Raw genomic sequence first — 65,368 nt, forward strand, 5'->3', positions numbered from 1 at the left:
TACCACAGTGAAACAAATGTGTGAAAGTGGAAACCACTACCAGCATGACACCTCATGAGGGAGGAGACGCCTTTTTTCCCTTTCTTTTTTTTGCATTTGTTAATCTTGTGAAGCACATTGAGTTGCACCTGTATATGAAATGCGCTATACAAATAAACTTGCCTTGCCTTACCTTGGATGATGCTTGAGTAAAACCTATTAGGTAGGATATTTATTTCACTTTGAGTACACTACATAAAAAAAAATAATGTTAAAGTAGCATTTAAGTAATCAGTGTTATATCAGCATGGACCACTTACAGGCTATTAACCCATACTAAAGTCAACTGACTTAAATGTAAGCCTTAAATGCAGGCACAAGTAGCTAGTGATGTAGTTAAGACCACTTAGTCCGAGACAAGGACATTACCAAGACCAGAGGATACTGAGACCAGGACCAGTTCGAGACCCAGGCCAAGATGGGACCACCAACATCAAGACCAAGAACAAGCTAACACTACAGTGCTAGAGATGACATGATCACACACTACCGTGAAATGAGAACTAAAGTACCACCTCGCTTTGGCTGTATGGCCTAAGTCAACATGGTTCATTTTTAAACTAGACAAAATACTCCACAGTACATCTTTCTTAACCTTGCTTGCTAATTGTTGCTATGGTAATGTGAGCATGAGTGGCTTGGTTTATGCCCTTCAAGATCGCTATTGACAATGAATGAATGAATGAATGAATGAATGAATGAATGAATGAATGAATGAATGAACAACCTTACTCTCCCGAGGGGAATTGGTCTTTCATTTTGGAGCCATACAATAGACACTTGGACATACAGACAATTACAACAGTACCAAGACATGAACAAGACCAAATGAAGTCGGGACCGAGACAAGACCAAGACCACGTAATAAAAATGGTCTAACGACGAGTCTCAACACCAAGACTGGTCTCCAGTACTGCAACATTGAAAGTAGCTGCAAGGTAGGTAGCTGCAATCACTTTGTTGTGCTTACACTGGTATTGCAACGTGGAAAAGTAATTTTGACAAGATTACTTGTTACGTAATGAAATCCAGCCAGTGATTTCCCACCTCTATTTCCCCATGGACTTGACCGATCAATTCTCCCACCAGACAGTCCCTGGAGTCGTAGAAGTAGAAAAGCGCGAACAGTCTTCATATATCACCCAGTAGACCTAGACAATGAGGTAACCAAGCAGGCTTTAATTGCATTTGAGTTAATGCAATGGAAGACATCCTCACCTCTCGTTACTGCATATTTGAGGATAGATTTTTTAAGGTAGTTATTACGTAAAACATGATAGTTTAAATTATATTGTCAATGGATGATCGTCTTGGTGTGCATCATTGATGTAAATATGTTGGTTTGGAACCCTGGCCATTGTCTTTTTTGTTACTTTCTGTGTTTATTGCTAAGCCATGATGATAGATGAGGCATTTCTGTTTGCCCAGAGAAAGTTATGATTAAACAATACATAGACCGTAGCTACTTGCATCACAGTCACTGACTGTTAAAAAAAGAGGTGTGTGCGTGTGTGTGTGTGTGCGTGTGTGCGTGCGTGTGTGTGTGTGTGTGTGATTGTGGGGGTGGGGTGGGGTGGGGAGGGGAGGGGAGAGGAGAGGGTGTGGCACGAGCCGGAATTTAGGACCTGCTGTCTGTGTTTTTCAATGCCTCTGGCACACAGTACGGATACCTGCCAAACCGGCCATCGTTTCAAAAAGTGACATATTCCGAAAGTGCAGAGGTTCCATTTACTGTACAATGAATTCACATGGTGAAACTGCTATGCAATGGCCTATTTAAAAAAAAACAACAGGTGTAATTGTGTGTAGTTTTTAGTGAGGATGTGATTGCAGTAGATATAGGGCATTTTCCCCGTCCACTGACCAAACTTTTTGTTGTGTCAGTGTGCAAACCAGTGTGCACCTTTTGAGCAATAGGCTACTGACAGTATAGGCACTTTTCCACTGTCGGTTTTCTGGTAGGCCTACAGCTCGCCATAGCGCGACCCGGCCGCCACTTTTTGCTTTACAATTAAGCTGTGTCGTGCCCATTGGAAAAACAAAAAGTGGCGGCCGAGTCACGCTGTGCCTTAAAGGGGTAAGGCTAGATGCTACAGTGATCCATTGACTTTCACTAGCTTAGCTACATACTCCCTCTTTTAACTTGTCTTAAAGCAAGACAATGCTTAACATGAAAAATAAGACACTTTACCACCTTTATAAACCCCGGTCAACGATTTTAACTGTATAAAGCCCCAAAATAGTGGCATACCTCTTTAAGTGCACATTGTCTACGCATGTTTCCTCCACCATGCAAGTTCAATTTCAATGCACCATCTTCTGTCTGAAGCCATGTCACATCCCCAAGGAGACCACTGGCCTGGGCCGGCGACAGGGGGGACAAAGGGGTATGTTGTCCCAGGCCCAGAGAGATAGAGGGCCCAGAATTGGGTCCCCATTACATTGTATGTATTGGGTAGGGGGCCCTTTCAGATGACTTTGTCCCAGGCCCAGCAAAGGCTGTCAGCGGCCCTGCCACTGGCCATGGACTAACAAGACAGTGTGGCTAAAAGAGCATGATTTTTCACAACTACACCTGATGAAGACCAGACTGGTTGAAACGTTGTATAAAATAAACCGAGAGCAGCAACAGTGTGCGGACCTTCATCTTCTTTTGTTTCATCTAGAGATGTCCCGATCCAGGTTTTTGCACTTCCGATCCGATACAGATATTTTATTTCACTTCCGATCCGATTCCGATACCGGCCGATACCGATACCGGCCTATCGGAGTATTTAAGTTGAAAGTTATTTAGCCTACTTACTTTGTTGTCACAGTCATGTTGTCAGTCATGTTGAAAAGGGTTTTTACTTTTAGTAACAACTAGCCAACTGAATTAGGTGAATTTGAGTAATACACAATGGTTTTTAATGAGAAACTGACCTGTTTTTTCAGATATTAATAAACACAAAACAGGAAAATGGATCGGAATTCTGGATCGGATTTTTCCGTGCATGCCGATCCGATACCGATCCGCATTTTTTGCCAATATCGGCAGCCGATCCGATCCATCCGATCCGATACGACAACCCTAGTTTCATCTTGTTAAGTCTGATGAGTGGAGGTGCAAAACGCACACCAGAAACAGAGGTGCTGGCAACCAGAAAATACACTTGTAGGGGGAGAGAAGTGCCGCTACCTCTCAAGTTAAATGAACAGACATTCAAGACCTGAACAGACATTAAAAACCTGTTCATTTAACTTGAGAGTGTGCGACACCTCTCTCATCGTGTTAAGTCTGTCACCTGTTTCATCTGGATGTGCGCGCACACCAAACGCTACCATGATTTCTCCTCATATAAAATCAGCCAATGGTCAAGGTGCAGGGCACGGCGGGTGGTCCTAAGGTGATGATACACAGGGCAACTTTTTTGAGAAATGCTGATGGGCAACGACACGATTGGCTAATTTTGTGATAGAACGATAATAAAAACGTGTCTTCTGCTGATCCAAGTTCTCCTGCAAAGTGTTGAAGTGATAAACTGTCCAAATAAAATCTTACAGTATTGTTACCCAATAGTGTTGCTCAAAACGTTGCCTAGTGTATCCCCAGACAACAGTCATGTTATTACCTTTTAGAAAAAATAGGACATTGTATGGTATTTGGGTTCTAATGTGGTAATATTAATATGATATATAAATATGTATATTATGGGTTCTTAAAGGGACACTGTGTGAGATTTTTAGTTGTTTATTTCCAGAATGCATGCTGCCCATTCACCAATGTTGCCTTTTTCATGAATACTTACCACCACCGTCAAATTCAAAGTATTCATTATGACTGGAAAACTTCCAATTTTCATACATGAAAAGGGGGATCTTCTCCATGGTCCGCCATTTTGAATTTCCAAAAATAGCCATTTTTAGCTGCAAAAATGACTCTACTTGGACCATACTAGAAAATATGTGTTAATTACTTAGTAAACTTTGATGTAAAGATTAAATTTGGCAATAGGCAGCCCCGTTTCAATGAGCAGCATAGTTGCAGTACCTTTTTTGACCATTTCCTGCACAGTGTCCCTTTAATATTAATATTGATATAATATATTAATGTTATTAATTAATATTGATATTAAGGGATGTTTTTCTATTCAGTTTATCTACAAAGTATATCCAGAGTGTAATCTACATATTTTGTTAGGATGACATTGTAAGAAGTAACACATTCTCTTTTGAGAGGTCTTGTCCTCTGCTCTGATTAGTATCAGGTTGATAAGAGTCTGAAAAATGATGGAAACTTAAGGCCATGTTTAGCTTATCTAGGCCTAACTAGGCCTCATATTCAGGAAAAGAAGAGGACAAAGGCTGATATGACAGTCTCTAAAGGATTACCTGACAGTACATGTCGTTTCGATAGCAACTTACCTGTTCGAACAAGTCCTGCGGGATAAAAAGAGGGGAGAAAATCTAGGTGGAGTCCCCACTTGACATCAAGGTGTACAAATCTGCCACCGTTTAGACAAACATGCCAACACTACCATTAATCTAGCATCTATTGTGCTTTTTACACTTGCCTTGCCATTTGCAAATAAGCTGTGCTTCTTCCTGTCTCTTGCTTATGAATGGGATAAGGACACACTCAAATGATTTACAAAGAGAATATTCTCAGCATCTGCTTTCGAACCTAACCCCATGCACACATGCCCACACACGCTCGTGCACTTGCACACTTTCCTGCTTTCTCTCTCACACACACACACGCACACGCACACGCACAGGCACACACACACAGGCACACGCACACACACACACACACACACACACACACACACACACACACACACACACACACATGCGCGCGTGCACACGCATACACACACACACACACACAGATGAGAGGTGTTGCGTGCAACTGCTTGAGGCAGGTATGGAAAAAGGGAGCCAGGTTTTGACAATAATGACATCATTCTACCTTCATTCCACACCGCTTCCACTTTCATTTTCTCCAGCGGATGGTGCCTCTTCCTAACTCTCATTTCTCCATCAGGGGACTCTCAGGTGATGAGAAATTCCTGCCAAAACCCTCAGGAGAAATCAAGATGAATCCACAGCACATTCACTGGTGTGGGGCAGGGAAATGCATGACCTGCAACAATAAACAGTCACAACAGCGAGACAGCAAGACAATAGGCAAAACTATTAGTTTAGGTACTGAAGTTGCTATCCAGCAAGTGCAAAGATGTATTCAACTTTTTACATTGCATTGAATTACTTTTTGCTGACACTTGACAACTTACAGTTAATGGTTATAGTCCCTGGAGCACATATGAAGGTGTTGGCATGCACAATCTTGCTACTGGTGAGAGTAAAGATTCTAACCTGCAACGCTCTGATCCAAAGACCAACTCCCTAAACACCAGGCCAAGGCTGCCCAGCTCTGTGGCATGTTCCCTGGGCAGCATGGGTACCGTCTCCAAACTAGTTAGAGTGGGCATGATAACACACATGGAGGTTTCAATAGATACCACAACTTTTGTACGAGTCCAAAAAAGTGCTAAGATATGATGAACGTGTGTTAGACAGTTAGATAAAACATAAATATGTGAACACATAACTGTTGTTTTTTTACACAAATATATGCAAAAAATGCATTTTTTAATTTAAAAAAAACTTGACAGTATCTAACGTAGGTGGTCTCTTAGATTTTTCCAAAAACCTGCATCATAATCCTGCATCATACACAATCTTGCTATGTCATTTATTGGAATCAGAAACAGGAGAAATCCGTAGGTGGTGGTTTTTGGTCTGGTTTTGGTGTGCATTGATGCTGGGAGATGCTTCCTAGTTTCACTCTGTGTCACTAAGACAGGTGTGGTACAACTGCCGCAGCATCTTTCCTCTATAAAAGAACCATGGCCTCTCACAGCAGAGCATCAACACACCACAACCTCCGACTACAAGTAGAATACTCACAGAGGTAAAGTATTGCAATTTTTTGTGCACTTGTATTCTAACTTTAATACATTTCTTGACAACTGTTTATTACTTAGACAATTTCAACGTTCAAAACAGATTCTGTAACAACTGGGTGTACCTATTAAGAACAATACCTTATCTTTTAGCAAACCAATATGAGCTGGATTGGAGTAGCCATCATCTTCTGCCTTGTGCCATTGCTGCATGGGCAAATGGACTGCACAAAGCTGATCAGGTGGAAGGAGATGTTCAAAGAGCTGAACAACCTGGTAAAGTATTTTGTCAGAAAGTTGTTTTAAATTCAGTCTGTGTGGTCATTATTACTGGTCTTGTGTGTGGCATGGGATGGCAGCCTTTAGCGATATTACATAATAATAATAATAATAATAATAATAATAGTAATAATAATAATAATAATAATAATTCTATTTGTAAATCCATACCCAAGATGTTGCTCAAAGTGTTCTAACAAAGAACACCAGCAACGGACAAAGCAAATTAAAAACAGCATAAAACACATTAGAAACTCCATTTCAGTACACAAGGACTATTGTTAGTGTTCAAGCTTATGTTCAAAACAGAACACAGAGCTTCAGCTGACTACCATTGAGAAATACTGTGTTTCTCAGAACAATATCATTCGGCAGGTCAAGAGGTTTCTCCTCCTAGTAAAATGCATTGCTGCATCACATTTGTGTTATAACGCTCTAATGCTATGCTTGTTGTCTTGCTTCTAGAACAGTAACATCTCCCCAGATTGTGGCCATGATTTTAACAACACAGCTCTCTGCAATCCACGAGAAATGCTCCACCAGGTAAGAAAGCCCATTGCAAACATGTAGCGCTGTGCCATTTACACACTCTTACTGAGAATGTAAGATATCCCTGCCCAGACTTTGAAGTTACATATCGCTTGGTGTGTCCTCTCTGGAGACATTGAAAATGGACTAGGTCCGAAACGTCTGTTGCTCCTGTTTTAGCCTCTGACTTCTGATGTAACCTTTCAGCTACAATATACATTTCTATAGAAGCCTTATGTGCGCCTCATTCATTGCCTCAAATGTAAGATATTGCATATGTGGGTGGAGCACAATGTTTACATTATATTTTTTTGGTCCACAGGCTGGACATAGTCCTGTTGTGTTCATGGACATCATGGAAAAAGCTGAATCCATCTATGGGAAAATTGGAAATTCTGAGAAGGTTCTTCAGATGGTCCAACATACCAGCCGTGTTTTGCAACCCTGTGTAAGTTTTTTTCCTGCCATTTTATAATTTTTACAAATATTGTGCATTATAGTTATTACTATACAACATCAGTTCTTAGAGCATGTTTCTGAACTTACAACATTTACAACTAAATTAATTCAGAGATTCTGAAACACTATGCCTGGAAAAAAAACTGCTGGTGTAGTACTACTGCTGTGGTGAAAAATATTTTATAGGCCTAGTGCAATTTGCAATACATCCCAACCAGCATTCAATTTTTCTGATTCTATTTCAGGTTCCACACAAACCTGGAGCTGTCCATGAGCCTGTTACAACATGCTTTAGCAAATTGGAGGCCTTTCTCGATAACAAAAAGGTTTGTTTGCAAAAATAAAAAAATATCATTAAAATAGTCGTCATTAGTGCTGCAGATGTAATTTTGACACTAACATGATTATAATAAGTCTGGTCATACTTCCTTTCAGGACACACACACACACACACACACACACACACACACACACACACACACACACACACACACACACACACACACACACACACACACACACACACACACACACACACACACACTCTAATGCGCTATATGCTTGTGTTTGTGTTACCTGTAGTTCTGTCCACGGTGTGCAGGGGAAATCGCCAATCTTGTGGTCAGAGAGATACTCCAAAGGCTGGAGAAGAGAACAGAGCGAAGACGGAGAAGATAAGGACAAAGAGGAGAGCAGCAACTGAATGGAATAAAGCATATCTGTATTTATTTTTTTTACCATGCTTTTTTATCAATAAACATGTTTAGATTACATAACCACACTGTTGTGTTATTGTTTTAAAACAAGAACTGTAATAATAAAAATACATAAATGCAAAGAGGTTGAAATAGAGTGAAAATATGACCAGAATCAGATGGTCAAAACATGCACTCTCTTTCATTGATGCTGTGTCAAAGAGGTTGGATATTTAATAAAGAGGACTCGAAACACGCCCACTCAATGCAAAAGCGAGTGCTCAAAATTCGGTCTCCTAAGGGGGCGTTGTCCCTCCTTCTTCTTCTCTTTTCGTGGTGTTTGCACACGACGGGTGCTACCGCCATCTACAGCGCTAAGGGGACTTCATTGATTCTCAACCTCAGGACTCCGAAGGTCTCCTAACCGAAGGTCTCCTAAAGGGGCGTTCACCCGACATAAAGTGGATACCGGAAAAGAAACAAAATGACGCTTCTTGTTAGATCTACTTTCTTTGGCTGTGTGGAAGAGAGCACCTGTAGTCTGCAACATAACCACTAGATTGCGCTAGCATAGGCCTACACTTACCATGCTCATCACAAAGAACATCTTTCTGTCAGTAGGGGGCGGCCATAACTCAATGTTCATCCAAGCATTCATAGAGCAGATTCATGCCGAGTTTTTTTTTAAAAGAAAGAAAGAAAAGAAAGAAGAAAAAGAAAAGAGAAAAATAAAAAGTGGGAATCCGATGGCTGCAGAGAAACAAAACTCCACTAACCCAACTGGTGCAAGTAGGACAGTCTAAAACACAGACTGATGTTTTAAGTCTCAATACAGCATTATACCCACTGAGTCATGTTCCTACAGACACAGACCCTAACATTTTATTTGTTCCAATAAGGCAATGTTAATCATCAGCTCATTGTCTTGCCTTTCTCAGGACAGAGAGAGAGAGAGAGAGAGAGAGAGAGAGAGAGAGAGAGAGAGAGAGAGAGAGAGAGAGAGAGAGAGAGAGAGAGAGAGAGGCTGTAAAACGGACCACTGCTTGTCCATAGTCTAGAGCACAGGTTGTACACTATCTTTAGGCTAAAGGATGAGATGTGGTGGTGCTTCACGTGATGCTCCAAATTTAGCCTCAATTACTAAATGCATTTGTGAGAACTGCCCTATTTAGCCAAGAAAGCTGGTCAATCACACCAGTCTATCATTGTACAGAGAGAACAATCATTGTGTGCCGGCAGTGTATAGCACAACTGGTTATGTGATGGTGTCCCTGACGTGCCTAGCTATAACATGGGTATAGGTACAAGCCCCTTACCTAATGGGAATTGCACATAGCCTTACAAAAAGGCTAAATAGAAGGACAGAATTAGGCGACTAATCTATGTACCATGCTTTATTACAGTTCTACAGTATGTGAGCATGCATACACTGTATCTTTCCACTTGAAGTTGAAAACAATGGAATAATAATAAAAATGCAGCAGACTACATCAAAACATCTACAGTAGACCTTTAAGTGCCAGATTAAAATGTGGCTTCGAGCCCAACAAACATGTACACACCATTAAGCTAAAGTTGTGTACACACACACACACACACACACACACACACACACACACACACACACACACACACACACACACACACACACACACACACACACACACACACACACACACACACACACACCAGGCTTTCCCCCAGCGCTTTCTTATCAAGGCGGCCGCCTTGACTAAACCCCACCCCCGCCTTGGCTACGTTCCCTAAAAAAAAAAAAATGCGTCCGAGGGCAAAAAAAAAAAAAAAACTGTAAAAAAAAAAAGTTTGTAATGCTGTTCAAGAGCAGGCACTAGGACAACATCGGTTGGACTAAATTGTGACACCTAGTGGTCGGATTTATTACTACGCCATGTGTGTCCATCCTCGAGGCCATATTTTGAAACAATTTTAATTTTCAATTCTTGGGTTGCAGTTACGTCAGAATGCCCCTTCACTGGAGCGCGCGAATTTGAAATGGTGGACAACCCTGGCTTGGAGCCATTGAAACCCATTCAAAAGTACATTTGTTCGATGTTCGACAGAATATTTTTAATTAGACCTTAAGACACACCATGGGTCTTGTTTAAAAAGCTGAGAACCCTCAGCTTTCCATACATGAAAACGGTATTTTCCTAGCATCTACCAATCCGAAGGGTAGCCTACTTTAAGTGCAGAATTACTTTTCTAAAGATAGCGTTTTGTTTCCTTGGAAACGGACGCGGTTTATGTGTTACGCATACGCTATTTGACTCGGGTTTGCATTATTATGGATGAATTTCTAATCTTGACATTCTAATGGACAATCTGTGCGAGTTTCAAAGTGCGTTTTTATGTAACATGGGAGTAAAATGTGTTAACAGTACGCCCGTCTGGGATTTGTTAGCTAGTTCGCTAGTTAGCTAGCAAGTAAGTAATAGCAGAAATAAACTCTCTCTGGTAATAGATATTAGAATCGATCTGTCTCAATGGCCCAAGCATAAACAAAGAAACACCAGGATTATGTAATGCTATAATATCAGCAATTTGTCAAAGCAAAACATTCTGAGAACATTCACAGAACCAGTTCATTATATCCACAGCCTTGAGTGTCGGCAAATCTTTCCACTTTTGACATGATGTAGTGTAGAGACCTAGCACTTGCTAGCTAACTAGCGGGCCAGCTAGTTTAACAAATCCCAGACGGGATGTAACACATTTACTCCCATATCACATAAAAACACATTATGAAATTCGCATAGATTGTCCATTAACATGTCAAGATTAGAAATTCATCCATAATAGTGCAAAACCGAGTCACACGTGTCATACGCGTATGCGTAACTCATAAACAGCGTCCGTTTCCAAGGAAACAAAACGCTATCTTTAGAAAAGTAATTCCGCACTTAAAGTGGGCTACCTTCGGATTGGTAGATGCTAGGAAAATACCGCTTTCAGTTATGGAAAGCTGAGGTTCTCAGCTTTTAAACAAGTCCAATGGTGTGTCTTTAGGTATAATTAAAAATATTCTGTGTCAGATCGAAAAAATGAAGTTTTGAATGGGTTTCAATGGCTCCAAGCCCAGGTTGTCCACCAGCAGCGGTAGATCACCACCAGGGGGCAGCACTATGACGTCAGCAGCAACCCAAGAATTAGCATAAATGGGCCACCAGTTAGGGCAGTTTAATTACAACAGGCACTGGAACTCTTTTTTGAAAAACCGAGAAGGATGCCTGCAAGGACAAGACTTGCAAAATGTGCCATAGGTAGTCATAGGTAGCCAGTCAATTTTGCACTCCATTTGGTTTCTCTTTTTCGTTAATGTAAACAACCTGCACTGCACTTTTTGTTACATTTTTCTTTTCAGCTTCTGTAAATAGTTTTGATATGGCAGGTCAATAAATACATATTTTCCAGTTCTACACAGCTTTGTTATTATTCAACCCCCCCCAAACCCCCGAAACAGTATTCGTGCCGTGCGTGACATCAAACCCCGCCAACACCTCCCCCCGCGTGACATCGCGAGTGGCGCCGCCCCGCCACCCAGGGACAGACTCGAAGCCTCACCACCTTGACTAACCAATTTTCTGGGGGAAACACTGCACACACACACACACACACACACACACACACACACACACACACACACACACACACTATCTACTAACACATTGCCCTACTTCTGGGTCCCTTTTTTCTTTTATTAACATGCCTTATGATTGTATCTTTCCTTTTGTAACAGTTTTTATGGATACATTGTATCCATCTGCAATTTTAATTTATTTGCTGCTTGAAAAAAATCTAGCCTGTCTATGTTTGGACACCAGATGGAAATTAGCATTTGTGCTATAATCTGTTGAATTTACATATATGTTTTGTATGTATATGTTCATTAATGTGCAATGTCCTGAAAAATAAATAAGGTAAAGTAAAATAAAGTAAAGTAAAGTAAAGTAAAGTAAAGTAAAGTAAAGTAAAGGCCTATGTCTATTGGCTGAATTAACTGACAGGAGGTGCATAAGGTTAGAGACGCGTGCACAAACAGTGGCTTTCCTGATGACCAGAATCATAATTGAATAATCCATTTTCAACACTGAAAAGTGGCAATACTGACTCACACGTCAAGATTGTGTAGCTTATTGTGTGTTGTCACTTCAACAGTCAGGGGAGAGAGAAAGAGATAGAGAGACTAGGGCCTAGTAGGTTGGATAGACGACTAGATTCCAAGAAAGACCGATTACTATAATCTTCTTATGTGTCGCCCTATGGATATGATATCATGTCTTGGGCCTTACTCGTCATGCAAGTTTCCCAAATTAAAAATGGGATGGCCTGAGTTAAGTCGCTGGTGGTGGTCTATGGTTGGTCTCGTGCGGTAAGCATCCTGACTCCGTGCGTAAAAAAGAGGATGCTTCGCTCGGGGCTCTGATGAGACACTTCGACACTTCCTCGTTTTGCATCGCCTTACTGGGGAATGCCCGCCCAGCCACTGTGCAATTGGACAAAGGGGTGCGCGTGTATACGTGATCTCAGCCTCCATTGGACAATGGCACTGTCAAGTTCATTGAGTCTTCAGGATGAATGCAAATCACAGTGAAGTGCTGAACGGTAGGGGGAGTGATCCGCACAGACACGGGCGGCTGGAGGATAGGCAAAGGGGGTGGCGTAGTGAGAGCCCTCGCTTCGGAATCGGGCTTTTTATATAGCATTTTGCTTTCATTTATATCGTTATTTAATTGTTGTTTGAGGTTTCTGTCTGTGGCGAAGATGACGCAGGCAACGGAAAACAAGAGGTTTTTTGAAAATCTCACCGGCGCCGGGAAAGCCATCGCTGTCCTCACGAGTGGTGGTGATGCTCAAGGTAGGCTGCGTGACTATTGACAGTAGGAGAATGCTGGGTGACATTGGACCAACCGATGGCCCCATAGAGGCCGAAAAGTACCTGTTCCAACACTTTAACACTGCGTCCTTAGATTATTTACAGACGTAACCAAACCGGTTCAATCGGCGCATTTGGAACGCGCAGAGTATCTGTGATGTCTGGAATTTACAGGTGGATATAGCCTCAGTACCAGCTAGCTTTGGGAGGGACTTAGTGGCTAGTTAGCCAATACATCTCAAGGTGAAGGTAATGTTCGCTCACCAAAAGAACGTGCATCTGTGTATGTGGAGAGACACGATTGCGTGGTTTTGAGAGCGCGCACTGTCACTTCGCGCGAAGCCCGGGTCAATTACAGATGTTCGTGATGGCCCAGCATTACTGCATTGCGGAGTTCCGCACAGTTCATGTGATCACGGTGTTCCCCGTGGACTGTTTCCGGCGAAATGATAGGGCTTCTAACGGTACCATCACCAGACAGTGAACAGTCGTCATAGACAACTCATTTTCATTCATTTTCCACTGTTTACCGGTTTGCGTCGGTGGCAAATGAAATACACGATGACACGCGTGACTCTGGCAAACCAGGAAGTGGCAACTAGTTATGATTCTCAACAAGTGATGCGATGCCTTCCCTCGTTACTCAAATATCTATCATCTTTCATGGGCATCAAGCGCTATTTTACGAAACCTACCGACAGCTCCAAGTAGGCTATTAAGGTGGATTTGTTCAAGGTCGCTACTATCAAAAGAGTCACAGGTTTTTGTCTGTGTGGTCGTGCGGATGTGCTCTGTGAGTCATGAATGAAGTAGAAGCGGGTACTGCCTCTGTCTGTTGTATCATGCGGCGCACGAGGATGTGTGTACGTGAGAATCTGCAGAACATCGCATACAGCGCGCATACGTCATGTGGAACCCACGGGCAGACATGAATTCTGATGCGCGAGGAAATATGATGGCAACTGCTGCAGGGTCGATTGTACAAGTATGCCTCGAATAAAAGGCAGATATGATGGGTTTTTGGTCTAATTCCTCAGGGAGGAAAAGGTAAGAGGGGTACAACAGAAAAGCAACAGATGGTAGCCCAAAACTTTGAAGGAAAATGGAGCTCAACTCAGTAGGCCTACATGACATTACACTTGGATGAATATTTTATCCAAAGCGACTTACAGTTATTTAAGCACAGGGTATTGGCTACAGTCCCTGGAGCAGTGTGGGTTTGCTCCAGGGCACCTCAGCCATGGAGTGAGATAGGTAGTGGAAGGCTGGGTTTCGAACCGGCAACCCTCTGATGTCACGACTGTCCCCATACTGTATGTTGTCTCATACGGTATGTTGTCACAGTTTGTTAAATAAAAAGTCTGCCTACAGACAAATTGACTTCCTCTGTCAGTCGTAGGTAGGCCCATACAATTCTTTTCTTGTCACTCCAAAAAAGAGTAACCAGTCAGCTGTATGGTATTGTATGTGTGCAGGAAAATAGGAACGTTCCTCCACAGGAACCCTGAAGTCTGTGATTGAAATTCATGAGCTACCATCAGTGTGTGGAAACTCTGAATAGAGGTGTGACTGTACGGTACTTTTTTATAGCGTGGTGAGTGAACCAGGAGAGAGACAAAGTCCTTTTTCTTCAATGAAAGGAGACAGCATTTCTGAAGTCTTACCCCATGTCATGATGGTGACCACTATCCTAAATGTAGTCTCTTTTGTCTTTCCTTTTCCTTTGAGTTCATTTCAAAAAGTTTTTTGTGTGATCAAATTTATATTATTTTTTCCATTCCAAGGAAACCGGAAAAAAAAATACTTGCAATTAACCATGACAGAAAGAAGGTTTTCTTTTTATAATAATAATAATAATAATAATTGTATTTGTATAGCACTGTATCATACAAGGCATGTAACTCAAAGTGCTTAACAAATGGGAAAAAACATCATTGCCCTTATGCCAGGCTAGTTCCTCTGGAGATTTCAGAGCTAGCCTACTCATTTAACTTCTCAGACCTACAACGTCTTGTGTTCTTTCCATTATCCAAACTCCTGGCCTCCCTTTTTGCTGGTGTCCTCACGATGATGTCATTGATGACAGAATTTGAATAGAGCTCTTCAGCGTTGACGTCAACTTGTATGCGGCGTTTGGACTACCGGTTCCATGGCGATTTTTTACATTGCAAAACGCCATAGAGATTCAGGTTTGGCAAAAATATAAGTTGCACGCCAACAACGAACATTAGCGTGTCCCCGCATCCCTTTCTCATTAGTGGAACGGATCGTATCATCTTGTTGGTGTATTCACATGTTAAATCATGACGATTATAATTCAATATTACTAACCCCTTTCTGATCATTAAAACTTCCGAACTACATACTTTCCTTTGGTTGCCATGGATACAACCCTCCGCACGTACATGACGTTAGATACAGGCGCCGCTTCTGTAGTCGCCAAAAGCTTCCGGGTTTAGCATATGGACGCAACATCGTATTTATGTCGAAGTTTGACACAAAATGATCAACCATGTCATACCTACAGCCTATTTTTAACACCCTCGACAGTTTGCGGGGGTTCGCTAAGCGCGTGCTTGCACTCGGAGCTTATTTGAAACTGGCCCCAATTCATTCCCAATGGAGGCCGGAAGCCGATACGAACCAGGAAGTCCTTAAATGCTAACATGAAAGACTACAATCTACTACATGCTTCCGCGTTACTGAAGAACTCTATTCAATATCTCGCAAAAGTGCAATTGAAAGGTCATTTTTGTCATTTGCAATCAGGCTGAAAAGTCCAGCCAAAAGTTGTTGTGGTTGGGCTGATAGCGGAAATAGTGGTTTTCTCCATGAGGCCACAAGCACAGGTTGAAGACAGAAGTTAGGACAATGGCAGCCATCCTACCACATGTGCTAAAACCAGGGCTTCTAGATCAGTTAGGTAGTGCATCTGTATAAGGCATCTGGAGGAAGAGGTTTAACTCACCTTCCACTCTGTCTCTTAAACCTCTTTACACAAATAAACTGTTTAGTCATCCTCCTACATCTCACTCTCATCAGGGCCATGGCACCAATATAACCCCATGATACTATTCTATTCTTTTCTTTTCTTTTCTTTTCTTTTCTTTTCTTTTCTATTCTATTCTATTCTATTCTATTCTATTCTATTCTATCCTAGTTGTTTTCCATGCCTCAGAGGAAGCACACGACTACAGTTTTGTCATATTCAGTTATGTAATTCTTTCGTAGCCCCAAGCTAAATAGGAGGCCTTTTAGGCCTGAATGCCCTTTCAGTGGTAGGCGAAAGGTTTCAAGGAAAGATGTACTAGCTGCAGCTGGCACTGGATCAGCTGTGTCCAGTTCATTGCTTATGCATTTTCTAGTAGACCCTGGTGGTGCGTTGCTAAGTAACAGTGCCAGAGCTTAGCAGCTAGCATTTCAGTCCGGTGCCAATTTGGATAACGTGGCGAAACCATGAAACCAGGGCCCTTATCCCACCATTGTTCATTTGGCTTGGAGACTGCCAAGTTCCGCAGTGCCACAGGCGTGTTACCTATGTTACACAGCCCTGCAAGTGCACGCACACGCACACGCGCACGCATACACACACACACACACACACACACACACACACACACACACACACACACACACACACACACACACACACACACACACACACACACACAGAAACACACACAATACACAGAAACACAGACAATACACAGAAACACGCACAATACACAGAAACACACACAATACACAAACTTTGTTCCTAAACTCCAACTCCTGCATTAGTATTCTGTCCCTGGTTCACAGGGCCTTTGGGTTCCTTTAGCAGCCCCTGACAGGCTGAGTGAGATGGGGTGGGAGGGGTCACAGAGTCCTTTACCAAACATGGAGCCGAGAGCTGCATAGAGACTAGTCTAGCACACTGCAGAACTGTTTGATAATACAGATACACACACACACACACACACACACACACATGCACGCACACATGCATGCTCACTGGCACGTATGCACACACGCACACACATTAATATAAATAAAAAACTATATAACTACATAACAGTAAGCAATACATTAACAGATTGAAATGTGATTGCATCCATGCAGAGATCAAGAAAGATCAAGATTTCATGTGTAACGTGATTATATACTGTACATGCATGCATTATAGTATAATCATGTGCATTCATGTGCATACAGTGTGCATGCATGCCTATTGCATAAAGTCTTCTATGAATGCAAACACAATGTACAGTTTGCTCAATCACTGTATGATGAATGTCAAGACAACTCCTCCAAAGCACATTAGAAAAACAACAACAGCAGTCGATCCAAAGTGTTACATCAAGTTTAGGTATTACATAACAATAATATGAGAGGTGGAAGCATCAAGTTCCATTTTTAAGTACCGTGCAACAGTTTCACCTTGGCCAGTTTTATTGCAATGTTTTCTTATTCCATTCCTCTCTGTAACATTTTGACCACCGACTTGCTTAGTTTGTGTAGCAGCTGGTTTCTGTTTATTCTGTTCATTCTCTTGTTCATGCTAATACCGCTGAATGTGGAGTGTTTTGCCTGTGGAAAGACTTAAATATAGTACTACTCTACTACATTACACAGAGCCTTTAGTAATACATTACGACTTTGTCATCAGCATTCTGGTAACAGCTAATTTATAACAGGGGCCATGTCATAACATGTCTTGAATTAACTTCTTCAACTTTTTTGTTTGCTTTGCTTTTCAACAGGTATGAATGCAGCTGTGAGGGCTGTTGTCCGTATGGGAATCTATGTTGGTGCAAAGGTCTATTTCATACATGAGGTGAGTTTCGCTTTAGAGACATCTACTGTATCTTTGCTAACCGAGAGTAGCAGTTACGTATATTAATAGTAGTTTTAGTAGGCCTAGTAAGACCTAACATACCACATGCTTATAGAGAATACAGTTCTATATGCAGAGTACTGTAATTGTAAAGGTAACTAACCAGAGACTGCAGGCACTCTCCAGAGGAACCTCATGTGTTTGTGTTGTTTTGACTGATATAGAATGTTGTTGATGGAGTCCTGGTGTACTGCACAAGCTAGCCTTATCATCCACAGTGCTAGTGGGGTCTGGAAGGCCAGGGACTTCCTAACTTGTTCCTTTCCCAGGCCTAGTGCTACACAGGAACCATACAGGTCTTTCTGGCTAATTATAGGTGTTGATGTTGTTATAAATTATAGGTGTACTGTATAGTAGATGGCCGGGAAATTAGATTTTTAGGAATACTTTATTATAAAACAATGAGTTATCTTACAGGAGGTTTAAAAGTATTCCAAAATAAATAGTATAAAGAAATCAAGGTTATTCACCGCCAGTGAAATAAAAAAATATTGCAATATTGAAAGTGTTGCCCCCTTAAGAGATATTTAGTTGAAATGTTCATACATACATAAATACATACATACATAGCAGGACTTTTTCTAGGATTTTTTTGGCATCAGGGAGCATCATGGCAGGTTACAGGGGGTGAAGGGGGGTGTTCCCCCCATGAATGAGAAATTAATTAGGGGCGCTCAAATATATATATATAAAAATAAAAGTATGAGGGTGCACCCACGGAGGTATGAGGGTGGAGCGCCCCTATTTCCCCGTTCAGAAAAAGCCCTGCATACTACATGCATACATACATATAGGGCGCCAACTTTATTACTTAGGAACACCAGCAATAATGTGCATTTTTTCTCACTTCCCGTCTGGAACTTTCCATCCTGTTAAATCTGTGTGTGTATGTGTGCCTTTGTGTGCGCTTGTGCATGTGTGTGTGTGTGTGTGTGTGTGTGTTTGCACGCTTGCAGGGCTATCAGGGTATGGTGGACGGGGGTGATAACATTAAAGAGGCCACGTGGGAGAGTGTCTCCAGCATGCTTCAAGTGGTAAGTGTCATGGAAAAGCATCAGCTGGCCTTCCAGTCACATCCTGCCCTTCGCCTGCCCTGTCTGTGGGGTGACCAGTCATCAGACATTAACTCCTATATGGCCGAGCCACACACTTCACTGCCTGTGGTGTGGCCAGAGAAATGAACTACTCGAGTATTGCACATAGCTCCACATAACCTAGGTGGGGTCCTGCTCGGTAGCTGCCCTGTTATTGTGCTGGGTGATATGGGGAAAAGAACATGCATTACGATATGGGTTACTTCATATTGCGATAACTACAGCGCCTCCAGTTAGTATTGGCACCCCTTCATTTTATTTACATAAAATAAAAATAAATGGAAATATACACAACTTTTACCACAAGCTATCTATAGAAAAATCATGGTTGACATTATTATTTGTTGTCTGGAGATATGCCCCATAATGTGCTTAAACTTCAAGGGTGCCATACTAACTCGCGGCACTGTATATACTAGTGGTGTCAACAATGATCGATTCGGCGATCCGAATCGATCCGGGGCATGGACGATCCAGATCCAGATCCGGCAAGTTCCAGAATCAATCCGGCAATTTTTTTAAGTTTCAATTACTTCCATGGATATTTCAGGAGCAAATGAATGTTAAATTAAATAAAAACACTTCAAAACATTGCAAGACTGATACAGACTGATACAGAAAACAGCCAATAAATTGTTGCTCAGTATCTGACTACTTGTATTTCCTCATCATGGCTGAACATTTGCTTTGCGTTCAGTAGAAATGTAATGCATTGCAATGCATTGTAGAATTGAATCGAATCGGATTGGATCTAATAGAATCGAATCGAATCGGATCTACTACCTCCGGAATCGTGATCGAATCGGATCGTGAGGGCAGTGCCGATCCACACCACTAGTATATACACTATATCACAATATACCACTACTACACATGCCTTCAGTTATTGTCGTAATTTTCTCTTTATTGTGTTGTGTCTCAAAACTAGTTTTCAAATATCGGCATATCGCCCAGCTCTACCCTGTCCCCCATCCATTCATTTGCCATGCCGTTTACTATTATTAATACCATTTGTCTTAAATTGAGTGCAATCTCTGCTTAGGGGGGCACAGTCATCGGCAGTGCCCGCTGCAAAGACTTCCGCGGGCGCGAGGGTCGCCTGAAGGCGGCGTACAACCTGGTGCAGCACGGCATCACCAACCTGTGTGTGATCGGGGGCGACGGCAGCCTGACGGGAGCCAACCTCTTCAGGGAGGAGTGGAGCGGCCTGCTGGCCGAGCTGGTGGACCAAGGTGGGCGGTAGCAATGGATCGTAATGGTGGGGTGGCGTCCGCGCCAATGTCTTATCCTGTGCGTATCGCTCGGTGCGTAATTCCAAGAGCAGTATAATGAAAAGGAAGAAAGGAGTCGCACACTGGAGCTGAATGCAAAATCAAAAACTGTATTAAACTTTAATACAGTTTTTGATTTTGCATTCAGCTCCAGTGTGCGACTCCTTTCTTCCTTTTCAGTAGCAATGGATCACCATGTATTCACTTCACCTTACGTTCACTTTTACTTTTGACAATTACATCACATACAGCAATAAAGTAGGGTACACACACATTATACATGTAATGTATGGCTATTGAAATATATGAATATGCACCAGTGTTAATTTCGTCAACCATGACTATGACTAAAATATTTCGTCAAAGCCCTTTTTTGATTTTCGTCATTTAGACTAAGACTAAGACTAAATTGGGAAGGCAATGACTAAAATATGACTAAGACTAAAATTGATTTTCGTCATTGTGACTAAGACTAAGACTAAAGGTTAAAACTGCTGACTAAATTAACACTGGTGTCATATAAAATAGAGAAAAAGAGAACCAGTGTGTGAAGACGTTTCATTCTGCACAGTGTGATATATGTTAAAAAGAGAAGCAGTGTGCGGAGAAGGTTTATTCTGTACAGTCAATGATATATGTTAAAAAGAGAAACAGTGTGTGGAGAAGTTCTATTATGTACAGTGTTGACTAAAATGACTAAAATGACAAAAAATTGACTAAGACTAAAATTGATTTTCGTCATTTAGACAAAAATTAAGACTAAATTGGGAAGGCAATGACTAAAATATGACTAAGACTAAAATTGATTTTCGTCATTGTGACTAAGACTAAGACTAAATTAAAAAAAGCTGACAAAATTAACACTGATATGCACACACACACACTCACACATACACACACACACACACACACACACACACACACACACACACACACACACACACACACACACACACACACACACACACACACACACACACACACACACACACACAACAATAAAGTAGGGTACACACACAATATACATGTAATGTATGGCTATTGAAATATATGAATGTGAACACACACACGCACTCATTCATATACACACACACGCACACGCACACGCACACACACACACACACACACACACACACACACACACACACACACACACACACACACACACACACACACACACACACACACACACACACACACACACACTTACATACCATTCTCTGTCTGTGTCTCTGTGTCCTGTGTCAGGTCTTATTGACAATGAGGCGGTGGAGCGCTATTCCGCCCTGCACATCGTGGGCATGGTGGGCTCCATTGACAACGACTTCTGTGGCACTGACATGACAATCGGAACCGACTCGGCTCTTCACAGAATCATCGAGGTGGTGGACGCCATCATGACCACTGCCCAGAGGTACTTGGATTATGGGATTTCCTTGTACTATATGCTGTTCTGTTTATTCATTGGATGGCATGATGACGTTTCGAATGAATGAAGCAAAGGACAGCACTCTTTAGATTTCTTCTTTGTTTATTCGCCCACGAACGTTTCGGGCAGAGCCCTTCTTCAGCGCGTAACGGCGTTTGTGGGCAAATAAACAAAGAAGAAATTTGAAGAGTGCTGTCCTTCGCTTCATTCATTCATTTATGTTTTTTGTCGGATTCAGCACCCAGTTAAGAACTGTTAAATTAGCCTATTTAGGCGATAGTGTGAGTGTGTCTTCTCCACTTATGATGACGTTTCGACCATGCCGTTTTCCTCAGATTCACGAACAATCACAGGCTTCAGGTGCTGTAGATAATGTGTCAAGTCTGTGTTTGTTAGTGAATTTCAGGAAGACCGCAAGGTCAAAAACGTCATCATGCCATTGAATGAATAAACAGAAAAAAAGAAAACCTCTTAAGCAGTGTGCAAACCTTTAAAAAAAAGATTCCAAAAGTTTAAACCTTGAAATAAGACATGTTATCAGCTCTGTTATCAGTTTATCAGTTTGTTATCAGTCTGTTATCAGTCTGCTATCAGTTTTGTGTCAGTGTAACGGAGGCTAACTAGCAGAGTTGGCATGGAACGTTAGTAAACCTCCCTCCCAAAGCCTCATATAGTGTCCATGCCGTTGGACTGGGAGACTGGTCTCTTGGTCCAGCGGTATCGTACTGTGTCTCCCATTGCCGGACCATTGTAGTTGACGTGGCCGCAGGTTCGATCCCCAAGGGGGACGAACAGGTGCAAGATGACCTCCATCACATTACCAGAATGACCAAATCTTGTTATACTACTGTAAGGACATCATGTCAAAGTGGTTTAGTACAAATAGTATGGCAGTAAAGTTGTTTTCAGCCAATACGGAACCACTCCACTGGCAGAACAGTGCACATTATGAGTCTCCTATAAGTGTTATAGTTATAAATTAGCATTATTATTTCCACTACTGTAATACGTACATTTAATTCAGAAAGTGACACACTGTTAAAGGGCCGTACACACACGTCGCTGCTAGTTACTCGCTCAGCGGATGAAGTCAATAGAATGTCTACGTGTTCCAGCGAGTCTCGCTGGCGAGTAGGCGAGGAGAGTACAAGCGATGCGATGTGGGCGGGTTCCGAGATAAACTTATTTTATCTTCGAGCGACGCGAGTTAAGCGAGTAACCAATTGGAATGCAGAAGACAGATTATTGACAGTTGACGTTGCCCCTGTGGTGTTCTGACCCACAGACCTGTTAACACAGGTCTGTGTTCTGACCACCCAACTTCTGCACGCCATCACACTTTGGTTAAAAGTGTTGAGGAAAATACATCCAATACAGTGTACACCATTATATGCATGGCTGTGCACAGCACACGATCAACGTTAAACAGCGTACATTTTGTTTCGTACGGACGTTATTGGCGCGGACAGCGGGAACCATGACAACCAATAAACAAAATCACCCAGAGCGAGTGGCGAGTAGGCGAGTGAGCAAGTAGCGAGTAAATAGCAGCGACGTGTGTGTACGGCCCTTAATGATTGTAGTTGGTTGGGACAGATATCCGACCTCTTCCTAATCAGGTCCTAGAGTAAAGCTCTGTCAAAATAGATACTCAATTCTTCTTAATGACAAATATGTATCGTCAATAAATCCGAGAGAGAAAAGATGAAAGACAAAATATGTTCATTTGGAACATGTGAAAGTATTAATAAAAAGAAGTGCTAGGGATCTCTTTCATACACATTCATTTAAAACCCTTTTAACTCTTCCTCTAGCCACCAGAGGACATTTGTGCTCGAGGTCATGGGCCGGCATTGTGGGTAAGTGCTCTTTTATTTGTTTTTACAACCCTCTACAGCTGCTGGTTTTGTTGGGCCATGCTTTTATCCACCCCTTTAAATGTGTTGGCAAGGTTCTGATGGCGTATGTATTGATTTGTTTGCAAACCCATTTTGTCTGTGTTTGCATGTTTGTGTATTCACATGACATGATGTGGTTTGTGTTTGAGTGGTTGAATCTATGGCAGGCCATGGTACCATAGGCGTGCAAGCTGTGTAGTGTACATCAAAGTATATTGACACGGGGCAATGATGATAGGGTAGTCATGGGCATAAGCGGTTAGCGGACGTCAGACATGTAGCCTAAAAGTTGCCGGTTCGACTCTGAACATGATTGACAAATCTCTGCCTCTGTGTCTATCTTCCACCTGTGAACACAATTCTTGTGAAAGCGAAAGTGAAAGCCCATTGGGAAACTCCAACTCCCATTGTCATTGTGACACAGCACTCCACAGCACACAAGTGAACACTGCACACTGCACACAATGAAATTGCATTTATGCCTCACCCGTGCAAGGGGCAGCCCTCAGTGGCGCCCCATGGGGAGCAGTGCGGTGGGACGGTACGATACTCAGGGTACCTCAGTCATGGAGGAGGATGGGGGAGAGCACTGGTTGATTACTCCCCCCACCAACCTGGCGGGTCGGGAGTCGAACCGGCAACCTCTTGGATGCAAGTCTGACGCCCTAACTCCTCACCCATGACTTCCCGACATGACCCATGACTTCTTACAGTTGGTGGGAGGGAGTAATTAGTATTAAAATAACCATTACTCTCCCCCATCCTCCTCCATGACTGAGGTATCGTCCCGCTGCACTGCTCCCTTGGGGCGCAGTTGGGGGCGGCCCCCTTGCATGGCTTAGGCATAAATGCAATGTTGTTGCGTGCAGTGAGCACTGTGTGCTGTGCAGTGCTGTGTCACAATGACAATGGGAGTTTCCCATGTGGGCTTTTACTTATATGCACATGTTTATATTTGTTTTCTCATAGTGTATCTTTATCTCAATCTTTGTGCCTGTCTCTGTCTGTCTGTCTGTCTGTCTGTCTGTCTGTCTGTCTGTCTGTCTGTCTGTCTGTCTGTCTGTCTGCCTGTGTCTGTCTGTCTGTCTGTCTGTCTGTCTGTCTGTCTGTCTCTCTCTCTCTCTCTCTCTCTCTCTCTCTCTCTCTCTCTCTCTCTCTCTCTCTCTCTCTCTCTCTCTCCCTCCCTCCCTCTCTCCCCATAGCTACCTGGCCCTGGTGAGTGCGCTGGCGTGTGGTGCTGACTGGGTGCTGATTCCTGAGATGCCCCCTGAGGACGGCTGGGAGGAGAAGATGTGTGAGAAGCTCTCTGCGGTAAACCAGGCCTCACCACACACACACACACACACACACACACACACACACACACACACACACACACACACACACACACACACACACACACACACACACACACACACACACACACACACACTTAGTCTTGCACTTACAGTTTAGTATAATAATGATGATGATGATGATGAGGACTAGTCGTAGTAGTAGTTTTACTACTGTAGTACAATTATGTTAAATTTTTTTGTTACTCTACCTATGCTATCTATGCAATATGTCATTAGTACCAATTATGTCTAAAACAATCTGAATTTTTCTTTGCTGATTTTCATGTGTTGATTGATTTTATTGATATTGTTGTACTATTAATTTTGTTGTAATATTATTGTAATGACTGCATTTTTTTTTTTTAGAAATAACAGTTTTTTGTGATTTGTTATCATTGCAGCGTGTCACAGCATATTATGAGAAGTGAAAGGGCAGCTTTGAAAATGCTCCCTCGTGACATCTCTCTATTTTTAACCTAACCTGAATATGTCAAGACACAATGTAGTAGCTTATTTCGGTATAAAATCATCAAAAAAACAGGACATCAAGGGACACATTGGAACTGCAGAAATAACTGAGCTGTATCTAAATCTGTCTGGATTGTATTTAAGATGAAGTGACACAGGAATTGAAATGGCTGCTGCTAAATCTAAAAAAAAAAAACCCCAATCCATGTGTAGAAGAGTATGTGTTGTGTGGATGTATAACCATTGTGTTAACTGTCTCAGACGCGATCCAGAGGCTCCAGGTTGAACATTATTATAGTGGCAGAGGGAGCCCTCGACAGACATGGGAAGCCCATAACCTCTAGCTTGGTCAAGGATGTGAGTACCTGAACGCGTTGGCCAGGGTAGGAGCCCAAAAACATGGAGACACACCAAAATAATTTGCCACAAAGCAAAGCTTAGTCAACCTAGCCTTGGCTTCTTACTAAACCCCCAGTTGGCTCGTACAAGGAAACACAACCCTTTATAACCCTGGGCTGTGAAGGCGAAGGCTCGCAGCCTTGGTACTCTTCGTTGGTACAACAGTGTGAATGTGGCTTGTGTCTCCAGCTCCTCTTGGGTTCCCACCCTGCCAACATCTTACAGTATCTGTCTCATGTAACGTGTTTCTCAACCCTTCCCCCCCAAACCCCCATCCCCCCACCCCTCCCCACCAATAGAACCGAGCAGGCATGAAAAGACTGAATATCATAATAGTGGCCGAAGGGGCCATTGATATCAACAACAGGCCCATTACGGCCAACCTTGTGAAGGATGTAAGTAAGAGGCTCCAAGGGGCCAAAGCCCGCTGCTGCTGTCGTCCAGCTCTCCTGCACTGACCTCTGACCTTTCAAAGCTGACCCGTCCGCCCCCTTCTCAACTCCTCACCTCCTCCTCCTCCTCCTCCCCCACCGTGTGTGGCTTTTCCTCTCTTAACTCTCCTGCGCCCCCTCTCTGTGTGGAGTGCTGGGTGGCTAAGCTATGGTGGCTTGCCGTACTATACCGTACAGTGTGTGGACCCCTCCCCACCTGCCTGTTTTGGTGTAATGTACTGTACTGCTGTGCCATCTTCCCCCTCTCTTCTCAAATGCTCGCTCTTTATTACTTGTGTCACGCAGTGTGATCAGAGAATGCTATTATGCCACAATTTCTGCTAAGCTTGTCACTTTCTGAACTACTTACGATTAATTGTATGAAAAATAAATTATTTTGAAAAAATATAATGTACTTTTATAGTGTTAATAATGTAGTACTGTGTTGTGAAAAAGAAAACTAAACACATACAGTATAATATTCAATAGTCTCAGACAGTAATTGTTTGTTTTTGTAATTATCATGGCTTGGATCTATAATTTAAGTCTTTTTATTTTTCACAAACCTTTACATTAGTGCTATGTGTTTGTCACTTGGCAGACTCAAAATGTTATTTGTCATTTGAAAACACGGACAGTTGTATATCTGAGGTCCTGCAGGAGTGGATTAAGTGTCAGCGTTTTACCTCAAAATTATATTCTTCCCCTATATTGGCCTTTACCTTCATCCAATCCTTTTCCTGAGAAAGTCCCTTGATACCGTAGTTAGACCACAAAGACAAATGTGATTGAATTTGATAATACCATTAGTGAAGATGGTCATGTGATTGCATGCAATCCTGCACTTTCTCCCCTGAACTTTTTGAACGCATGCATACTACAAATATCTTGCAATTAAAGGCCAATTCTGTATTTATTGTTGTAAACATTGTAAAATGGTTATGTTATGACATTGAACTGTAAATTAAATATTTAAGAATAGTTGAAGCATGGAGCTTCATAAAATAGTTTACCTTTTAGATTTAAACAGTTTTCAGTTGGTTCTCTGCTTTCAATTATAGTGCAAACTTAGTATTTGTCAATTCATCATTGAAACATTTTCCAGAAATCATGCACATAACTGACATTAGTGTAATTGTTCCACCACTCCGCTGATTCATCCTTGTGCTATTTTGATTAATCATCTTTAGACAGATCAGCGTATTATTAATCCTAATTAATCACAAGCAGCACGGGTGTGGAAGCTTTCCGTAGTGATTATCGTGGCCTTGTGAAAATGGCCCTTGACACGCATGCTTAAATTGGAATATGATGACAAAAATACAACTCCATGTCTTGAATTTGACTATACTGTGAAACGGGAAGGAGAGAACCAACTAAAAAAAATCAAGTAAAAAAGCTGAGTGGATATTTGTATGTGTGTTTAACAGCAGGGTCATGTACAATTTGCATATACTTACCATTGTTAACTTGAGCCAATGTGAAAAGCTCCATGCAACTGCAAGGGCTATTGTTTTAAGCCTGGTCCTAGCATCATGATGTAACACTGGCAGAGTAGGGCAGGACCTTTAGTGGGACTTGTAGCCTTTTTCAAAGCTGTATTAAAGCACTAACATGCATATCCTCTCCGTTCCCTTCCCTCGTGCCAGCTGGTCGTGCGTAGCCTGGGCTTTGACACCCGTGTGACCATCCTGGGGCACGTCCAGCGCGGTGGCACACCCTCTGCCTTCGACAGGATCTTGGTGAGTTGTGGCACACTGTGAAATGCCTTCAGGGTTGTCATAGTGCCCAGTCAAACATGTCAGCATAATGGTGATGCTTATGTACGTCTTGAAAGCAAGAGATTTCATCAAAAGTATGCAGGTGTCACAATGCCAATTAATTTAAATTCAGTTCTGACCACATTTGCCTTTTCACAGTATTATGGTTCATTGTATAAAGGACCAAAACAATGTAATTTACTTCCTTAGAAGGGACTGTAGTGAAGCAGCAAACATCTTGGCCCCAGCCATGTACTTGGAGACTTATATTGGCACAAACTGAGGCTCTACCCTACCCTGCCACGTCCTTACATGCACTCACGAGCTGGCACCAGTTTAGAATAAGCCTGCAATGGCACACAATCAGACTTGCGACAGGATATCCTACTGTAGTTGGTGGCACAAAGTGAGTGGCATAACCTCTAGGCTGGCATAGGCTGGCATGGCCAAAGGGAACAGGAGGGCAGGGCTGCTCTGACCTATGGTGTCCTGCCCCACTACTCGGGGATAAGCCCTGCCCATGGATTTGGCTGAAAAGAGCTAAAGAACACTGCCACAGGGGAGTCTGGGAGCAGGGGAGATTAGAGATGACTTTGGTGGTGGGCGTTATTTGGGTGCCACATGCCCAGTGTTTGAAAAAGAGTGGACCGAAATCTTCTGAGGTGACCAGCTTAATGAATGAAATAACTCGGTGACATGCACGTATTTGATGTCTGTGCATGAAAAATCACCTGCTATTTTAGGATCCAAGGTGAAACTAAGCCCACTTTCTATTTCTTTCTTTCTTTCTTTCTTTCTTTCTTTCTTTCTTTCTTTCTTTCTTTCTTTCTTTCTTTCTTTCTTTCTTTCTTTCTTTCTTTCTTTCTTTCTTTCTTTCTGTGTCTCTTTGTGTCTGTCTCTCCCTCCCTCTCTCTCTCCTCTCCTCAGGCCAGTCGTATGGGCGTGGAGGCGGTGATGGCTCTGCTGGAGACGACGGCCAACACGCCGGCCTACGTGGTGTCCCTGTGTGGGAACCAGTCGGTGCGCCTGCCCCTCATGGAGTGCGTGCAGATGGTAGGTGCTGAACCGCCGCCAAATCACATGAACACTCAGCACGACTGGCTGCAGCGATAGAGAATCTCTCAGTGTGCGTGTGGGTGGGTGTGTCTGTGTGTTTGTGTATGTCAGCGTACAGGCATCTTCGTGTGTGTGTGTGTGTGTCTGTGTGTGTGTGTGTGTGTGTGTGTGTGTGTGTGTGTGTGTGTGTGTGTGTGTGTGTGTGTGTGTGTGTGTGTGTGTGTGTGTGTGTGTGTGTGTGTGTGTGTGTGTGTTTGGGGGGGTGAGTCAGTTCAGAAAGGCAAACAGATACAAACAGCCTAGTTTATGCGTGCGTGTGTGTGTGCGTGCGCATTTGTGGGTGCGCATTTGTGCGTGCGTGCGTGTGTGCGTGTGTGTGTGTGTGTGTGTGCGTGCGTGTGTGTGTTTGTTGTTGTTGTTGTATAGTCATGAACTTCCGGCGAGTTCATAAGTCCCAAAAGGCTGCTTGTGGGTATCCCCAATGACAAGGCTGTGAGCCTGCTGTACGGTAACTGTGGCAACACAAGGACCCCTCTGTGTCTGTCAGAGGACCAGTTGTCTCCCATCGCCCATCAGCCATCTCCCACTCGGCTCTTGGTGTGCTCCGCATGGCTGCAGATAATCACGTCATCGGCCCACCATGGCTGTGGAGAGACCCCTCTTGACATGAACGAAGCAGCACATGAAATGTCCTCGGAGCCTGCCCACCCGCTCTGCACGAGTTGCATATCTGGACATCAGAATTGTTGTTGTATTGCGGCGCCAACAGCCAATCAGATTGCATACAGCGCATCAGGAGCACTAAGTTCTAAATTGGCTGAGTTTGTTCATGGCATGCTATGTTTGTTTGTTTCCAACATCACCAAATATCGATTTATGAGAAGCAATTTGGTGCAACTTTGTTACAGTGCATACAGTGTATTCTGCCTTTGGATCGCTCTGCAGTTTGCTGGGAAAACTACATAACTATGACATTATAAGAAACATTACTGGCCCGTTACAAATTAGTAACATATACGTATGAACAACTTTGTACTGTACATTTGTATGGTACGTGCCTGAGCGAGCATTGAAGGTATAAAATAGTCAATGTTGTTAAACACAGGTCTTTGTATGAACAAGATGTATTATTTATTACTTTATTATTACTCCCTTCTTTTATATTTAAATTATATTGTTGCAAAATTCAGTGTGTATGAGCTGTGCATATGAAGAAACTGTCAATAAATCAGTTGTGCTCCTTCCAGACCCAGGAGGTGCAGAAGGCCATGGACGAGAAGAGGTTTGAGGAGGCAGTCAAACTGCGCGGCAGGTATGTACGGCTAACACCTCCTCCTAGTGTGATGATCTCATGACCTTCTCACCTGTCTCCCGGTCACCTGTCTGCCTCAGCATGGGGGAGGGGATTTGCTGTGTGAGTTAAACTGGATTAGGCTGTAGCAGTCTAGCTTGACTAGCTGTCTGGTCCTCTAAGAAAAGAGGTCAAGGGGTTTATGTTGACAGCTTCCGTTAAAGTCCAATTTACAATTCTCTTACAATGATGAAAAGGATACATAATGACAGTTCTGGAAAAACAAAGGTCTAAAGTCATTCATTTGCTGAATTTGATAGCAGAAAACAGAATGTATCATTGTTAAGGTCTTATTCACTGTATTATTAGCAGCCGCCCTCTGTCTGCTGCAGTCACCCTATACAGTGCAAGTAGCATGAGATTAATTATAGATGTTTGTAGGTGTTCTTGTTCATAGTCTTAAGCCCGATTCGGACGGGACTTTTATTACCTATGGACCCCCGGTAATTCGGAATAATTACGGAGAATGTCTGAGTTCTTAGTCCTGTGCGAATGTGCCATGTCTGCGATTTGTGAGGTAATAATTCCGCCACGAATTACCTACTGTAATTCGGCGAAACTCAGACGTCCTGGGGTAATTTTACATAGGCGCGCCGTCTGCACTCCCTTGTAATGTCTGTGAATTGAGTAAATAACAGACGTTTATTTATCCCGTCCGAATGCGCCCCGAAAAATCACGGAGGTCCAGGGGTAATTGCGAATTACCAGGGGTCCATAGGTAATATTTATCCTGTGCGAATCGGGCTATAGTGCGAACCACACTTTCACAACATTAGCAGTGCAACAAGGGATAGTAGCATATCCTCTAGCGATACACAAAAACCTGACTGATAAGCATTATATTAACCTCTGAGGATGGGGAAAACTTGCCTGGCTCTTTCCCGACCTGTTGTTCAGCGCAGCTTCGTGAGCTCCTCTACTTCTCTACTACTCCACCAGGGGGCTCTAAAGCGCGCGCACACAGAGGTCTGGTAGGAGCCAGGCTAGGGGAAAACTGTGGTAGTGCTGTGGTACTAGATGATATAGCAATTTCCAATTTTGCCCCTGACATTGTCAGCTAGAGTTGCTATAATCCATTGTTTGCCTAACTGTACAGCCACTGCTGATAGCTACTGCTGGAGTGATGCATACTGCCAACTGCCAGTTTGTTATTCAAATTCACCTTTAGTTGACTTCTGATGTCATAGCTTGTTTCTTGAAAGTCACCGTTGATGATGTGAGCTGACTTTTAACCCTGAATGCTGCCATAATAAAGCCACTCTGTTGATCCATAAACAACTGACGTGACATTGTGACATGTAATGACTTCTCCCTTTTTTGCCCATGTCAGGAGTTTTGAGAACAACCTGAAGACTTACAAACTGCTGGCTCACCGCAAGCCAGAATCCGAGCTTCCTGTCGTAAGTGTCTGACTCCACTGTTGCTTTTTTCACTTTTTCACTTCTTCAAAACTAGATATACTGTATACACATAGAACAACAGGTGGTTCTTCCATGGATATTTAAAGACACTAAAAGTACAACAGCATTTCTTTATTGATAGGTTAAGGTTTTGGTCTGGGCACAGTTAGATATTATTTTAGTAAGATATGAATAGATATGAATGGGAGTCAATGTAACGTCCCCACAAATTGGCAAAATCCGTGAAACTGACACAAATTTCATGTCCCAAAGATCCATGTCCATTCCACAGAACTCTGAGAGATCAGGCTGGTTTGTGTGTGGTTGTGTGTGGGTGATCATGGCTTTCACTTAACTGCAAGTCTTTCTAATCCTGGCAGTTAGACTGCAATTACCACTCATGCAATATTTATATCTTATAAAACCTCCATTTTTGTTGCACTACGGAGACAGGAACCTTAAGAGGATATATAAAAGCCACTCCATGTAATTGTGCTGGGACATATGAGAAACAGCCCTCATAATCGCACATGCGCCTTACGATCTCTGGAGAAGTCGTTATAAAACAGGCAGCCTAGTGATTCAGCAGTTTGGAGACTGAAACCTCATTTCCTACCACTGTCACTCACGCATAAAGGGAGCCAGAGAAATACTGACCGCCTACTTTCACTTTATTAGCCTTCCACTACATATTCATTACTTTTACAGTGTTACTGCTCCCCTGCTATGATCCAATCTCTCAAGACTCTTATTTTGATATGATTGTTTAATTAATGCAAATGAAGACTGGTATTAATATTGGAAACCTGTAAGGACCTGTAAAAAACGAGAGATATTTGGAAACTCCCTCATAAATTAATTGATCAAGGGAAATGTTACTGAAATTAATCAGTTTATTGGCACTAGCCCTGCTGCAGAAGCAGCGTATGTTGGAAATTACGGTTGAGCTTATGCATGTCATGTACTGTACATGGCTTAACTTATCACATATTTGTTTGTTCCTGCCTTTCTGTAGTGAGTGTGCGCGTGCGTGTGTGCGTGCGTGCGTGCGTGCGTGCGTGTGTGCATGCGACCGAGTGCACATACTTGCTTCAGGGTGACCAGAGCACTTTGCTTTATACTGAAGGTATCATCACCAACGTGGTGCCCGCGGGTGCCAGGTAGCCCTCCAAGAGCTTCTGAGGTGCCCACCCAGGATGTTAATAAATAGGGATGACTACAAGATTTTAGTCACAGTTGAGGTTTTTCTTCATTTTAACATGAGATTATTTCTTTATAACCTGTAAAGAATACTTCTTTATAACCTATCAGCAAATAATCATTCAATCATAGTGTGATTTCTAGAAGAATGTCAAGACGTAGAGGATTTCGAACAAACAAGTAGCCCGCGGGTAGCCATCACTAGCCCTTGGGTAGCCCTTGGTAGCCCTCCGACGTAAAAAGGTTGGGGAGCCCTAATCTAGGCCCTAGATACGAGGGGGCAGATACCTAACGGGGCTCTCATTAATGTTTTCCACCACTGCGTGACTCTACCGCAGCCTCATTTTGTCAATACTGCAATGCATGCACGCGTCTGCGTACCTGTGCCTGTGTATGCCCGACGTGCATGCGTATCCTGCAGCAAACATGTCCTCGGCCTAAATCGATGTTTGCTGCGTGTTGTTTGTGGACTGGGATGAGAAGGGCGTCTATTGATTGATTGATGGCTCCTGTGCTGGCTGGCATGCTCCTCTACTTCAGGACAGTCAGACTCCAGTCAGATAGAGAGGAGCACAGTGGTGAGCAATGAGAGGAGGGGGAGAGTGGGCCTCCCCAGCTGTGTTTTGGCAATAATCAATCCTCGGCCAGCAGTGTTGCCAGATTGGGCTGTTTCCCGCCCAATTGGGCTGCTTAGGATGGTCGTGTGCGGGTAAAAATTGCATTTATCAGAAAAACCCGCCCATTTTTTGCCATAGAAATCAATAGAATTGGGCGGGATTTTGTGCTTCTAGGTGGGTTTTGAGCAGTTTTTGGGCTTGAAATCATCAGCCTCATCTGGCAACCCTGTCGGCCAGGGCTCCAGTCCAGCCCTCCAGGCGCTCACACTCGCAGCCCCCTGCAGAGCCAGAAACACGGAGGAGAAGATGCACTGCACAGCAGGTGTACGTGGGAAAGAGAAAGATACGGTACAGGAAGAAAAGAGAAGAGACAGTGAGGGAAATGGAGAGGCTGCAAGAGGAAAGAAAATGGAAATAGAAAAGAGAAAGAGGGTTATGGAGAGTAACAGGGTAGTAAATAATGAGCTGTGGGACAGATATGCCCCGTGTACATCAAGCGCTACCAACGCGACCCAGGTAGCTGGGGTGGTTGAAGAAGTTTCGCCATGAATTCGTTTTATTCGCTCTGGACACTGCACTGACATGTTTGATTCAGCTAATCACATAGCGGCTCTGTCTTGACAGCCTGGGGTATTCCTCGATATGAACGTTCCAATTGGTTTTCGCCGAACCGCGCCATAGCGAATTCGCTTAAGATTAGCTTGAGTTTAATCGTCAAAATTCGCCCTGGTCACTCAAGAAGCTTCGCTCCTGCCGAATTCGCTCTGGTAGTTTTATTCGCCTTCCCTCCATAGAGAAACAATGACTTCCGCCGCGCAGGTCGCTTAGTTCGCCTTTGATGTACACGGGGCATTATGGTTACATTATGGTATACTGTAGAAATGAGTTTTCACATTTGGGGGAAGACAAGTTGCGTGATAAAAAATAGAGTAATGTAGATAGGTAGTGTAGAGTTGTTGAGTGTTGACATTCAAAGAAATCTTTTAATGGAACAGTGCTTCAAAATGACTTTCTAATTTACAACATTTCAATAAACTTTGATTTCTTAAACTAGCCTACTGGCATCTTATACATTAAGTGTCTGATGAATATTTTTTTTAATTCATCTGGTGAAAAGTTGCCTGGCTGTTTGAAAATTTGACAATTTGGGAGTCATCTTAAAACGATCTACTGTTGATACTTTTTGTCCATAACTGTGCATGAGACCACCAGACACCATGTTACGAGGAAAACCACTATTTGTATGAATGTGTATTTAAATTTCTATAGAACCTATTTCTGAAAGGTCTCTCTCTGTCTCTCTCCAACAGAGTAATTTTAACGTGGCGGTGTTGAACGTGGGTGCCCCAGCAGCGGGCATGAATGCAGCGGTACGCTCTGCCGTCAGGGTGGGCATCTCTGAGGGTCACAAGATGTTCGCTGTCAACGACGGCTTTGAAGGCTTCTCCAAGGGACAGGTAACCCTCCAGAAACGTCAACTCATGTTTGATTCTACAGAGCTACCGAAGCATATCGATCACAATCACGATCACGATCAATTTGTGTTTCTCGTCTGAAATGTTGCAACACAGACATCAATACGATAACAGAATTCCTCCTGAATCTAAATAGAAATCCCTTCGAAACCTTGTGCTGTGTTCTTTCCATTCGGGTAAGCAAATTACTGAATATAACTGGAGTAACAGAGAGGGACTACAGCACACCTGTACCATCAATAGAAGTCCAGGGCTGATAGTATTCAGGCTCCATGCCTGATTTCAGGCTTGACAGAGTTTGCAAAAAATAAAAACATTGATAATAATTAGCCATTAGGTTATTCTTATCTCAGAAAGTGTTACAGGTTCAGGGTTTTCTTCTACTATCAGGCTTGAATAATGGTCATACACAGGCTATTAAATGTTTGAATAATGTGTCAAAATAGGCCTACGTTACGTCACTATGCAGTATCTTGTCGTTGTCGTCGTCAGAGCAGGGGAAAAAGTTCAGGCTCAGGATTTTTTTTCACTATCACCCCTGGAAGTCATTCAAAACCAACTCCATGTACTGTATGTTTTTCATTGGACGGATTCTTTCTATGATGATGCATGAGAACTGAAACAGTGAGTGATGAAATCGCTTCAGTGATTGAGTAGACCTGGGCTGTCATGGTGCGTCCAGGCCAACAGAGAACTGTGCCGGTGACCATTCCCACACTTAATCTGGAACTGGCTGGCATGTTCATGCCACATGGAAAGTTGGTTCACTATGCGATCCGCGTAACAAATGGTCACATATGGAAAAGTTCAGAGGGTGGTTCACAAGGAAGCACTTTAGTTCCCCACATAACTACTGTGGGCACGGGCACGGCACGTGAACACAATATCGGTGGCCGCTTTCATTTCAGTTCCCGAGTTGAATTTCATACCTCAGCTTTCAGGTTCTGAGTAAATGTATACCCATGCTAAGCCCCGCTTCAACCCTCTCTACCGATAGTTAATTGCAGCAGGAGCCTCTCTCTGTCATGAATGTCAGTCAATCAAGTAGCAATGTGAAGGGCACAGAGAGACCACACTGTACATTTCTTCACTGTACATTTCACTTTTGGTCATAGACTTGAGGCCCTATTCTGTTGTATTGTAACATGGATTTCTTTTCATTTCCATAGATGCATTTTTGTGTAGTTGTCTCCCTCAGATAGAACTTCCCCTTTTCAATTAGAAAGTTAGACTGATAATGTTAACCGACCACCTGAGGAAAACTACTGTAAGTTCTTGGCCGCCCGTCAAGCACTATGTCTTTGCACAGCTCGCACATAGGGTCAACAGCTTCCCCACGGTGGTCTGATCTCTGCTTGATGGGGTTAAGTAGCAGTAGACGGCTAAGAGGCTTAGATTATAATAAACTACTTAGCTTCACTTGTATTGCTCTGTTTTCACTTGCCTGTGCGATGGTCCACCAGCAGAGGGCAGTGTTTACCTTTTTTCCCACATGGCCTCTACAGTGCCACGTCCGGAAGACGAAAGCACTGACTAGACATTTTCCATCACCCCATATTTCCCCCTTCTTTGATATGTCTCATGAATCTCTTTACAATATTTGTGACATGCTTCAGTCTTTGTTTTATCACGTCATATTAGCCAGTAGTACTGCATTTCTTAGTGACCTTTCAGCAAGATAGGCCTACAGTGTCAGGGACTTGAGCAGTATAGATAATAATCAACACATCTGCACATTGATAGCAAGACAGTGTAGAATCTGTCTTTCCTATCTAATATTTAAAACAGTTTCCTTTCCCCTGTTTGTATGCAATTTATTTTCTTGAGTGAGCGTTCATGCGTGTGTGCGTGCGTGTGTGTGTGCAAGTATGCTTGCGTTTGTGTGTGTGCATGTGGGCGTTTGTGCAAGTGTGTGTGTGTGTGTGTGTGTGTGTGTGTGTGTGTGTGTGTGTGTGTGTGTGTGTGTGTGTGTGTGTGTGTGTGTGTGTGTGTGTGTGTTTGTAATATGGTTACAGCCGCTCCTCTTAACAGCATTAGACAGGGAGAAGGCGACTGCACCATACGACCCTGTGTTTCTGGAATGCAGCAGAGCAGAGGACACACAAACAAGGAATTAAATTATGTGTGCCAGAACACATTGCATTCCATGCCAATGCAGATCTGGGTGGCATCTGAGGGAAGACATGTTTTTGAATGCCTTAGTGTGACTGCTCTTACTTCTTACGAAGATGTTCTGCAGTGGTTGGATCAAATTTGGGGGGTTTCTTTATGTTGTTTTTATGGATTTTTTTTCAGTAACAACAACGTCTAGCCACATCATTAGGTACAACGGAATAACTGGTGAAACCGCTATGTAATATCATGTGCTAGTGTTGTACTTAAACCTTAAATTTACTTTCACTTTGGCTACCCCTGTATATTAGTGTTAATTAACAGGAGCAGTACCATCCCCTAGGGGGTGCTGGAGAGCTTTCAGGGGTCTGCAGAATGTATGGTGAAGCAAGTGGACTTGCAAAGAGCTGAGCAGCCATGATCAGCAGTAATATAGAAATGGCAATATTAGTGACAGCCCAAGGGACTAGTAATTACTTTTAATTACTTAATTATGTTCGCCTTTTTCTCCCATCCCCACCCTCTCCCTCTTTCTGTATCAGCTCAGAGAAATCAAGTGGGCCGATGTTGGGGGTTGGACAGGCCAAGGAGGCTCTCTGTTAGGTACAAAGCGGTAGGTGACACATCCCAAGGCCCAACCATCAGTCATGGACACTTGCATATGTGTGCTTGACAGTTTGCATGCTTTAAAGTTTGGCATGTATGAGATGCATTATGTTTTATGATCCGTTTGCCAGTATGTGGTATCTTTTGCACCTGTGCATGAAAGTCTGAACAGCTGATCAGCATTTTCAATCGCCTTTCCTTGATAACTGTGGCAGGGAGGATAGACATGTTTTGTGTATCGTTCGTTTAAATTCTTCATAATTTCCTATTTTCAAAATTCTTATACAGTGAGGAACATACCAAATGAAAAAAAACCCTGCTCTGTCTTTCTTTGATGTAGAACGCTTCCAGCAAAACATTTAGACAAAATTGCAGAACAGATCAGCAAAAATAACATCAACGCCCTGCTCGTCATCGGTGGTTTCGAGGTATGGTTCCATTTTTTATGTCTAAACATTATTTATTATTGTAAAAAAAATCCTTGTTTTCCCATAGTAGAATACATATGCTAGTATTCTAACTTGTATAATCTGTCATTGGAGTAGATAAGGTTAATGTCAACTCTTTAGTTACTGATGGAAATGGTACTGACTGAAATGACCTGTTGATTTAACCTGACCCATCCTTCTCCTTCAGTCTGTCCTTTGAGCTTTCACCCAATGAATTCATTCACAAGAACAAACTCCCCTTTATGATGTAACTGATACAATTTGACAAAACCTTGTGTTGTTAACCATATTGGACAGATTTCACAAACACAATCTGCTTTTGGCCTTTTGCTATCCAAATGTTTTTTTCCAGATATGCAAAAGTGACTCTTCAAAGCCATGATAATTACAGAAATAATGATTCCCAACTTCAGACAGTGGAAAAAAAAACTACCACGTATTTGATTCAAACATTTTCTAAACCAATTCCTTCTAATGAGCACTGATATCAGAGAGTTTTGAATTTTAAAATCACCTGTGTTAAATGCAGAATTAGAAAGAACACGTGGCGCTTTTTCAACTTCTGAAGTTGGCATCTGCACCTGAGTACCAGTATAAGAGGCCAATGACAGATTGTGTATGTCTGATAAATATCAAATGCCACGATTACACCAGAAATGCCAGCATTACACCAATTAATCTACTTGGAAGTGCTCTGTAAACACCAAGTAGAACTGGCAAATATGAAGTAATGAATTCAGATGCTTTTTCTTTTCCTTCAGTCATTTCACGCTGCTCTGTCAAAAGCTCATCTTTTTGATTCTTTCTCTTTTGTATGCTTGCGTGTTTGAGAGAGTTTCCTTTACATGTAGAAGTTTACTTGTAATCTCTTTGTTGATTGTGTGTTTAAAATTGTGTCCGTCTTTTTTATTAGACCTGTGTGATTGCTCATAGTGTGCTGTGTGTGTGCGTGTGTGCGTGTGTGCGTGCGTGCGTGCGTGTGATTGCGTGTGATTGCGTGTGATTGCGTGCGTGAGTGCGTGCCTGTGAAGGAGAGGAAGCTTGTGTGTGTCTGAGAGACCATGAAATGTGTTCTATATTTTACACTCTCTTTTCATGATATAGTATGTGTTGTGCTTATGTATATGTATATGTATATCATGTATATATGTTTGTGTGTGTGTTAGTGTGTGTTCGGAGTGGTACCTGTCTGTCCTCTCGCTGCCCGCTGCGATAGCCTCTGGCTCCACCCCTCCCCTCCTCCTCCCCCCTCCCCCACACAAGCCACTATCCCTTCTCTCTTATCAACCCCCCCACCCCTCCTCCAGCGCCCCCTCACCGACTCCGCTCTCCTCTCCGCTGCACTCCCCCCACCTCACCCCTCACCACCCACGTGTGGCAGCAGTGCCAGTCTACGTTGTAAATGCCCGGCTCTGCCATGATCCCACAGGCCTACCTGGGACTAATGGAGTTGTTAGCGGCCCGCGGGAAATATGACGAGTTCTGTGTGCCCATGATTATGGTGCCCGCCACAGTCTCCAACAATGTTCCGGGCTCAGAGTTCAGCATTGGCGCAGACACCGCGCTGAACGCCATCACGGACGTAAGTCGTGGCTGGCTAGCAGGAGGGCTGTTGTCGTTTTTTCTCGCGGCGCGGCGAACGTGGCCGCCGTCGACCTCATCGACCTCTCGAGAGGGGGCGGGGCCACTGCTGCTACTACTGCTGAAGAATTACTACGCCACCGTCCCTCCTCTCTCTCTCTCTCTCTCTCTCTCTCTCTCTCTCTCTCTCTCTCTCTCTCTCTCTGTCTCTCTCTCTCTTCTCAGCTCCCCTCTTTACCAGTAGCCAGCCAATGAAAGATAGGCAACATAACCAAAGCAGTGCGCCAATCACCAGAGCAGTTGTAGGGCATGAGAAGTCCACTGCTGAAGTAACAATAACAGTATTAATTACAATGAATATTATTGTAACAATTTTAATTCACTTATACTGCACTTTTCGAGTAATGTTAACATTTTAAAACAGCCTGGAAATGTTTCACAGTTCACAATCTAAGCTGCAGTTGTCTAACACTTTCTCACATTCAGCAGAGTAAGATTTCTCTGGTCAATTCACTCACCCTAGTGTACTTGTCTTGGCAAATTTCACACAAAAATGTATAGTAAACAAAAGGCACCTCACTAGGTGACTTTCTTCAGAAAGACACTACCAGTGATGGTAACCCATAATGATAATTGAAAGCTAGCTACCATCCGACAAAAAAAACAAATACAGACTATTGGTTCACAATGACCTGACTGTCTGTGTTTGTTACAGTTTGTTGTTGGTAGTGCGCATCGTAAATCGTCAGTTACTCCGTTGTTCAGCACTTACGAAGAGCGTTCAAGAGCTTCAATGAATGCTAATAAGCTACTGTGGCTAGGCCTGGTAAAGTGTGTGATGGGAGCAACAGGTAAGTGTTGTGGTGATGACATGGATTAGGCATGCTGTGCTGTCGGCTGTTTCTGTGCCTGCCATGTTACTCAGCCAAATAACGCCCAACACCCCACTCCACCCGACCCGACCGACCCCTGTCTCCACTGTCATCCTCACCCACCACAACCACCATACCCGTCCTCATCCACCGTCAACCTTCATCCTCACACATGCTAACACACACCTTGAGATGCACTGCAGGTTTCAGTGAGCACATCTAGTTGATAGAGGCTGATTTTCGGCTCCATTCACCGCACTGCTAGCCCCCACTGAGCGGGGTTGTCATAATTGCACTACTAAACAGATAACTGTGTCAATGCAATAGTTCTTATAACAGTATTGGTATGAGATGCTTTCTAGGTCTGCATCAGAATAGAACATCTAACAGACTGCTAGCCTTTTTGCTAGCGCAATGACATTGAAACTAGTTCTCATGAACATTTCTCATGAACTACTCTCTACAGATTTAACCCTTCATTTGAGTTGTTTTTCTTTTGTGAAAGGTGCGCAAGAAATGCTACTATGAATTAATAAATGATACCAGAAGCAAAACGTTGAGGTGAGGTAGTAAAGACACTTGACGGTTCAATCAGGAAACATCCCGCTCAGATCAGGTCTGCAGGTCATGTCAGCATTTAGTTTTGTCAGAGGAGTTGAAGTATGGACATCCCACCTCACTGAGGCCAAGTGCAGGACAAAGGCGTATCTGACAATAGAGAGTGTAGAAGTCGGCACGTCTTGAATAAACCTTACAAACGGAGCTGCAGTCTGCAGCATTTCTTTTTCTCGGATTTGCCCAACACGCTGTGCCAGTGCTACTGTGATTGCTGCCAAGCAGTGTTGCCAGATGTGTCTGACCAAATCCCGCCCAAAAGGTTCTCAAAATGCCAAAATGTGCTAAATTCCGCCCAAATTCAACAAATTACATTGACTTCTATGGGCCCAAAACGGCTTAAAAAACCGCCAAATGGCCAATTTTTCCCATTTTTGCCCGCCGACGCTCATCCCAAGTAGCCCAATTGGGCGGGCACCCGCCCAATCTGGCAACACTGCTGCCAAGCTGCTGCCACCACCAGCACCAGTATGTTGCGCTCACTGCTCACAGTGACACCACAGTCACGCGCAGTTTGATTTTTAGGTCTTGTGTTTGTGGGAGTGCTTGTGTTTGTGCTTGTGTTTGTATGTATGCGTATGAATAGCTCTAAGGACGATATACCCACCATCCAAGCCCCAACACAACATTAGGTCTCTAGATTTTAGAGATAAGTGTGTGTGTGTGTGTGTGTGTGTGTGTGTGTGTGTGTGTGTGTGTGTGTGTGTGTGTGTGTGTGTGTGTGTGTGTGTGTGTGTGTGTGTGTGTGTGTGTGTGTGTGTGTGTGTGTGTGTGTGTGTGTGTGCGTGTGCGTGTGCGTGTGTGTGTGTGTGTGTGTGCGTGAGTATGTGCGTGCGTGTATGTGCGTGAGGAGAAATCTTGCATCAACCATCAACACATCCACCATCCAAGCCCCTCCACTCCTCCATCCCTGCCTGGCCCACCCCACCCAGGTCCCTAAAAGGTGACCCATCCCATCCCAAGCCCTTCTTCCATCTCCCCCTCCACACCCCTCCGACAAAGGAGCCATGAATCGCCATCAGCGGGTCGAGCGGCAGGAACGCCGGGTCCCCTCCGTTTCCACCAACACACACCACCACCACCCCCCTCTCCGTCCACAACCCTGAGACCACCCAGGCCGCTCTAACGGAACTATGCGTATGTTTTGTTTGCGTGTTGCGTGCGTCTGTTGGAACGTGTGTATGTGTATGTGTGTTTGTGTGTGTGTGTGTGTGTCTGTATCTGTGTATGCCTTGCTGATGTGCTCGGGGCTGAAGGCTATAGAGTGTTTGCTGCAGCTGTTTGATGCTCGTGCCAGGTTTGAGGAGTTTTGCATCCCCATGTGTATGCTGCCTGCCACCATTAGTAACAATGTGCCCGGCACCGACCTTAGTATCGGGGCCGACACGGCCCTCAATGCCATTGTGGAGGTAAGCGCATCTATAGGTCCTCACAGTCAATTATTTATTTCATAGGTTATTTATATATATATAACTGTTGACCATTTTTACAGTGTCACTGTCACAGTATATATAGCCGACTATCCATGGTCATAGTGGCATAACCCGTCTAACATTATGTTATGTCATAGGGCCTGCCCATCAGTTTCTATGAAGTTTAATTTAGTTTATTTGTTCTTAGTTTATAGTTTATCCGTTTCTATGTATTATTTAGTTCATTTGTTCTTAGTTTATAGTTGTGCATTTTTCTGTTTAGATAAGGCAATGTGATGCGATCTTTGTAAAATTATGTAATATGTGGTATTGCAGTATAAAAGGCTCTGCAACCTCGCCATAAATACACTACATATATATAGCATCATGTTCTTGCATTTTCCTACAAAAATGCATCATATAAATATATCACTAGCAGGATATCTGATATTATCAAAGAGGCTGTACCTCTGTACCTGCCAAAGTCTGTGAAGATTCTCATTCAAACCAGGTAGCCCTACTGTATTGTAACAGTGACACCTTAAAATAAAGTGTAATTGATTTTAATTAGGCTTGCAAGGAGAGTGATGAATTTGAAATGTTCTGTTGTTTTATAGTTGTCGTGTGTGCTTGGAGAATTTAAACCTTTCTTTCAGATTGTTCAATTTTTTTTTTATTACTGGCAGTGGTTTGTTGTGTATGCGTTGTCTTGATGTTGTCTAGTGGCATTTTTTATCAGAGGATTACCCAATGCTACCCTCATGTCTCATAGCCATCTGAAGACATAAAAAACCTTGAACCTTAAGTGAACCGTCACAATTTTGTAACATTGCACGTGAAGAAGCATATTTGTTTTGATATGTAATGTCTGTCACTGCAGAAGAGCAGTATATTCATTTATTCATTTGACATGCATGCACTGTAATAGTTGCTGCAAAAATCGTACCAAAAATCAGACATAGAACTTAAATTGTTTTCCTTTGCAGTGTGGCATTTATGTCCACAACATACATAAAAACATATTTAAGAAATGCAATGAAAGTCAAAAGGTCCATGCAGATTTGCTGTCTTTTCATTTTTTTATCAATTGACTTCTGCAAGAGCTTGTTTAAGACTCACACGATATAAGTTACAGTTTACTGTAAATCTTCTCCTTCTCTGGTAATAACACACAAAAGCATATTGTGCTGGATCGGTATCAGTGCGGATGAGCAAATAGACAAGGTCTCTCAGACAGCCTTGGTCTTGCCAGCTGCGACATAGCAGATAACCAAAGGAATAAAAAAAAGCCAGCGAGGGAGGGAGGGAGTGAGATGTCTGCTTGTTTTTGCAGCCGTCTCATTTCTTGTTCTTGCCTCCGCAGCTATTGTTAGCTCTCAGCTCCAGCTCTTGGCCGTGCAGGACACACAGGGAGCCAGTGTTGGGTAATCACTCTTATGAAACTCGGCAGCCAGCATTCCTCTGGAGTGCAGGCCAAGTTCAGGAGGCTAAAAAGCAGTGTGTGTGTGTGTGTGTGTGTGTGTGTGTGTGTGTGTGTGTGTGTGTGTGTGTGTGTGTGTGTGTGTGTGTGTGTGTGTGTGTGTGTGTGTGTGTGTCTGGCTGTCTGGCTGTCTGGCTGTCTGTCTGTCTGTCTGTCTGGCTCTTTATGTGTGTGTGTGTGTGGTCCGCTGTTACACACATGTAGACGTGCGACCGCATCAAGCAGTCGGCCAGCGGTACGAAGCGCCGCGTGTTCATCATCGAGACGATGGGTGGCTACTGTGGCTACCTGGCCAGCGTGGGCGGGCTGGCGGCCGGCGCCGACGCAGCCTACATCTACGAGGAGCCCTTCGACATCCGAGACCTACAGGTGACGATGCGAGACACACACACACACACACACACACACACACACACACACACACACACACACACACACACACACACAGCAGGCTGATTCACATGGTAGAGTTACTTTAGTATCCGAAGGAAATAAAGGTGTCTAACAGCCTACACACAACACACATTACCAGACAGATCCAGCCTACAAACATCTATAAGGAGCCCCTTCGACATCCGATACCTACAGGTGATCATGCACAGCAGGCTGATTCACATGTTAGAGTCAGAGATTCTTTAAGTATATAGAGATATGCCAACATAATAGGTTTCTATGGGCACCTAACATGGCCAGGTTCCGGTCTGCCTAAAGGGGCGTGTCATAATGCTCCTAGCATTGAATAGAAAAGTCCTTAGGTCTGCCTAGGTCTGCCTAAAGGGGGATTTCCCCCTCTCCCCCTTGCAATAATAGAACCCGGAAACAATGGGCCAATGGAACCTCTCTCTCTCTACTCTCTCTGGTAGAGTTACTTTAGTATCCGAAGGAAATAAAGGCGTCTAACAGTCTACACACAATACACATTGCCAGGCAGATCCAGCCTACAAACATCTATACGGAGCCCCTTCCACATCAGAGACCTTCACTTACACTTGGCTGCTTTAGATAGTATATTACAGGAGAGTATTTCTCGAAACTGTAGTTGCTAACGACGTTAAATACTTTCGTAATGCAATTTCCAATTGACAACTATCCAAGTTGCTAACTAGCTAACAGCTACGGTTTCGAGAAACGCACCCCAGTAGAGTTACTTCATTGATGCAGACGGAGGTGAAGGTGTCTCACAGCCTACACACATGGCACACATTTCAAGACATGTCAAACATATTGCACGCAGCTGAATACATATGCATACATGCAGTGCATACAGTTCATACATCTTGTTCTGCCCTCATTAAAGAGTTCCCCTTCTTCAACTAGACAGACAGATGACTCCCATCACACACTGGTCAGATTTGGTAGATTTATTCAAACTGACAGCGTGCAAAAAGGTGTAAAACTAAAATGAAGAAACAGAACAAAACACATAATCAGCACAAAATAATACAGAATATGCATTAAGTAAGATATCTAATACAGATCCCCAAAGATAAGGCCTACAATTAGCATAGGAAGCTACTACAGTGACTAGATGAACATCTGAAACCGCATGTCAAACATCCATAGCTCTACTTCGTTCAAATTACAAAAATATGCAGAAATATACTCAAAATATATTTACCCTAAACAATATCTTTCAAAAATACTTACAGACGATGCCTCAATAAGTGATTACAAAGAGGATGGCGTAAGATGATACAGCTGCTCACACCACCATGCCAAAACTGGTCTGCTTGAAACAATGGATTCACTTCCTATCAGAGTCACATGACTATCATTCATTTCAATATGACTGCCCAAATGATAAGCCCAACCCCCAATCAAGAACACCACCTAGTGGTAGGAGGAGAAAATAGCACATCAATTAAATGAAATAAACATGAAATAAACTCAGTCCAGCACACTCCCCGCCTGGTATCAGAAAGATGCCACCTAGAACAAAGGGGAGTAAGAAAAAGAGAACATTAATCAGTCTCTGGGGAGAGGAGTAAGACGACCTCTGAGACAGGTCGCAGGAAGGTCTTGGCTGACCCGTCCCTTGTAGTCTTGATCTCCACCTTCCTTACCCTCCCGTCCGCGCCGGGGAAGGTCTTGAGGATGACGCCCATAGGCCAGTCGTTTCTCTGCAACTGGTCGTTCTTCAGGAGGATGACATCCCCCTCTTTCAGATTGCGCTTCTCCTTTTCCCACTTCCTGCGTCTCTGCAAGGTAGGGAGGTACTCAGTCCTCCAGCGACACCAGAAGGTGTTGGCGAGGCTTTGGACCTGCCTCCACTGCTTTCCGTAGAGGTCCTTCTCGTCGAATTCACCCTTAGGAGGAGGAAGAGCACTGACCTTCTGTGTGAGAAGGGTCGCTGGTGTCAGGATGAATGGGGAGTCGGGGTCTGTGGACACAGGAACCAGTGGACGGGCGTTTAGGATAGCTGAGACTTCTGCCATGAATGTTGTCAGGACCTCGTGTTCGAGCTTTGCTGGGCTGACTTTCAACAGCATCGAGTCCAGGATACGCCTTGCGAGTCCAATTAGCCGCTCCCAGCTGCCCCCCATGTGCGAAGAGTGTGGTGGGTTAAAGATCCACTTACACCCGTTGTCACTGAGGTATCCTTGCACCTCCTTGTCACAGGTCTCAGAGTCCATCTGCAACTCCTTACAGGCCCCGACGAAGTTGGTGCCACAATCACTTCTGATTTGCTTCGCAGGCCCCCTGACTGAGAAGAACCGCCGTAGGGCATTGATGAAGCTTGATGAGTCCATGGACTCCAGTACTTCTATATGTACGGCTCTGGTGCTCATGCATGTAAAGAGCACAGCCCATCTTTTGCTGCTAGCGAGTCCTCCTCTGGTACGCCGTGCTGTGACCATCCATGGTCCGAAGACGTCCACACCCACGAACGAGAAGGGAGGATCTGCGCTGAGGCGGTCTGCAGGTAAGTCAGCCATCTTTTGAGTCTCCATCTTCTTGCGTAGTCTTCTGCATGTGACGCAGTGATGAAGGACGCTGCTGATGCGCCGTTTCCCACTGATGATCCATAGACCTGCCGCTCTCACAGCACCCTCAGTGAGGTGCCGCCCTTGGTGCTGGACCTGCTCATGATGATGGCGGATGAGCAAGGTTGTGACGTGGCTCTGCCCAGGTAAGATCACAGGACTGACTTCTTTTCCATCTAGGTTTGCCTTGGACAGGCGTCCTCCAATCCTGAGAATGCCAGCACTGTCAAGGTAAGGACACAGGCTGAGGAGTGGGCTTTGCTTAGGAATTGTTGCTCCTCCCCGGATGCATTCCAACGCCTCTGCAAAGGCATCTTGTTGGACAGCCCGAATAATAATGTTTCTTGCTTCCTCCAAGTCCTCTATGGGACAGGGTCCTTCATGGATGTGCCAACCCTTGCAGCTGTTCCTCTGCGTGAAGGAGTGGGCAACATGCACAAGCCTAGCAACTGCTCGATTGAGTGACCGCCAGCTGGAGAACTTCTCAAAACGTTTAGGGTGAAGTTTGTCACTGGTAACCCTGTTGAGATGACAAGTGATTTGTGGGCGGACGTCAGAGTCAGTGCAGGGGTCAACCAAGTCGAAAGAATTAGGTGCAGGTTCAGCTTCAGCTGATGTCAGCAGAAAAGGTGGCCCAGACAGCCATGAGGTGTGAGTTAGGCTGCCTGCTGGGACTGATCGTGAGCCGTGGTCAGCTGGGTTTTGGCCGGAGGGCACGTACTTCCATTGATTAGGGCTTGTTGACCTCCTGATGCGTTGCACCCTATTGCTCACATAGACGTAGAATCGTCTTGATTCATTGTGAATGTAGCCCAAGACCACTTTACTGTCAGAGTAGAAGGTCACAGCGTCAAAGATGGTGTCCATCTCATCCACAATGGCGTCTGCAATCTCCACAGCCAGGACCGCAGCACACAGCTCGAGCCTTGGAACTGTTGTTTCTGGACGTGGAGCTAGCTTTGCCTTGCCGAACATGAAGCCAACCTCCACACTGCCACTTGCATCGGTTGTTCTCACGTAGGCGACCGCGGCTATAGCAGTGGTGGAAGCGTCGCAGAATACACAGAGCTCCTTACTGTATGCTTGGCGGAGAGACATGGACGTGTACTGCCGCGGGATCTTGAGCTGTTCAAGCTCCTTCAGAGAGTCCCTCCATAACTTCCATTCTCTGTACTTTTCCTCAGGGAGAGGGGCATCCCAGTCGCATGACTCTGCGGTGAGCTCCCTCAGTATGGACCGTCCTTGAATGCTTACAGGGGCAGCGAAACCCAGTGGGTCGAACAGACTGTTTACAGTTGACAGGACCCCACGTCTTGTGTAAGGCTTCTCCGCATCAGCAACTTGGAAGGTGAAGACGTCTCCTGAAATGTCCCAGCTCACCCCTAAGCTTCTCTGCATGGGAGGGGGGTCTGTGCTGAGATCCAGATCTTTCATCCCCTTAGCCAGATCTTCAGGAGGGAAAGCTCTCATCACAGCCATCCTGTTTGACAAGATCTTGTGAAGCCGGAGGTTGGAGAGAGCCAGCATGTCTTGAGTGTTGTGAAGAAGAGTGATGGCTTCCTCTTCTGAAGGGACAGACAGAAGGCCATCGTCGACATAGAAATTCCTCTCAACGAACAGCCTGGCCTCCGTGCCGTACTCCCCCTCTCCCTCTTCAGCAGCTCTTCGGAGCCCGTACGTGGCCACGGATGGTGATGGGCTATTTCCGAAGACGTGTACACACATCCTGTACTCAACGACGTCGTCATCCAGGTCATTGTTGCGATGCCAGAGGAAGCGCAGAAAGTTCCGATGATTCTCACGTACGACAAAGCAATGGAACATCTGCTGGATGTCAGTTGTAACTGCTACTGGCTCCCTCCTAAACCGCAGCAGTACCCCGAGCAAACTGTTGTTCATGTTTGGGCCCGTGAGGAGGACATCATTGAGGGACACCCCTTGGTGTTGCGCGCTGGAGTCGAATACCACCCTCACCTGTCCAGGCTTCTGAGGGTGATATACCCCGAAGAACGGTAGATACCAGCACTCCTCATCTGGTGGTAAGGGTGGTGCCACTTCAGCATGTCCATTGTCGAAGAGCTTGCTCATGAACACAGTGAAATGCTCTTTCCTCTCAGGGTGTTTCCTGAGTGTCTTGGTGACTGTAGTGAGACGGGTCCTTGCCTGCTCACGGTTGTTTGGTAGGCGCTGGCGTGGGCTGCGGAAGGGGAGTGGAGCCTGCCAGCTGTTGTCATCACCCTGTGTCAGTTCCTTCTCCATGATCCTCAGGAAGGCAAGATCCTCCATCGAAGGTGCTGTCTTGTCGTCGTCCTTCGTGTGGCAGAAGATGGACTCCCCCATGAGTCGCGTTTTGTCACTCGGCAAGGACGGTTGTTCTGAGACTGAAGGATTCTGGAACTGGCGAGGGTGGTTGAGCTTCTCTTTGATTTCAATCTTGTTGAGACAGGGACACAGAACGCTGGGACGTCCATTCTCAAGAATGTAGGTTGTGTAGGTGTTCACAGGCGAGGGTATGTGTGCGCCGTTGATACACACATCCCCTACCACCACCCAGCCGAGGGCTAGTCGCTGGGCGAAGGGAGCATGTGGGGGGCCGTTGCGCTGCTCAAGGACCTTGTGCGCCTGAATAATGTCTCTTCCTAAAAGAAGTAAGATATCTGCCTTAGGGTCAAGGGGAGGTATCTTGGAGGCAAGTGACTTCAGGTGCGGATGGTACTTCACAGCAGCTGGCGTGGGAATCTCTGCCCGATTGTCAGGGAGTTGGTCACACTCGACGAGTGTAGGCAGAGCTAGAGTGGTCTTTTCATCAGCCGATTGCACAATGAACCCCTTAGCCCTGCGGCCTGCAGCCGCTGACACACCTGCACAGGTTTTGAGTGTGTAGGGAGAGGTGTTGTCGGCTACATTGAACATCTCGAAGAACGATGACCTGGCTAGTGACCTATTACTCTGGTCATCTAGGATTGCGTATGCACTTGTCTTCTTCGCAGGTTGGTCTTTGGGATATATGTAGACCAGACAGATTTTGGCACAGGACTTGGTAGCCGCGCTGTCCCCACAGACCTCTGTGCAGATTGAGGTAGCAACCGAAGCAGGAGTAGATTCCTCTCCCTCCCCGCCATGCTCTACAGAGGGGGCGCTAGCTGGCTTTGTTGACCATGGTGCAGGGCCGGCATGAAGGGCTGCAATGTGCTTGTCGCTGTTGCATTCAGAGCACTGGATAATGGCCTTGCAGTCCTTAGCTTGGTGGGAGGTTGAGGAACAACAGCGGAAGCATATGCCATTCTCCTTGAGGAAGGCCTTACGTTCATCCAGCAGTTTTGCTCTAAAGGCTCTACACTTTGGTAGGGGGTGTGGCTTTTTATGTATGGGACACTCTTTCTTTAGATTGTCTGAACCCTTGGTCTCATCCCCCTTGGCAGGATTGTCTACCTCTGTTTTATGCACAGCTATTGGGATTTTAGCTGATTTTGATGAGAATTTCTCCCCTTTAGGTGGCATGTTGCTGGGAGTTGCAGAAGCAAAACTCGGGTCATTCCTCATCTTCGCTTCAGCATGAATGAAGTCGGCAAATACGGAGAAGGGTGGGAAGACAGTGTGGTGTTTTTCTTTGTACTTCGTACCATGCACCATCCACTTCTCCTGCAGGTTGAAGGGCAATTTCTCCAGGATCGGGTTAATGCCTCGCGCCGTGTCCAGGTAACCCAGACCAGGTAGGTATCCATCCTTGGCTGCCTCAATTTCCAGGAGGAGGTCACCTAGCTCCCGCAGCCGCTTAGGTTCTCTATTGGTGAACTTGGGGAAGCGTTCAAGCTTACCAAAGAGAGATGCCTCCATGGCCTCTGGTGATCCGTACACTTCCTCTAATCTTTGCCAGACCATGCTGAGGGCCTCGCCAGGGTAGTTGATGCGAGCAGATCTCACTCTCCTTGCGTGCTCAGCAGACTCAGGTCCTAGCCACTTAGCTAGCAGGTCGAGCTCCTCGCTAGGTTTCAGACCCAGGTCTTCGGTTGCATTAGAGAAGGCGGACCTCCAGGCCCAGTAGTTTTCGGGTTTGTCGTCGAACTTTGTTAGTCCGGCTGTAAGTAGCTCACGACGAGCAAGGAACCTTCCGAGGACTGATGCATTTGAACTGTATCCCCCTACCTGTGGGATGTTGTCATGCACTGTATTGTCTCTGGGTGTCCGTGGCGTCCTTGGCTCGGATGCGGGACGTGGTGCACTAGATGCACCCTCTTTTTTCACTGTGAATTGCAGCGGCTGTCGCGTTGTATTAGTAGCCGTTGCAGTAGATGTTGTGGCTTTCGCAGGCAAACGCTGCCTTTCACGTTGACTAGGTGGCTCATTATGTTGATGAGCATCATCAGGCGAGTTGGGGTGAACAGCTGCTGAAGGAGTGAAATCGGCCATTTTATCCTGTTCCGAATCATCTGTTGGCCCCTTAGCTTTCACATAGTCATACTGTTCTTGAACATATTTCTCTGTTCTCTCAACTGAATGATATGATGAGCCTTGGTCAGTGTCATGAGCTCCAGTGAGCTCCCCCATGAATGCCGAATCAACTGCAGCTTCCAATACATTAGCTTCAGCATCAGCGGCCTCAGCTTCTTTCTCTTGCTCTAAGGCCTCCAATGTGGCTTCGAGACGTGTCTTCTCTACTTTAAGATCAATCTCCTTCTGTGCATAAGTTGCTCTGGTACGTGCAGCTTCAGCCCTAGCTCGTGCCCCAACTGCGGCTAAGCTAGCTGCTGATCTAGCAGAGCGCTTTGATGATTTAGAGTTTTTAGATGAATGTGAACACTCTGACCTTGTTTCGTAATTCTTTTCTTCAGTTGTCGACATCTTGAAACCGGTAGATGTAGAGCAGACTGGATATCTTACTCACTGCGGTAGCAATCACTGTTGGGTCCGTCTTTTTACTGTTCTGCCCTCATTAAAGAGTTCCCCTTCTTCAACTAGACAGACAGATGACTCCCATCACACACTGGTCAGATTTGGTAGATTTATTCAAACTGACAGCGTGCAAAAAGGTGTAAAACTAAAATGAAGAAACAGAACAAAACACATAATCAGCACAAAATAATACAGAATATGCATTAAGTAAGATATCTAATACAGATCCCCAAAGATAAGGCCTACAATTAGCATAGGAAGCTACTACAGTGACTAGATGAACATCTGAAACCGCATGTCAAACATCCATAGCTCTACTTCGTTCAAATTACAAAAATATACAGAAATATACTCAAAATATATTTATCCTAGACAATATCTTTCAAAAATACTTACAGACGATGCCTCAATAAGTGATTACAAAGAGGATGGCGTAAGATGTTACAGCTGCTCACACCACCATGCCAAAACTGGTCTGCTTGAAACAATGGATTCACTTCCTATCAGAGTCACATGACTATCATTCATTTCAATATGACTGCCCAAATGATAAGCCCAACCCCCAATCAAGAACACCACCTAGTGGTAGGAGGAGAAAATAGCACATCAATTAAATTAAATAAACATGAAATAAACTCAGTCCAGCATACATCTACAAAGAGCTCTTCGAAATCAGAGACCTGCAGGTGACTTACTCTGGGTTGCTTCAGATGTCGCATCACATCTCTCTCTCTCTCTCTCTCTCTCTCTCTCTCTCTCTCTCTCTCTCTCACTCTCACTCTCACTCTCACTCTCTCTCTCTCTCTCTCTCTCTCTCTCTCTCTCTCTCTCTCTCTCTCTCTCTCTCTCTCTGTCACACACACACACACACACACACACACACACAGGTGAAGGATGCTGTTTCTTTTTATGTCACAGACATGCAGATACTTGCAAGTGATTCAGATGGCTGTTACACATGTCACATCAAATCTGTTTCTCTCTGACACACACATAGGCTCAACCTCTGTGACATCCAGGTGCAGCACAATGTCTGCACAAAATGCCAACCCATATCTGTCTCTTTTTATATGTCATATGCTCACACAGTTAGACACAAATACAAACTGTACAAACTGTATTATAGAGACACACACACTCACTCACTCACTCACGCACGCATGCACGCACGCACGCAGGCACACACACACACACACACACACACACACACACACACACACACACACACACACACACACACACACACACACACACACACACACACACACACACAGTCACAATGTACATGTACAGGTATATGGCATTTTGTGAATCTATCCTATGGTAAAACAAATGTATGAAGTAACAAAATACAAAAACTTTAATTATTTAGTTAGTGTAATTGAACACCATGTACACAACAACACGTTTGTAAGGGCGCCCTCTGTTGGACATGTTTTTAATGGAACAATGTTTGTGTTACTACAGTCTAATGTGGAGCACTTGACTGACAAAATGAAGACCAGTATTCAGAGAGGACTCGTGTTGAGGTGATGTATTTCATTTCATTATTTAAAGTTCTATCCACAACAATAGTAAATGCAACCACAATGTCAAACTGCATATGCATATCTTCATACTGTGTATGTTGATACCTGTATGTATGTGTGACAATTTAAAGACAAGGTGATCACCATGTCTCACACATCAAAACCAAACAGAATGTCACGTAAATCCAAATATCCCTGAAGTTTTTATCATTGGTGACATTGCTCTGAAGTGCTCTCCACATTATATCATTCAGACAGCCCTGTCACTCTGGTAACAGTTGTTAAAGTTAATTTGAAGTGACGGTTATCATTCTTGGTGTGAAAATCACATCTTTCCAGTGACGATATCTCACAACCAAAGGGCAATGATGATTTGTGATGATTGCCTTTGTGGTTGTACGGGAATGAAGAATTTGTCCGTACGGTTATTCTCGGCGTGTGAACAGCCCTTAAACCACACATTTCAAGTGGTGATATGTCACAGCTAGAGACCATTCAGTGTTTGTGATGAATGTGTTTGCGGTTTGTGCAGGAATGAGAACAGCAATGACAACTACACCACAGACTTTATCTACCAGCTCTACTCAGAGGAGGGCCGGGGAGTCTTCGACTGCCGGAAGAACGTGCTCGGCCACATGCAACAGGTTGGAAACACACGCCCTCACATACACTCATACACACACACACACACACACATACACACGCATGCGCACACGCGTGCGCGCGCACACACACACACACACACACACACACACACACACACACACACACACACACACACACACACAATTTTTCTACCCATCCCTACGGGGCCCTCCTATTGTAACCCATTCATATTAGCTGTAACCATAATTAAACAATTGTCCAGACCAAATCAATCCCCTGTGAAATGTTTTTCTGGAGCTGTTGGTTTCACCAGTAACAGCACGATTACCAAGAAAAGTAGACCCCCGTAATTTGGGCCCAGCAAGTACCCCATTGCTTATTTCTCTCTCTCTCTCTCTCTCTCTCTCTCTCTCTCTCTCGCCCTCTCTCTCTCTCTCTCTCGCCCTCTCTCTCTCTCTCTCTCTCTCTCTCGCGCGCTCTCGCTCTCTCTCTCTCTCTCTCTCTCTCTCTCTCTCTCTCTCTCTCTCTCTCTCTCTCTCTCTCTCTCTCTCTCTCTCTCTCTCTTTCTCTCTCTCTCCCTCTTCACACTTTTAATAAACACGACTGTGTGTTTGTTCTGGTGAAATCTGCATAGTGAAATTATTGTTTGTCTCGAGCTTGAATTTCAAATAGTTTCTTACCATTTGATGTCCCTGCACCTGAAACAATCTTAATGAACCAATCCAAAGGTATTCTGTCAGCCGTGATAAAATATTTGCAGGAAGTCAACCTACCTCCTCAAGTGTCTAATCTCCAGAGCGTAATGAGAACAAAGAGCTTTGTCCACGTCCTTGACATTCACCACCACAGTGTAATTGCACAGGCCCTTGTCTGCCATTGTAGCGCAGGAGAGACGGTCATGCCTAAGTGACGCCGATAAAACTGTCTATACTAGCTAACAAGGACACTCTTAACAGAGACTCCATTCTCAAGACTGGGGGCCGGGACCCTTTGTAGGGTTGCCGAGGTACTGAAGGGGTGTCGCAGACAAAAGGGACATTGGTCGAAAATGGGAAATCCACAGGCTAACGACTAACAGCTAACATAATTACCTATGCAATTTTTTTGTCCATTAATATTGCTAGATTTTCCATTAATAGTTTGTCCGCTCATATTGCTAGAAAGTCCAAAAAGGGGGTGCCTACTGAAAAAGTTTGGAAACCACTGCTCTAGTCTAACCCCCCCCCAAATTCTCCCTGTACCCCTGTGTTCCTCAAAGGGAGGTGCGCCGTCTCCGTTCGACCGCAACTTCGGGACCAAGATAGCGGCCAAGGCCATGCAGTGGATTACCAAGAAGCTGGGGGAGACCTACAGACAAGGTAACAATGGGCCTCTCTCTACTGCACACGGCTGAGAGTGATAGGGAGAAGTAGCCATTCACACATTGCAGGCTTTCCTGCAAGAAAATATGGTAACACTTTATTTTAGGGATACATCTATAAGCACAAATACATACAATGTTAATGCCTGCATAAGTAACTTGTAAGGCATGTACTAAGCAAACGCTAAGGCCTACTAGGTCCTTACTAAGGTTAAATTGGTAATAAATCCCTTATTGTGCATGAACAAGACATTTGCGACTACATGCCTAACAAATGTTTGATTTTGCTTTATACATGCCTTACAAGTTACTTATACAGGCACATTGTATGTATTAGTGCTAATAGATGTATCCCTAAAATAAAGTGTTACCGAAAATATTACAAACGTAGTACTACTGTAGAAAGGATTCATGCATGGTGCCGAATTGCAGACTATTTAGTGCTCCTGATCAAAGAAATAAGTCTACAACTTTACACAATCAGAAATATTACATTTTTTTGGGCAGGGGATTTATATTTTTCCCTCTCTCTCGGTCTTTGTGGCCAATATGAAAAGTGTCTATTTATCAGTTTGAATTAGGTGTGTGTATGTGCATGCATGCATAGGTATATCAGTGTGTGTGTGTGTGTGTTTGTGTGTGTTTGTGTGTGTTTGTGTGTTTTTGTGTGTGTTTGTGTGTTTTTGTGTGTGTTTGTGTATGTGTATATCTGTCTTTGACTATAGGAGACTGTAGCTATACTTGCAGAACAAATATGTTCTATGTTGTAACTAATCATGTAAGTGTACAGTGTGAATGTAATTGTTAAATAAGTACTTTTTGTGTCTCTGCTTTTGTATTTATATGCTATTCTTTTGGATGACAGATGAAGGTAACGCATTTCTGCTTTCTTGGGTTTGTAGACATCTAGCTCAAAGGCATCACCCAGCGTGAAAGTAACTGCAGTACATAGTTGCTGTTGCAGTTGAAACCCTATCCAGACACATTTGAAGTATTACAGCTGAAGTCATTGATTATGTTTCTAATGAGCATTATTTTATTGATCAGTTGAGTAATTAAATTACCATTTCTGAACGAGCTGAGCACACAAACCCACCAGACGGGTAAATCAGCTGGTTAGAGTAAACTGAGGAGTGCTGATGATACAGTATAAAACAATACTTAAAGTCTTGAATCATTTCATAGCCTATTGCTCATATTGGCCATGTTGAGTAGTCATTTCAGCGTTTAATATAAGCACAGTCCAGTCCAGAGTTTAGCCCGACAAAACAAATTGAACTGGATTGGAATACAAAAACTGCAGTTATTTTTATGTGGCTTACTTATACTCTAGTTGCTGAGGGGCTCTTCGTTTTCATAGCAAGGCTCTAAGGAGGGTTTTCTCACTCCATCATTAACTGTGTTTCACCACTTATTCATCATGCACACGACATCATTATCCATCAAATGTTTTGAAATGACACATTTTCTTACTGATATGTATTGACTACACAAGTAGGTATTTTGTTTATGAAGCACCACCCTTAATCATAGTTTGTCACCGACCACAGTGTCATCTGAATCCCAAATATGTGTGTGTCTATGTATGTATGTGTGTGTGTTTAATGTTCCCTTTGTGCAGGGAGAGTGTTTGCCAACACGGAGGACTCGGTTTGTTTACTGGGCATGCGCCGACGCGCTCTCGTCTTCCAGCCCGTGGTGCAGCTCAAGGACGAGACGGACTTCATGTAAGATGCCAGACATTCTCTCTCTCTCTGTCTCTCTGTCTCTCTCTCTCTCTCTCTCTCTCTCTCTCTCTCCCTCGTGCGCTCTCTCTCACTCACTCTCTCTCTCTCTCTCTCTCTCTCTCTCTCTCTCTCTCTCAGACACACACACACACACACACACACACACACACACACACACACACACACACACACACACACACACACACACACACACACACACACCCCCCAGAGTAACATACTGTAAACAGCATGCTTGCGCAATGCGCACCCACACATACAACACCTCTTACCAACAAAACCACATCTTTTCATCATCAACCACATCTTGCCATATCTCCCATATGACACATTCACAGGCTATAAAATGCGTTATTTGCAATGTTATATGTTATTTGCAATGTTATTAAGCTTCAATACTGCAGGGCCTTGTTTCCTAAGAATCCATGCCTGTGGCTAGTTTGACTTGACCACTCTCTTGCTGCAGGTGCACATATAATATGAAATATGCCTGGAATATTCAAGGAATGTTCTAGATAGTTTCATTTTCCACAACCTCAGTCTGCTGCAAATAAATCATTTATTGTCTCACAACAGTATTTTATCTAGATAGCACTTTCTTTGTCACTGAAAAGCTGCTTAAAGTGTGGGTTCATTGGCGCATAAGTTCTTCACTCATTTCAAACAACATTCAGGAGGAACACATCTTGGAGGTGTTTAGTAACTTTAAAAGCTGGTAAATTAAGTCAAAATAACATAATCTCCAAGTAAGTCAGTCTGGATTTGCCAGTTGATTGGACAACACGCTCCGCTCCCCTTAGCTGGAAGTAAAATAAAGACATCTAAAATGGGAAAGTAGATTTGGGAAGCCATTTTACAGAAACACAGCCAAGTCAATCTTCCACTCTATTTGCCTGAATTTCAAATTGGGCAAAAGTCATTTCACAGTAAAAACAAGTGAAATATAGGGAAACTGTCAATTATTAAAATGTGTGACATGCACCTTATTGGTGTGCGCTATACTGCAATTTGCTCTTCCACAGTTTGCATTTCCACAGCTCCATTTTTCTGCCCCACGACAAACCGATTTGCCAGACAAATACACTCCTCAGAGTCAGAAATATGTGCACACACCAGTTCCACAGTTCTGACTGCATTTCAGAGCACTTTTGAATTCTACAATTCCGCAGCCCCTCTCACACTAGCGGCACATAGTATGTAGGAAACGTACCTGTAGCATAGTAACCTATTGCTTCAGAAATGGATTTTATTGAGTGTATCCAACAACCCAGACGGCCGTGACAGAGTTTGCCGCTGGTGTGCAAGGATTTATTGAAAGCAATGGAATCAAATAATGGCAGCGCCATGTCAGAACCGGTGTGCTTAAGGCAGAGAGGAGGTAGAGCAGAGAAGTGACACAGACCAACTGCTCCACAGCTGTAGAACACTGCTCTTACAACTCTCTCTCCCTCTCTCCCTCTCTTTCTCTCACTCTCACTCTCTCTCCCTCTCCCTCTCTCTCTCCCTCTCTCTTTCTCTCACTCTCTCTCTCTCTTTCTTTTCTCCTTCCCTCTCCTCTCTCTCTCTCTTGCTTTACTTAACTCTGTCTCTGTCTTCCTGTCTCTCTCTCTCTCTCTCTCTCTCTCTCTCTCTCTCTCTCTCTCTCTCTCTCTCTCTCTCTCTCTCTCTCTCTCTCTCTCTCCCCCTCTCTCATTGCATTGCATTGCTTTACTTAACTCTGTCTCTATCTTTCTGTCTTCCTGTCTCTCTCTCTCTCTCTCTCTCTCTCTCTCTCTCTCTCTCTCTCTCTCTCTCTCTCTCTCTCTCTCTCTCTCCGTCTCCAGTCACCGCATCCCCAAGGAGCAGTGGTGGCTGAAGCTGCGTCCCCTGATGAAGATCTTGGCGAAGTACAAGACCAGTTTCGACGTCTCCGACTCGGGCCAGCTGGAGCATGTGCTGCGCAAGCGGCCCAAAGACCTGGACGCCTCCACTATCTAAGAGCCCCCCCAACCCCCTCGCAGAGGTCAGAGGTCATGGGGCCAGAGGGCAGATGGAGGAAGGGCAGAGAAGGCAAAGGCGTCTGTGCCGAGACATGCAGACAACGTGTTCGATCTTTAGTGTAACCGTAACCCAACACTTTTACGTCATTTCGTCACGTTGTTAAACGTCGTCACCCCCCCACCACCTTCTTCTTTTTATTTTGTTCTCATTGACGTTAAACGTAGGTGAAGAAAAAAAACCAATATGCCAATGGCCAGTCCAGTTGAAGTTGTAACTCCTCCTTTTCGCGCGCTTTTTTCGTTGTCTTCTTCTCACCCCTACTGCTACTGTGGAGGATTGACACATGCATAGTAGTTACATGAAATGTCAAATCCCATAAAAAGCTGCACTTTCTCCCGTGACAATAGATATAATGAAGGTAGTGTTCCCTCCACCTGTCCCCCCGTGTGTGATGAAGACCACCATATTTAACTGTTGTTGTGAGGCCGAATCCCATGCTCTCCCATAACAGAAGCACAGTGTGATGTGTGAAAGTGTTTTCCATCATCCATAAAAAAGGATACATATAGTATGTTGCCATTTGTTTGCTTGAATAATAAATCATGTGCACATAACTGAAGAATTTGTGTTGTTGTCGTCATTGAAACAATCAAACCAAAAATCAGTGCTCCAGTGGCTGTGTTCTGACTACAGTAGATGATCAACCTGGGTCTTTAATTTGAAGTCATGAAAATACATGCACACATGAAATACTCTGAGCACATTTAGCTTGTAAAACGCTGTTCTAATTGTACCAGCCCTATAATTACTGTAATAGTAAAATTACGTCTATTATTGTACAAATGTTCTTTAAGAAAAACCACACCAAGATTATGTAATGCAAAGCAATATCAGTTTAATATTCAGTTCTTGACCCCTCCCATGGGCCAAAACAGATTAAACGCAAAATATTATGCTTCAGAGAACAACATTTTTTGGACTGACAAGGACCTCGCTGAACTGCGATGCCACATGTGGAAATACAATTTCATAATCACGTCTGCAGAGGGCAGCATAGCACTGTCAGGGCTTACTGTAGCTGTCTCGTGGTGTTGTGACTGTAACCATCCCATAGAGACAAGTGTCAAAATGGCTTCACCTGATTATTCTTACATTTATTATAAATCTTGATAAAAAAAACAGAATTTGTCTGTGTGAATGTGTGTGGTGGTGGTGGTGGTGTTGGGCGTGGGGGTGGGGTGGCTGATAGTGGGTGAGTGTTGTAGGATGTGTAAAGTTCTAATTATAAAGGTGTATTCTGTCATTGTGAAAGGGGATTTCAATTTCCCAGGGGTCTGGTAAAAGAAGTTAGGTGTGTGTGTGTGTGTGTGTGTGTGTGTGTGTGTGTGTGTGTGTGTGTGTGTGTGTGTGTGTGTGTGTGTGTGTGTGTGTAATTGGAGTGCTATTTCACACCTAAATGGATTTACTTAACAATCCTTCCTGAGTCATGAGCAGTGTGGTTTCTGCTTTCGGTGTGTGAATGCTTGTCTACATGACTATGGGTTTGTGTGTGTGTGTGTGTGTGTGTGTAGGGGGAGTTTCAGCTTTCTGTGTCTGCATGTGTGTGTGCTCCCACATGTGTGTGACTGCGTGTGTGCATGGTCCACTGCAGCCAGGGTGAGTGTGTATGTAGCCTACTTTGTCTTCGTGAATGTGTTATATGTATGTCAGTATGTCTGTATATTTGTGTGTGTGTGTATGTATGTACTCTATGTATATGCTCAGTGTGTGTCTGCGTGCGTGCGTGCATGTGTGCGTGCGTGCGTAGACGGTGCAGTGGTGCAGTTGGGGGGTGCTGCTGCTGCTGTGGACTTGCATAGCCAACTCACTCTTGTAAGCAGAAAAGAAAAATGTGACAAAGTACCCTTTGCTATTGTCACCGTGAGGGGGATCAGAATTAATGACCAGTAAGCAATGCCTTAGTAGGAATTAGATACTGCTCTCTCCCTCTCCATCTCTCTCTCTCTCTCTCTCTCTCTCTCTCTCTCTCTCTCTCTCTCTCTCGCTGTCTGCACTCAAGGTGTTTTCCTTTAGCTTGCCTCCCAAAGCACAAAATTAGCAAACCCAATCATTTGCTTTGATTTAAGAATGCAGAATGAGCCTGTGGGGGTCATATGCACGCATAGGTAATCAATAGCAATTACCATTTCATTTCTTTCTTTCTCTTCCTCTCTCTTTCTTTCACTCTCTAGTTCTCTCTTTTCCTCGTTCTTTTCTCTACGTCCTTCTCTTTTTCTCTCTCTTTCTCTTTCTCAATCTCAAACTCCGGTCTAATCTCGGTGGACTTATTAAAGGTCTTTAAAGGATGGACCGCTGTGGTTACATATCAAAGTGTGTGTGTGTGTGTGTGTGTGTGTGTGTGTGTGTGTGTGTGTGTGTGTGTGTGTGTGTGTGTGTGTGTGTGTGTGTGTGGGCACACCTCATAGCCATTCAGCATGTCACTCCTTTTAAAACGTGGTCCCCAATTACATGTCAGTGCTAAGCCATGCAAATGACCCTGCAAATAGCCCATTTAGATTAAACAGACTTTAATTTCCAGGACTCCATATCCAGGGAATGCTTGGGAAAGCAGATTTCACTCTGTGATTCTCAACAAACATGGCAACCACGGGCCGTGATGTATGATCCGGCGGATGAAATTCCAATGTTGTAAACAGAAAAATACCCACAGAGGCCAAAATAGATTACTTGAAAGCCATTGCGATAACAATAGTAACGAGAACCAATAAATCTAGTGTGTGGTGTTATTAAAAAAGCAATATTTCGCTTTCCAATATATGCCGCAAGTGAGTGTATATGTGTGTGTGTGTTTGACATATAGACCGGATGAATATTTATGAAGGAATAAATCCATGCAAAAATAAACGAGAGTAATAAGTTTGACGGAGCGCTGCTTGAAAGGAAAAGCAACCACGCAGTCACGCCAACTCAGATGCAGACAGATTTTCCTTATACCTTGGCTGAGAGGCAAATTGAACACGTGTAGAGTACTGAGTCCATTAATTGCAACACTGGTTAGAGAACAGGTATTGACCCACCAGCGTACAACATTTGGAGAAGGTTTTGGGTGCCGCATCTAAGTACTGTAAACAGTGTTAATATGTTTACAGACAACCTGGAGCCAGACTCACAAAACCCTTATAGGCCTACAAACACAATTCTGCAGTTAGGCTTTCTTCTTAAATGTCTATGTTGGAACAAAATAGGATTAGCAGACATCTGAAGGTTGTATGACTTTCACTTTTCTTTTTCTTACCCTGACCCAGCAAGACCATGTAAAGTGTTAAAACGAATATAGGGCTACATTCATTTTGTATTTTTAGCACAGTATCACAACTATGAAGTTCATATACGATATGCATTCATATTTTTATGTTTTATGTGATGCTTTCTTAGAATAGGTAGTCTATCCAGGGACTGGGATGGCAAACTAGCCATCTGGCTATAAACCTTTTGTGTATTATCACATCTACAAAAGTTTTGTCATGGCCTTGTCATGTCATGATAGTAATGCATATGTCCCTGACAAATAAACTATAAATGAATAGAAAATATCTTGCTAGGAAAGTTTCTTGGTGATACAGTTGTATATGAAGGGTTTTTTCTAGACCCACTATTTCATTGATGGACTTGACCTTGGATTGACCGTCCGCATGGGCCATTATGCAGAGGTCAAAGGGCATGCGTGTAAGAGAACCTCAAAGGGCAATCACGCACAGAGGTCAGCTTGGTTTCAGAGTAAGACAAATGTTGGGCAGTTTGCACCAAAATAAAAAAATCATTAGTGATGATCCATGGTAATTTTTTTGTAATGTGTTTGTAATGAATATCTTTGCATAAAAACACAATGACAGAGACACAGCAGAGAAGCAGCAGTTGAATTCTGTTATAGGCAGCAGGATGACACGACTCAAGTTTGGGAAAAGATATGGTCAACCCGCATATTTCCCTGAGATGTTGTAGCAACGAAAAGGTTCATGAAAATAAAAAGCTGACTCTCCTTTCATGTCTTTGTACCGTGTGAACCCTGCCTATCTTTTCATCGGGCATAAAGCCATGTGGTTCATGCTGTACATAGATACCAAGCAACCATACAAAAGCAACCATGCTTTTACACACAGACACACACACACACACACACACACACACACACACACACACACACACACACACACACACACACACACACACACACACACACACACACACACACACACACACACACACACACACACACACACTCACTCTCTCGCACATACACACGCACAAGCCCTATTTTTGGGCCATCGTCAGTATAAGAAGAACATGAAGATCGATCAGCCATTTACCTCCAACAATCAAGTGTTGAAAGGTACATCTTCAGCTGTGGCCTTCAACCCCTGTGAGCAGGGCCATAACCAGACATTTTCAAATACCGAGGTCAAATACTGTGTGCTGTACTGCATGTTGTACATTTAGAATGCTTCAAATACTTCAGTCAAACTCTTAACTTTGTTTTCATTAATCACTGCCTTGAGGATAAGTGGGGGTGTCGTATACAGACTGAATTTACATTGTTGATCATATATCAATTTTTCACCATAGATACATTTTACATTACTGAAAAATAAATACAGAGGACATGACCTCTGTGTCCTCGATGGTAGTTATGGACATGCCTGTGAGCAAGTGTGCGTGTGTGTGTGTGTGTGTGTGTGTGTGTGTGTGTGTGTGTGTGTGTGTGTGTGTGTGTGTGTGTGTGTGTGTGTGTGTGTGTGCGTGGGTGCGTGGGTGCGTGCGTGCTTGTGCTTGTGTGTGTGCGTGTAGGTGTGTGACCGTGTCAATCGTAGCATTCAGAAATCACATTTCTCACCACCACACATTACGCAACCCAATGAAGTGTTCAGTTTTCAGCTTCTTTGAGCCACATTGTGTGTGCGTGCGCGTGCGCGTGCACGTATGCGTATGCGCGTATACAGTGGTGTAGTCTACTTTTTATGGTGGGTATACTGTATATTTCAGCATTTTTTGAAGTGGGTGTACTGTATATATTTTTGCTATTCAAAACAATGCATAAATCAATTTTAAGTGGGCATACTGAAATCCCTGAAATTTAGAAGTGGGTATACTCCATATACCCGCGTTCTACGTAGACTACACCACTGTGCGTATGTGTGCGTGTGTCAGTACCAGTGCCAGTGTGTGGCAGTCACAGCAGCCAGACAATAGTACATATGACATGCCTGACCAGCACACATAGTAACACTGACCTGTTGGGAGTCCACAGTCCTTAGGCCCTCTTGGCAAGTGTCCTTCAGGAAGGATATTATCAGAGGCGCATCTTGCCACCAGGCAAGGCAGACAGCCGCTTGGGGTCCCCAAGCCCCTAGATCAGTGTTTCCCAACCAGGGGTACGTGTACCACTAGGGGTACGCGAGCACACTGAAGGGGGTACTTGGAAAAAAATAATTTTAACAAATGCATGGAGCATAGTCACACTGGGATAGAAAAAGTAATGTAAACACAAGTTAGGGGGTACTCATGGCACAACAAAAAGGCTTGGGGGTACATGAGACAAGAAAGGTTGGGAAACACTGCCCTAGATAGTGAATAAAACACCATATATTTACTACAGTAGTGGTGATTTTTGGTGCAAATGTTCATTCTTTTGCATTTCACTTTCACTTTTCACTTTTTCATATCCGCTTGGGGCCCCACCTGGACCTACAGTAGAATCGCCTCTGGATATTATATCACACGTGGTCAGCAGTGCTGCCGTACCTCTGCTCAATATTTATTCTCCAATACAACACTACGGTATGTCCAGAAAGCCTCTCTTTTTTTGCCCCTGCCGTGGCTCAAGAGGTAGGCCACTGCACGACTACACCCAGTGGTGTAGTCTACGTAGAACGCAGGTATACAGAGTATACCCACTTCTAAATTTCTTGTAATTCAGTATACCCACTTAAAATGGATTGAGCCATTATTTAGAATAGCGCAAATATACACAGTATACCCACCTCAAAAAATGCTCAAATATACAGTATACCCACTTCAAAAAAGCAGACTACACCACTGACTACACCGGCGACCCGGGTTCGATTCCGGCCCGAGGTCATCAGCCAAACCTTCCCCGTCTCTCCTCTGCTGCCACTCATTTCCTGTCTCTGTCACTCACTGTCCTATCTAAATAACAAAGGCGTAAAAGCCAAAACAAATCTT

The 65,368-nt window shown here is 43.9% G+C and overlaps 1 protein-coding gene across 4 annotated transcripts; it reads left to right on the forward strand.

Annotated features, from left to right (window-relative positions):
* Positions 1 to 12,602: 12,602 nt before the first annotated feature.
* pfkpa (phosphofructokinase, platelet a) lies at positions 12,603 to 59,742 on the forward strand. 4 transcript variants are annotated; one of them, XM_063206525.1, is made up of 22 exons: positions 12,603 to 12,824; positions 17,585 to 17,658; positions 18,675 to 18,752; positions 19,855 to 20,044; positions 21,332 to 21,497; positions 23,327 to 23,371; positions 24,613 to 24,721; positions 25,477 to 25,572; positions 27,695 to 27,787; positions 28,733 to 28,858; positions 30,109 to 30,173; positions 31,543 to 31,612; positions 34,740 to 34,886; positions 37,559 to 37,629; positions 37,963 to 38,050; positions 39,501 to 39,653; positions 44,236 to 44,400; positions 53,376 to 53,437; positions 53,970 to 54,081; positions 55,302 to 55,401; positions 57,025 to 57,130; positions 58,972 to 59,742. In XM_063206525.1, the coding sequence occupies exons 1-22, from the start codon at positions 12,731 to 12,733 to the stop codon at positions 59,123 to 59,125; spliced, it is 2,364 nt and encodes a 787-aa protein (XP_063062595.1). In that variant the 5' UTR covers positions 12,603 to 12,730; the 3' UTR covers positions 59,126 to 59,742. The 4 variants fall into 4 exon arrangements, with proteins under 4 accessions (XP_063062595.1, XP_063062596.1, XP_063062593.1 ...); XM_063206526.1 differs by lacking the exon at positions 39,501 to 39,653 and adding an exon at positions 42,396 to 42,548; XM_063206523.1 differs by lacking the exon at positions 25,477 to 25,572 and adding an exon at positions 25,914 to 26,009.
* Positions 59,743 to 65,368: the final 5,626 nt, after the last annotated feature.

This window comes from Engraulis encrasicolus, chromosome 9 (assembly GCF_034702125.1).
Source record: "Engraulis encrasicolus isolate BLACKSEA-1 chromosome 9, IST_EnEncr_1.0, whole genome shotgun sequence".
Classification (NCBI taxonomy): Eukaryota; Metazoa; Chordata; class Actinopteri; order Clupeiformes; family Engraulidae; genus Engraulis; species Engraulis encrasicolus.

Excerpts from the sequence above, each read along its gene's own strand:
- pfkpa (XM_063206525.1), top strand. The coding sequence starts at position 12,731 with ATGACGCAGGCAACGGAAAACAAGAGGTTTTTTGAAAATCTCACCGGC. Across the intron at positions 12,825-17,584 it reads GAGTGGTGGTGATGCTCAAG|GTATGAATGCAGCTGTGAGG; the intron begins GTAGGCTGCGTG and ends GCTTTTCAACAG. Across the intron at positions 44,401-53,375 it reads TCGACATCCGAGACCTACAG|TCTAATGTGGAGCACTTGAC; the intron begins GTGACGATGCGA and ends GTGTTACTACAG.